The sequence below is a fragment of the Hyposmocoma kahamanoa genome, unplaced genomic scaffold, assembly GCF_003589595.1.
Source record: "Hyposmocoma kahamanoa isolate Upper Pololo Valley unplaced genomic scaffold, ASM358959v1 93, whole genome shotgun sequence".
Lineage (NCBI taxonomy): Eukaryota > Metazoa > Arthropoda > Insecta > Lepidoptera > Cosmopterigidae > Hyposmocoma > Hyposmocoma kahamanoa.
The window spans coordinates 8,863,071-8,923,494 of record NW_020654810.1 but is presented as its reverse complement, the minus strand read 5'-3'; the positions used below and the strand labels follow the sequence as shown (position 1 = coordinate 8,923,494).

The window sequence follows — 60,424 nt, the reverse complement described above, 5'->3', positions numbered from 1 at the left end:
ACCATACTCAAATTCTGACTTGAGCATTGAGTAGAGTTCTAGAATACGGCCCTCAGACTGTTGGTACTTCATAAAGCATACAATGAACTTTTCACAATCTATCCGTAGTGCCGTACTAACGCGTTTAGATTTCGCTGAGATCATGTGATAGATATTATGACGTCGTCGTCGCCAGCTACGACCAGACAAGCGTCGGAATCGTGGCTATTATATGTAGTTGATCACTTGCAATAATACAGTGTCCGTGGCTAAGCGTTTACGAAAAATAAATTTAATTTCGACTTGCGCCTCACTCGGTCGAAAAGATCGACGGCGGCGGGTGGATATTTCGGTCAATGACATCGAATCTGTAACGTTAACGTGTCGTTAATCCAAACATCCTGTTCTGTTTTAATTAAACTAGGTTTCTTTATATTTTTAAAGAATAGACGTTGAATTGAGTTTGGAACTGCATAAAAAACACATTTACAACAGTGTTCGCAAACACGCCAAATGTGGGTCACGTCCACGGCGACCTACATGTTAAGAAATCCGCCGACACAATGCTTGTAACGTCACTGTAGAAAATCGTATGCCACAATCTAATTATAGCGTATTAGCATGGAAACGTGTAGGATGATGAAAATAGCCAGCTAGATAGGTATTTACGAAAATAATAGGTGCAAAGCAATTATTGCTCCGAAATAAAAAGTTAAAAATAGTCGCTAGGTAGCGATAAAAATAATGGCGAGGTACCGCCCGTTCGGGAGTACGAGAACGCATGGGGTATCCACCGAATAAACATACGATAAGAATCGTACTATTATTGACTATTTACAGTGATGATTTCAACGCTTACTTCAGCTAATTAGAGGTTTCTTCAATAATTAGGTGTTATAAAGCTAGCATATAGTTTTGTTGACTCGCCAGAATACATAAAACGTTGGCACGTTTGTAACCTGAGTCCACGCTATTCATGTTAGGTTTAATGAAAATTTAATAGTAAAATGCTAACACCACGTAAGGTTAATTATTATATTACGATGTTATATTATACGGCACAACATTTACTGAATTTATTAGGTTTATATTTCGAAACAAAAGCCTAACTACCCTCAAAAGATTCTAAACAAAAAATCTTATAAGCATGCATATGTAATAAGCATCGATTTCCTGCTAAGAAAAAATATTATGTAATTATATATTATTATCTTTTACACTATAGGTAGAACTTAGCATACTGTCCTTTACGTTTATAATTAAAATTCAAATATATGCCACTTACGATAACAATAGTACCCACAAGGTAAAGAGCCATCATGTTGCACACATATGAATTAAATTCAGCTCTACACCGATTATGCTAAGAACAGTCCAAAGTATTAAGCTTAATGTGCTTTTGACTTATAAAAAACAATGCCGTTAAATCACCACTAACCAATCCTAACAGCAACGAACCAATTTTAAATAAAAGTCTTGTTGTCTTGCTATGGATTAAAATATTTCAAATTATACAAGTGTCACATATCAACATACTCAATAATTTTATTGATCTATAAAATCACTTCTTAAATATCAATTAAAATATTTTTTTTCTTGTCGTTGAACGGTGACTATGTAGCGTCGGAGGGTACCCGTATATTCCATTTTTGTGGGGTTGAACATTTGAATCACCACGAGTTCCTGATTATTGCCAAAAAACATTGACAGTGGGTATTTGAAATAAACCGATTATGAATTGTTATTTAGAGGATAAAATACACGTTAGGTATTATTATTAATCTCGAAGGTTGACGATGATGAAATCACGAAACAAGGAAACATCTCATATATCTGTCTTTTTCGCTCTCTCCACAGACCGACTTGACTTCACTAACTACTTGTTGAAGGCGACTTTACACGGATCCACTGTACTTGAATGTCAAAGTATATTTTGTTCTATAACTCTTTCAAGAAAAGAATTATAATATAATGTTTGATTGATTATAGTATAATTCGGTGAAATTTATTATCTACTTTTTTATTATTTCAAAATTTAACATTTCTATCATTTTTTATAATAAGAAGTAAACTTAACTAAGCTGCCGCGCTTAGATAGATCGTTGAAGTGTTGCCGTCTCGATCTTCCATAATTTCACAGTATCCAATTTTCATTACTTGTTAGAATCGTAGAATGGTTAATTAGAGATATAAATTATAAAACTATTTTGTTACATTCGTTAATCTATCAGAAAATTAAATTATTTTATTTGAATATTAAGGCTGTAGTGGCTGACTCAGTCAGTGTTACTATTTAATGACGTTTTCAAAAGTAATAAAACGCGCTCGATATCCCTGTTTATTTTATTGACCACTCGCCAGATGTTTGCGCATTGTTATACAGTGCGCAGTAGTAGTTGAAATCGGGATTCTGTTTTAGTATTATATCTTTTCTGCCATTTTGAAAATAGTGGCTTGTATGGATTAGACCGGAATTTGAATGTGAAAAATATGTCCGGGAGCAATGATAAAGTGTCGACTACGCAGCGTATGATCCAAAGTGTTGCTTTCCCACCCAGCCGCAAGCTCACAGTCTCCGAGGTATTCGATGAAAAAACTGGAAAGCCTCTGCCAGATGTACTGAAGCAACACTTTATCTTAGAGGGTAGGATCGAAGAAAATGCGGCTTTACGAATCATCCAAGATGGTGCCACCCTTTTACGGTCAGAAAAAACTATGATCGAGATTGATTCACCGGTGACCGTGTGCGGAGACGTCCATGGCCAATTCTACGATTTGATGAAGCTGTTCGAGGTGGGAGGTTCACCTTCGTGCACGAAGTACCTCTTTCTAGGCGATTATGTAGATAGAGGTTACTTCAGTATAGAATGTGTTCTCTACCTCTGGGCTCTGAAGTTGTGCTACCCGAAGACGTTATTCTTATTACGCGGCAACCACGAGTGCCGACACTTGACAGAATACTTCACCTTCAAACAGGAGTGCAAGATCAAATATTCTGAGAAAGTGTATGATGCATGTATGGATGCCTTCGACTGCTTACCTCTTGCTGCTCTTATGAACCAGCAGTTCCTATGTGTGCATGGCGGTCTGTCACCCGAAATCAACAACCTAGATGATATTCGTAAACTAGATAGATTCAAAGAACCTCCCGCATTTGGCGCTATGTGTGACCTGCTCTGGTCGGACCCTCTCGAGGACTTTGGTAATGAGAAAAACGCTGAACATTTTTCGCACAACTCTGTCAGAGGTTGTTCTTACTTCTATAGCTATGCTGCCTGTTGTGATTTCCTTCAAAGAAACAATTTATTGTCGATCATACGTGCACATGAAGCTCAAGATGCTGGATACAGAATGTATCGCAAAAGCCAAACCACAGGTTTTCCAAGTCTCATCACCATTTTTTCTGCCCCCAACTACTTGGATGTGTACAATAACAAAGCGGCTGTCCTCAAGTATGAAAACAATGTGATGAACATCAGACAGTTCAACTGCTCCCCACACCCGTATTGGCTGCCCAATTTTATGGATGTTTTCACTTGGTCTCTTCCATTTGTTGGTGAGAAGGTTACAGAGATGCTGGTTAATGTGTTAAACATTTGCTCTGATGATGAGTTAATGTCTGAAGGGGATGATGCACTGGAGGAAGCTAATCTCAGGAAAGAAGTAATTCGCAACAAGATCCGAGCTATTGGCAAAATGGCTCATGTATTCTCAGTGCTTCGTGAGGAAAGTGAATCTGTCTTGCAGCTGAAGGGGTTGACCCCGACAGGAGCACTGCCACTTGGCGCTCTCTCCGGTGGCAAAACCTCACTGAAGAATGCTCTGCAAGGATTTTCTCCCAACCATAAGATAACCTCATTTGCTGAGGCTAAAGGGCTGGATGCGATCAACGAGCGTATGCCGCCGCGGCGCGATGGGCAGCGCACGCCTGACGCCCAGGATAAGAAGCAACACGTTAACAGCAATGCACACTCGTGAAGTGTTAGCAATTGCTTCTCTTCAATCCAGGTTACTTTTTAATCCACAATTGCAGTGGTAGTGAAATATGTGTGAAGGAGACTCGGCTTTGGATTGATATTTCACATTCATAATAACTAGGTGGATTTGAAGGGAATTGTCATATAGATACAAAATATTTGAAATTTGGATTTAACTTTTTTTCCATAGTTGAAATTAAAATTTCTCTTAAGATATTACCTCTCGATATTTAAAATATGTCACATCTGCAGGCAACAAATTTATTTAGTCAATTAAATATTAAGGTATGCACATTTATTTATAATGCGCTGCACTGTTTAATTTTTGGTAATGTAATTTTAAATTTTTCATATGAAAAGACATGATATTGTAATGTAAATTTATTCAGATTGTCTACTTATACTCTACATTGTTATCTACATTAGTGAAAATTAGACATGTCTATAATTTTCAAAGCATAATTAGCTGTGATATTAAGCGATGATCAATGTATTATTTAATAGCAGTCTGCTAGTGAAGTACAGGCATGTTCATTGGCTAATCATGCATTGAAATATGTAAAGTAAGTGGAGTTGAAGAAGGTGTCAGCTTGGCGTGTCTTTATATTCTATTAAGTAATAAAATTAATTATGTACTATAGTAGTGTGCAGCACAGGTGTGTTGTTGCCGTGCGTGTGTGCTGTGTAAATATGCCTTGTGCGTACACACACGTTATTGCAGCTTTAACACTCGAGATAAATATTACTCTCTTTAATATCTTTGCTACAAGTTGTACTTAATTGTATTTTATTGTACAAAATATATTAAAATTACTATCTATGAACTATTACTTAAAAAAATTATTTATATTTGGGTGTATGCTGGCCCCATGTTGCCTGCATGCAACTGAACTTGTATGCTGGAACATCACATTAAAAGTTTCTTAGTCCTAATGTTTCGGTATATAAGGTGTAGCGGCTAGTCTAATTGCAGATTTTCTTACAGCTTCTATTCCAAGTTTCACATTATATGATAAAGTTAGGTTTAAGACCTATGCACTGTTGGAAAATCTCTTTTGGTCTGCCAAATAATCATTAATCGATGCAATAAGTTCATATTGTGAATATTAAAAGTGGCTTACATCATTTTTCAAAGTCAGTACCTACTAAGTATTTTATCTCAATTCAGTGTGTAGTCCTTCATATGTTCTGTACTTTAAATAAATTTTACCTACCTATGTAAAAACTAACATTATATTTACTTTTATTTTGTACTAATTATGGGAAGTGTTGTTTTATCTATTATATATTAAAAATTATATTACATTGCTCCTAATATTATAGTTTTAATTCTACCTACCAACCACTCATAATTACTTACACATTTCCACGATTTCAAAATCTTAATGCCTAATACACCTTGAAACTAATATAAACAATGAACATCAATTGAATACTTACACAAAATATGTTAAGTAGGAATAAATCACACTCTTTGTAAACTTGTCATCATCTCTGCAAGTGTACAGGTGTTAAGTGGTAATAAATGTGAACTATTGTACTAAACACTAGTCTATTCATGCAAGTAGAGTCAACAATCCAATTGATCAAATAGGCACAATAGATTCTAAAGAAGAGACATAGTATTTTTTGTCATCCTTCAACTAAGCAACCATAGTAAATTTCATAATTAAATTTAAAAAAAATTAAGTACATATTTATTACAATAAATAATGTATGTAAGAGACAACCTGGTAGTCGGACATACAGTAGGATGCGTTATTATTCTAAGCAGTAGGATAGGATAGGTAGGATAGGATAGGCGTGCTTTATTCGAGCGTGACCAAGATCGAGTTTTTGTTAGCCAGAAAAAAGTGGCTCTATTTACTCGGTTCTAGTTGCAAAAAAAAAAGTTTGTCGGTCCACCGTTCAAAAGATATAAGCGTGCACAATAAAACAACCATTTTACTGTCCACGCTGGAATAAGCTTATTCCAGCGGAACCATTTTGAATCTCGAGAACCACAGCTCCTAGCTTAGGTCTGATTGTACCCAGATTATAGAATATTAATATTACTACTAAATAAATCGACTCATCCGAAGAACAGAGTCCGATGTGAATATATAGCGAAACGATAATAACTTCCTTACTCAAACTATGTCCTACGTAAAGGTGTTTTGAGAATTTATATATCTTATTTGATTTCGGAAATATGAAATCAAACAACGGTCGATCTGACATCCACAGCGAAGAAGAACGAACGAAATGTACTATGTCGTGAGAACAACTCTTGCACATAGATCTTTGTTCTGCGGATGAGAATTTTCACCATCATAATTTTCACCTCTATTATTATAGTAAAAAAATTACCAAATATTTTCATTTCAGAAAAACATAACCACTATCTCAAATAAAAGTTATTTATTATAGGGACGAACAAATCATGTGTCTGATTATAAGCTACACGCCTATCCAAAACAGTTGCAGTGCAACTCAGAGCTTCAAATCGCATAGATCTGAGGGGACTGCTACTGCCATGTGCCTGTAATTTTACCAAGGGTAAGGGTCCCTTTAAAATTGGAACGCAGTAATGCTCACATTACCGCTTGGCGGCAAAAAAAGGTAAGGTGGCAGTCCTTCCCAGGACGAACTAGGCATTTACTTATCATCATCACTTCAGCCGGAAGTCCACTGCAGGACATAGGCCTCCCCCAAAGAGCTAATTAATCAGTATCTGTAGGTATATTTATATATTTGGGGCGCTGGTTTCAGATCTGACGTCAGATTTTTGTATCATCTTTAGTTTTTCATATACCTACTCATATACAGAAACCAAGATTCTCAAGAAAAAAATATTTTATTAAAAGAAAACAGTAAACTAAGTACTCATCAAAAACTTGACTCAAAGATTTGGTTCTGAAGGGCTATTTTTAATGCTCCAACATTAGTCGGCCATCACGTGGGCATCCTAGCGACTCTGGTACTAATATCTTGAGATGGGAAAAACTGCCTATTTTTTTAAACGTTTAAACGTAATGCTTTTTTTAAAAAACGTGCTTTTTTAAACGCTTTTTCACTTAAACGCTTTTTAATTTAGAGCTAACAAAACCGTTTAGAAAACGTTTAAGCGCATAGACTTTTATGTTAAAAAAAGCTTGCAACGTTGTGTTGATAGCGAAACGCAAGTAAAGGTTTTAAGATAAGTTTTTTTGTGAAAAACGAGTTATATTTTTATTTATGATATAACATTATTATATCAACATTTTGTTCATTAGCGTTTAAAAACATAAGTTGTTTCACTTTTGTAGTTGTTAACCGTTGAAATGGAAAACACTGCTTATTTTTTTAACGTTATAATGTACGTTTGAAAAGCGTGCTTGTAAAAGCGCTTTTCACTTAGGATCATATTGCAGAACTCTACTCAAGTACTCTACTCAAGTCAGGATTTGAGTATGATTTCAAGCACTGGAAATACGACCCTAATGGCAAGGACTTCAGTACGATTTTCAGTGCTCACTGCAATGCTTGTGTAAGAAGTCATACAAATACGATTCCAATAGCTAAGGAGGGCAGTACCACTCTACTACTCAAACTAGTCAGATGTAAACCAAACAAAAGTATCATTAACCCATTTATACGTCGCATTGCTGGGCACCGGTCTCCTCACAGGCGAGGGCTTTAGGTCTTAGTCCGCCACGCTGGCCATATGCGGGTTGGGAACTTTACGTTTTCCGGGTTGTGACCCTTCTTCGACGTGCTGGTTTCATCACGATGTTTTCCTTCGCCAAAAACCTCATAGTAAATTTCGCACATAAATACCGAGAAATTCAGAGGCGCGAGCCCGGATACGAAACCACGTGAGAGGCGGTAGGTCAAATCATCAGATTATCACGGCTTTCTCACGGCACACGTATATTCTACTTTCATTTGAGAACCGAGTCCGGATTCTGTGTCATAGTAATTCGGAGTGCCATTACGTGTACTTTATTATATTTTCGTCAATACACGACGGTGCCAAAATTAAATTACGACGTTTTTGTGGAGAAAAAATCACAAACAGTCACAATTATTTATTTCAAACTTAGGAGTATAAAGTTTACAGTCAATAGTATACATATACGCATACTATTAGGTCGGGCGTCATTTACATATTAAAACGGCACTTGTAATGTAAATAGTAAATTCCAGAATGATGTAAAACAGTAATTACTTTAGTAAATTGGTACACACTACATAGTAAATAAGTTTACAAGGATGCTGGTATGACAATACTTGGAATGTAACAGCAATAGAAAATTGCATTGCAAACAAAAGTTACCTAGTAGGAAAGTGTTATGTACACTGAACTAAACAAACTACACAACTCTTTACATGTAGACTTAATTCTTTTTTTACTTGTACAAAGTTGTCATATAGTGCTACAAATATATCTTGTTTTACTTATTCCTATTCAAATACAGTTTCTTACATACGAAGCGAATATTCAAATCGTGCAGTGGAGGCACTGTATTTTCATTCAAATCCTGCGGAGTAGCAGAATAATTATGTTTCATACAACTGTGTTCATTTGTGCATATACACATGTCAGGTATCTTATAAGGGTTCTCATTTGAGATCACTGAATAATTTGAAATAGGATCACTCATTGTATTGATATGATCGATGTGTGTCATTAACATTAAATTCATACTAGGGTATATGAGGAATGCAAACAATGTAAGTGCAACAAGACACTGTATTGGCACAGCTGTAGCCCAGTACTTTTGTGGGTAGTAATAAATGTTGAAATAATGTAAATACTTATCTGGTATAAATGCCCAGGCGCAGTATAAGCCTAACATGGTCTTACTAAAGAGGTACATGAAAAATCCGTACAAAGACCGTGATGGTGTAGGTGCTGGAGTGTGTTCAGGCATTATTGTAAGTTACTTTCAAACTGATTTATAGTCTTAACAATTAACAAAATATTCTTGAGCATTGAGTTAACAGATACTCTTAATTTCTTCAGCTCAGTCCCAGACAAATTTCTGAAAAAAGATGGTAATTAAATTTAACTTTATAATGTGAAATAAAATCTAATTATGGTAGTAATTTTAATACAAATATTTTGCTTCATCATGCAATTTTTATTTTATTTTTATGCTTCAGTGTTCTTAATTCAGCAAAATGTGATTTTGTTTTATCAATTTACAATTATCCTACGAAACAAACTATGAAGGATTTTTTTAATATATTATGCACGTACATCTCAGATAAGGTTTCTTGGAGTGATTGAACTGGGACGGGTCCGACCCATAGAAGAATTTACTCTAAATTGAGAGGGTCACACATAGTCGGAGCATGAGTGAATCCAACAACGACAACATCTAAAGATGTTCCTTAAACAATTATTGCAGTTATGCTATTGCAGGGATAAATGAAAACAATAGGTGCCAGTTAGAGAGACTGATCTCTCATGTTATTATTATTAACTCATTCGTCTTCTCCTCTAGCGCCACGAGTCTTCAATTTGCTTCTTAAGAAAAACTTTAGTTTATCTTTGAAAATACTAACATTAGTAGGTTAGAACCTTCAGAAGTGATCTCTCTTCGAACACCGCTTCCTTTCAGCTCTTTGTCCACGGACAGAACCTCACATGCCAAGCTAGCCGACTCTTGGGACAAGAATGGAATTGTCAAATATCTGAAACAACATGAAAAAATCTAAAATATTTTTAAGGTTGGGTGTGAACTTACCTCCTGTTAAACGTTATAGTCATGCAAAGCTTACACTTTCTTTTCAGACGCATCGGCCATATTAATAACTAAAATATTGTATCGTCAATTTCAGTATTATCACAAGACTTTTGAAAATTAAAGTTTACTATTTTTTCCATTCCTATATTTTGCAATTGTAGTTTTATTTTGTTCAGTTTCAGCCTGTTGTCATGAGAGAATGAGGTGTCATGAGAAAAAGAGATGTAATAAGTAACCACGAACCAATAGTGTTCGAAGGCAACATGTGATACCAGATTTGATTGGTTAAAAATTAAAGACAGTCATTATAAACCAATAACAAAATATCAGTTCTACCAACGCAAAAAAACACCGTTTTTACCATCAGAACAATTCTACAGAAGGATTCGCTCTGGACCTTTTGGAGGGAAAAGTTTCGTTTTTATTTTGACTTTCAATTATTTTGTGAAATCTAGTTTAAAGTGGAATAGGATAGTGCTATTGTGCCTTAATCGCAGATTAAAACGCGAAATTATACGAATCTCGAACTAGAATACCCGTAGCGGCCCGTTTTAAGGAATCCCGAGTCAATCCAAGCACGCCGCCTCAACTTGCCTATCCTGTTTGTGGCGGCCATATTTACAGAAACATAAACTTCATGTTTAGGCCGATGGTTTTGCCAAAGCCTTAATAAATTAAAAAAAAAAAAAATCTACAGAATTGACACAACTGATTTTGACAGGTGTTTTTTTTATTTGGTTTGGGATACACATAATGTTTAGCCATACAATGGGCAGAGAGAAAACAGAGATTTGTAGTCTCCTTACCTAATGCTGCCCACTGATGGGCATGAAGTTACATACTGGAAAGGCACAGGCACCTGAGGACATAAAAACTGTCGGAGCCAGGAAAATCCTTCAGTTCTTTAATACTGTTGACCTTGTCTACCGTAACTGTGATTAGTGGAGATCACAATTGATTAGTTAGTGGTCGCTGTGATAAGTCTGAATAAAGCCTAATAATGTCAATAATAATAATTGGATTTCTATGGCATGTCGCTTCCACCTCAAATGCAAAAATCTGTTCTGTGCTCTATAAGGCACGTATTGTTCGCCGGTTCTTGAACCTGAACCCCTGACTCCGGCCGACTGTACCACTGCTGGGAATTACCGTCTCTCTCATTTAAAAAGTCAAATTTAATATCTTAGGCCATGGGAGAACAGTCGAGAGTTATATAGACGATATATTTAAAACAATTTATTTTATTAAACTGCCTCCGTGGCCGAACGGTTACCATGCCGGACTACCACGCAGAGGTCCCAGGTTCGATTCCCGGGCCGGGAGAAATGTTTGTATGGCTTACATTTATTTCTCTCGTGAGTTTGGGTGTAATTTGTGGTTGTCTATGTGTGTGTCCATGGCACCCGCGACACAGGGTTTCCCTAGTGCGGGGCTATGTCGAATGTGTGCGTTATTATTATTAAATTATAATAATAATTATTTGGAATAATTTACTTGTTATCGTATCGATGGAATGGTATGTGGTGCATATCTCCTTTCGTGCACCCCCTCTAATCACTAGACAAGTGCAATTTTCACTAGCCAATAACATGTTGCACTGATCTATACAAACGAAAACTTATTTTTGTAATAAGATTATAAGCTGTTCAAGCCTTAAAATTACAACTCCCGTGCTTCGTAAAAATATAAGACTTTATTCTATTTATATTGCAAAACTAACTGCCTCCGTAGCCGAACGGTTAACATGCCACGCAGCGGTCCTATGTTCGATTCCCGGGCCGGGAGAAATATTTGTATGGCCTACATTTATTTCTCTCGTTAATTTGGGTGTAATTTGTGGTTGTCTATGTGTGTGTCAATGGCACTCGCGACACAGGGTTTCTGTCGAGTACGTGCGTTATTATTATTATAAAAAAAGCCAAAGCTTGTTTCAAGATAAAAAATATTATTGAATTAACAATTAGACCATGTTCACAAAAAAGAAATACATACAAAAATAGTTCTTCAAGTCTCATCAACCATATGAAACATTCTACTATTGCTTGAATTGCAGTAGGTAATGCATCACCATCGATTTAGATGTATTATAGTCGGCGTACATACAACTTGTTGGCCGTATTTAAACAACATCATATATTTATGGGAGACGATGGCGAACGGACAGGATGTAGATTTATTTATTTACCCACGATTACGATACAATTACACAATACGAAGTTACAATATAGGTCAAGCCACAGGTGGTACGCATGGCCACAATGTACGTCGGATACATTTCCTGTATAAACTGACTCACAGAGTCAAATGTTTACCTACTCTAAAAGTGCACGTAACTAAAAATCTAAGGTACCGTTATTCATTCACTGGAATTATGATAAAAGTGCATTTAATTTTCTCCTGTAATAAATAATGGTGTAATGTAAAAAATAAAAAAAGTACTGGCCAAATGCTAGCTGCATAAACCTTAATTTATAAAAAAAAATGCAATTTTAGGGTCGAGCAAGAAGCTTGAATAGCTTCTTGGGGTCGAGAATCGACAAAGGCTTTTATTAATGAAATTATCGCGTGATTAAACAAATTAAACTTTTTCATGACCTTACCATAAATGAGAAAGAACCCACCTTGGACCACTTCATTAGCTCCTAATCCAAACACCTACACGTATAATTTGTACACATTTTGGATTTACCTCATTTCGCATATTGCAAAAGTGCAGAACAACCTGCCAAAACTAGTTGCGGTTTACTTAACTGATGACGAATCGATGGAAGAGCTTAAAAGGATGTTATTACGAAACTATATTATCTTCTTGTGTAACGGAAAGACGAATAATAAATTTCGTAATACTTACTATTGGGTAATCTACTTAAACATTTTAAAAAGGAGGACATGGGGAAATAAAGGAAACCACTAAAACACCTATTTATACGTCCTATTGCAAAAATCGGTAATTTGTAATTAAATTAAGTACGATTACAATCGAGAGATGATATATCTACATAATAGGTGTCGTTTAGTAGGCTGCAAACTACTTTATTTGGTATTACAATTAGAATATACAGGGTAACACACAAAATGAGCTATTGACTGGTTGAGTTGTATGGGTAAGTAAAAGTTTTAAGCATTTGAACTTCTTAGCCGGTTTCAAAAAAAGGAGGAGGTTCTCAATTCGACTGCATATGTGTCTTTTTTTTTGTATACAATATGTTACGTGATAACGGCATTTGTGAACCGATTTTGATGATTCTTTTTTGTAGGAAAGAGGGTACCTCAGTAATGGTTCCATTTAAATTTGAAGAAGTAGTAGCTGTAGAGCTCCTTGTGAAAGAGTTCGTCCAGTGAAGTCCTGGCACCTTACCTATTTCTGCTGTCAAGCAGTAATGTCAGAATTACTGATTTTCGGTTTTAAATGGTAAGGGTGCTGGTGAAATTACAGGCACATGGGACTTGTCAACTTATGTCTCAGGGTGACGGGCGCAGTGGCAGTGCCCCTCAGATCTTTGCAATTTAAATCTCTGAGTGGCACTGCAACTGTTGCGGACAGACGTGTAGCTTACTACCAGGCGCATGACATGTTCGACCCAAAAAAAAAGTAGGGAGATGAATGACTTTTGATATCGATTTTTTACTACTCTATACTGAGATTGTTTTCTATTCAATTCGATACCCAACAACCAATGGAGTGGTTAACGATTCATAACCTAACATTCTGTTTTACGCGCAGATAAAGTTTCGGCAACACGTATTTTTCATAAATGACATTCTTAGTAGTAACAACAATGCGGCAAGTAATTTGTAATTTGCATAACTCTGACTTTCGACTCGAATTTTAATACTTCAATGGAGTATACAACAGGCATGTCAAACACAGGTCACTTTTTGTTCATTCCTCTGATAGTAGTTAGCGAATTATTCACATATCCTTCAATAAACACTCTTGGTATAATTAGGTATACGCTGACGAAATATCCCTTATAAATAAGGAAATGAACAAATTATCATAATTGTGAAGGCAGGTAACATTCCGTAAAAGTAAAATACTGATGTTTACTGTTCAGAATATCATCGACCACGTTAAGTACATACGGTTGTATATACCTAATTAGGCTTATAAAACGTTATACTACGGAAATATGTACGTCATGCTGCGTAATGCTACGATGTTTACAACTAGTAGTAGTAATAGTAATCACGTAATGTTACCGAGTAAATAATATATTGCTATATAAAACTCGGTTACGTGACGAAATAATTTTTTGAGATATCATAAAAAAACCATAACAAATAGAAATAGATTTAATAATAGTATAAAGAATAAAATAAATAGAGTATTGAAATTGTTTAATGATATTTCAGCTATGCGTCGTCAAGTTCCGATAAGTCTTTTTCAGTTCCGTTAACTAATTTTAACTGTTTTTATAAGATAATTTTGTGCTCGTGACTTTTGCTATTTAAAACGAATATTTGACCATTTGCCCTTAGCCGCGTTTTAGTTAGTGGACGGCAGAATACTTCGTATAATATTTGGTGATATATATCCTGTATTATTTGTAAACATATTTATTTAATTACTACTAGAGCAACTTTTGATATTTATTATAGGGACCTTTGTGCTACAGCCATACTCCTAATTAATCCGATTGACTCTCAACTTAAGTAACTACATATATTATATAATCATTAAAGATTATCACTAGTGGTATAACTTAGGCATGTCAGTCCGTGACCATGGAGAGTGTAACCATTTCGGTTTTATCACGTTCAGCATCATTATCTGGCCAGTATTTTCGAGGAGTTTTTACAAAATAGAGCATGAAACCAAGAATCTATCGATATCAATAACATTCGAATAACCAAGTATCCGTGTAAGTAGTAGAAGAACTCCTTGTGAAAGAGTTTGTCTGGGGAAGTACTGCCTTACCTATTTCCAGTTTCGAAAGGTAAAGGTGCTGGTGATATTACAGGTTACAGCTAGGCACATGAGACTTGTCAACTTATGTCTCAGGGTGACAAGCGCAGTGGCAGGGCCCTTCAGGTCTTTATTAAGGTCTTTTTTATTCAAAAATGCTTTTATCATATGAACTTTATAAAAATAATATGAACTACATGAAACAACATAGGAAATGAAACTATTTTTCCGGATTTAAATCGCGTATATTTGTTTTTTCAAACAAACAACAAACACAAACAAAGTCACTGTTATTGAGAAGAGTAACACGATTTTGTAACAAAAGAACTTATAAGAAGAGTTATAAATACGAGCTTATCCCATAAAGGGATTTCTTCCGGCTAATCTTTGAACAACTGAGAAGATAGTTGGTTCCTGGGTTGGCAGACATGTGAAAGTATTCAATAATAACGACTCAATCAAACTAATATACTATATATTAATTAGATTAAGGTATGAGTTTCCTGCTTAGATCACGTCCTTTCCTGTATCCTTCTAAATATAATATTTCAGACACGGAACAATATTAATTATGAATAGATATATTTACAAACACCCTCGCTCGCTCGATCGCTGTGGATCTATAATATACACTAGAAGTGCACGTAACTAAAAGTTTACTGTAGTGAAACATAATATACATTTGAAATCTAGTTTGTCAGTTTTTGCGGTTGCTACGCATTGAAAGGGAACTTGTTTCTGTATTTAATTTGCGTATAATATTCATTTTTTCAAACAGACTAACGATTTATGTAGTCACCACACTTATCGACACGGCATCGCATTAAGTCGATCAGAAAAAGCTTTTATATCTATGTAATAAGGGCGGAAAAGACGTGCCTTTCGCATTGGCAATCCGAACGGAAGTCAAACGCGAAACGTCTTTTTCGCTCTTAATACATGGACGTAAAGCTTTCTTTGACTGGCTTAATGTGATTCCGTGTCGATAAATATGGTGGCTCCCTTATTAATGGGTCAGCCGTGACCATGGCACCTGTAAAGGGTCTGAAACGTTGCTTTATTGAAAAAATATACGCGACTTACGTTTAGATCCGGAAAAAAATAGTTTCATTTCCAATATGTATTAATTTTTTTGCTGCTGATTTGCTGGTGAAATTACTGGCACATGGGACTTCTCAACCTATGTTTCAGGGTGACGGGCGCAGTGGCAGTGCCCCTCAGATGTTTGCACTTTAAATCTCTGAATGGCATTGCAACCGTATGGACAGGCGTGTAGCTTACCATTAGGCGCACGACTTGTTCGTCCTGTCACTGGATATTCCCTTCATCCCTTCGTCACTTCATTATATAAAAAAAAATCTATAATAATCCGTTTCCACTATTTATTTGAAAAAATAAATAAATCGCCATTCCTTACATGCCACCTGCAAAGAACCTAAATTATAAAAAAGAAGATGACACGAAACTTTCAAAAACAATGGCGAGTTTTTGGATAATAAACTAAACATTAATTCTTTTACTTTCACATGTACTTTATGTTTGAGTTTCGGCAACGTCTTTTAATCAAAGTAATTAGCATAAATAAACAAGTTTTTTTAAACTGATTTATTATAAAGCTACGCAAAACCTTATAACTAATTATAATCTAGCTTTTTTACAAGACTACTCATTGACTTACAAAGACTACTGGCAATTTTAATTTAACATAATTTCCTAAAATAAAAGTGCCGAAATTGTCCATTGACAAAATATCTTTTAATGTTAGTAGACACTTTGTTTGTGTTCATAGTCTGATTAATACTGGCACTAATATTTATTTTATTCACTATAACTTAACTACACTAAAAAGGTTTAGGTAGTTTTTGTAGTCCACACACTATATTTGTATTGTAAATTGTTTAATAGTTTTATAGCCTCTATATTCACGTGATGAAGCCTATGTTCGTGAGCTTCGGCGTACTTTTCTATCACTTTATCTACGGGTTCTATGTCCAAATCGCGTTGCAGATTCTCATTTCGTATATACCAAGGAGCACCCACAATAGCCCTCTGTATTTTATTTTGGAAGTGTTGCATTGTCTGTATGTTGCTTTTAACGACACAACCCCAGAGCTGTTTAACGTCTACTGTGGACTTATGGTGTCCACCACCATAAGTCCACAGTAGACGTTAAACAAGTAGTGTATAAATGATTTGTAGATTCAGACGTTAATTTGCGAAAACCCATAATTATATTAATAAAAATGGAATGAAGGTTACGGGGCGTTTTGGGGGCTCCACCTACATCTTGGAGCCCAAGCTAACCTCGCCTGCAAGTGGTGCGCCTGCTGATAGACGGACGAGGCTCTAGTTTTCCCTTTCGGGGGTTGGGAGGTCAGACGCCAGTCGCTCCCGTAAAAACCAACACCGCCACATCAACTTATGGAAGTCGTCAACAGAAGGATATGGCAAAGGGATAGGGCGTCGCCGCCAAACGGCGCGCAGGAGCCTCGCCCGACTTCTGTGGCAAGTGGACTAGGGTTACCGTGTCAAGAGTGGGCACGGTCAAAGAGGCGAGCCCCTACCCATCATAGGAAGCTCCGCTTTGCCACGTGGAACATTGGCACGCTGACTGGACGCGCGAGGGAGCTAGCAGACGTGCTTTCCAGGCGGAGGGTCGCCGTGGCGTTCCTGCAGGAGACTCGGTGGAAAGGCAGCAGATCCCGGCTCATTGGGAATGGCTACAAGCTGAGCTACGCCGGTGCTCCTGGGGGCGAGAACGGGGTGGCCGTGGTGCTCTCCGAGGAGTTTCACGATCACGTCCTGGAAGTGAAACGCTTTAGCGACCGGCTTATGGTAGTGAGGGTGCTTATCGAAGGGGTTGTGACCCACTTGATAAGCGCCTACGCACCTCAAGCCGGTTGCAGCGACACAGACAGGGCGAGGTTCTGGGATCAACTCGGGGAAGTGCTGAGTGCCATTCCTTTGTCGCAGGCAGTCGTCTTGTCGTCGAAGGGTTCGAGCGGGTTCACGGTGGCTACGGGTACGGCAGTTGCAACGCGGAGGGAGGAGACATCCTCACAACGTGTGCGGCGGCCGACCTCGCCATCGTGAACACGTTCTTTAAAAAGAACCCCAAGCATTCAATCACCTACAGGAGCGGCGGACACGCCACCCAAATCGATTTCCTACTCACCAGGAGACACCATATCAGCAAAGTGGCCAACTGCAAGGTCATACCAGGTGAGAGTCTCACAGCGCAACACCGTTTTCTTGTCATAGATCTCTGTGTAAAGCCGGCCGACAAGCCCGCTAAGCGCTGCCGACGCCAAATCAGATGGTGGCGGCTTGATAGTACCACGTCTCAGGAGTTCATCTCAGCGATCGGCGATAAATGCGCCGACACTGAAGGTGATCTAGTCCAGAACCACTGGGACAACATTCAGGCTGCCATATCTGAGGCGGCGAAAGCGGTGCTGGGCTTGTCCAAGGGTGGTCGCAAATGTGACAAAGAAACTTGGTGGTGGAACGACACAGTCCAGAGAGAGGTGAGGGTGAAGAAAGCCCTCTTCAAAACGTGACAAGCGTCCGGATCTTCTTAAGACCGCGACGCATGTAGGGATGCCAAACGTGCCGCTAAGAAAGCTGTAGCCAGGACAAGACGGGACCAATTGCAGCCGTTGTACGACAAGTTGGAATCGTCTGAGGGGCAAAAGCTTATCTTTAAGCTGGCACGTTCGAGGGTCTTAGCGGCACAAGATATTTCCAAGTGTCGCTGCATTAAAGACCCTCATGGCAACCTTATATGCGAGGTCGACGCGGTGAAGGAGAGATGGCGCTCATATTTCCACGAGCTGCTGAATCAGCAGCACAGAGAGGTGCAGCCACCGGTCCTCCCTCCGAATCAGGGACTAGTGCGACCTGTAACGCCTGAGGAAGTTCACTTAGCTCTTCGTCGCATGAAGAATCGAAAAGCTGTCGGAGCCGATGGGGTTCTCATCGAGGCCTGGAAGGCAATGGGTCCCCGTGGTGTGGGCATCCTTACCGGCCTCTTTAATCGCGTGCTCCTCACCGGTAAAATCCCTAACCAATGGAGACAGAGTATTATCACTCCAGTCTTCAAAGGGAAGGGATCGGTGCAGGAGTGTGGCGATTATCGGGGCATTAAGGTCATGTCCCACACCATGAAGCTCTTCGAGCGTGTAATAGACTCTCGGATCCGACAGGAGAGTGCTGTCTCGGAGGGTCAATATGGTTTTCGGCCTGGTCTTGGGACCATGGATCCTGTTTTTGCCCTAAGGGTCATCATGGAGAAATACAGATGGAAGAATACGCCTCTGCATTTCATGTTTCTTGACATGCAGAAGGCCTTCGACTGTATCCCCCGTGTAATGATCTGGTGGGCACTGAGATCCAAAGGGGTACTAGAAACTTTTTATTTTTTTTTATTTTATTTATTTATTTGGAAAACCAACAACTTACACATAAATACATTCAAAATTTAAAAATAACAATTATGTAAGGTACAGTTCTTATGTGCAAGCCAATTAGAGGTGTTCACAACTTATATTGACATCATCCGAGACATGTACCGCGATTCCGATTCCAAGGTCTCTGTCACAGTCGGAGTTCACCAGGGCTCAGTTCTCAGTCCCTATCTGTTCAGCGTGATATTAAACGAGGTCTCAAGCTCCATCCGAGACACGCATGAGCAACCCCCGTGGATGCTTATGTACGCTGACGATATCGCGCTGGCGGATGCCGATAGAGGGAGACTGGTACGACAAGTGAATGTGTGGAAGGAGTCGTTTGAGAATGGCGGTCTGAGACTAAATGTGGCGAAGACTGAGTACATGGTCTGCAACGCTACAGATCCCCTACCCGTACGCATAGGCGAAGACGCGGTCGAGCCTACGGGCCAGTTTAAATACTTGGGATCTGTACTTAGCGCGTCCGGAGACATCGACTGTGACGTCAGAGCCCGAATCGCAGCCGCTTGGGCAAAGTGGCGTGAGGTGACTGGTGTCATTTGTGACCCCAAGATTAAGCTGAAAGGACAGGTCTATAAATCCATCATTAGGCCTTCTCCTTTTATATGGCAGTAAAACGTGGCCCGTACTTGAGCGTCATCGGCAGGAGCTGCGTGTCACGGAAATGAAGATGCTGCGCTGGATTTGTGGAGTTTCACGGAAAGACCGTGTCAGAAACTCCTGCATCCGCGGCAGCCTTCACGTCCGTGACATTGCAGATAAACTGCAAGAAAGCCGCCTACGTTGGTACGGCCACATCTTATGGAAACCGGCATGCTACGTGGGAAACAAATGTCTTGCTATGCCACCTCCACCGGGCCCCGGTAGAAGGGGCAGACCCAAGAAGTGCTGGCTTGACGTCGCCAAGGGTGATATGCGTGCCAATGGTCTCACCACTGAGGATGCCGTAGACCGTGCAAAGTGGAGGAGAAAAAGTAGGAAAGCGGACCCCGGGCTCCGCAGCAACACTGCTGAGGACGCAACCGGGACAACGCTCAGACGAGAGAGAGAGAGGAATGAAGGTTTTAATTCTCACAAAATGGCTGCCCTGGTTCTTATTTTTTTAAATTTAATAAAAATAGCTGCATGTGAAAATTTACTTCCATTACTATGATACCTGCAGTCATTGCATAATGTATTTTTTTTACCCTAATTAAAAAGAGATGTCTCTGCCCTTTTAACAAAGATATTATGCTATACTCTTATAGGCCGGTCATTGACCAAGGACTTTACATTCGTTTGTATCGCGTGGGGGCTTCGAATAGTGGTAACATTGTTACCTTAATATGCATTCAGATAAAATTCAGACCTCAACGCGTTAAGTTCGTTTTTTAAATTATATAGAGGTAACAATGGAGTTAAAGTACATTATTTCAATCCAATTAATTCTGGTACGTCGATTTAGGCAAATGCGTGCGTCTAAAAAGTTATTAATATTTGCGTTTTTAATGAGTTTGAATTTTTAAGGTGTTTATTTTTGCTGGACCGTTATATGCAGTGACAGTAAATCCGGCTTTGTGTCCTACTAATAAGATCGCTCCGCATAGGAGGATAGCGAGTTGGGGTGACAAATCTCAGCCACGAACTTTTGGAGCGTACTATAACTTGCTGGTGCCTGGTGGACTAAGTCAGCCTAATGTGCCGTTGAATAGCCTCCAGGAAGAACCGCAAAAAGATGACCCGGACGACTGCGGAGATATAGCTGATTATGACGAAAACGATCTTAGCTCTCGTAAGTAAATCATTCAACATACGTATACTTCTATGAGTATATTTTGTGATATTTTTATATAAATAGTTTAGCCAAAAAAACAGTTTTTGCCACTAGCTAATTTTAAATGAAAATGGTTTTCGTAAATGTTATTATTTAACTATGGTCATTTAGAAATAGTATTCTAGCTTGTATTTTAAGAAGAGGCGGGAAAGTTTTTTAATTCTAATATTTATATAATTAAATTTAAATTTTATAATTCATGAAAAACGGCCAGAACTGGTGAATCGTACCTAAAGGTTTTTCATCGTGATAATGCCATACCACACTATATTTACGGCTTTACAAAGCTGTCAAAAAGTATTGCAGATAGGTTGGGACGTGATGAGGTTGATTTTCAGGTTAGTTTGTCCACCTAATTTTGGTGACAATTTTTATTATTTAAATATTTCAGAATACTATAATACTTCAGATATTATATAAGATTTCAGAATACTACATTCGAATATTAAATAATACATCATGATAATATTCTAGAATATTTAAATACTAAAAATTGCCACCGAAACTAGGAAGAGAAAAATAACCTGAAAGTTACCCTGTTACCTCATCACCCTTATGCGTCGATATAGCCCTTTTTCACATGTTTCGGTCTTTACAAAATTGTTTGAATGGATACGTACACAACTAAAATTATTTTTTAAAACGAACTTTGATTTCGACTAAATAAAAATGGTGAGCTAAGTTTATCGAATTTACAAAACAAACTTTGCCTAAATTTATGTAAGAAATCAAATTGAACTTTGAGTTTACTTCGTAGTTTCTTGCTTTATGATTCGTCATATAAATCTGTAAATAAAGACAGGAATGTTTACGTAAAAGGAATTCTAAAATGACCCGAAAAATGTCAAAAAGTCAACAATACTTATAACTTATAATAGTTAGGTAATTAAAGTTTGATCTTAGACTATGGAATTTTTTTCCATCCTCTAAGAGTTTGATATTTACTTTTTTAAATTTATATTTTGATACAGAGCACACTTTTTGGTCAATCCAATAATAATTTCAAGTAAGACTTTTGAACAGATTTCACCTACGTGACACAACATTGAAAAAAAATGATAGGTTCTTAGAGGTTCGGATGGAGTAAGTTATTTATTCCATTTTACGAATGCATTTTTATATTTATTTGTAAGTCAATGTTATACATGTAGTTTTTTTTTAACTTATTAATATTCACGTTTGATGTTGACTGTTAACACGTTTAGACCCTTTGAGTCTTAACGAATTTCCTGAGACAGTACGAAACACGTAGGTAAGCAACACTTTTTGTCTTATCTAATAACGTAGGTACTGTACAAGATTAAGCTACACGCCTGTCCATAACAGTTGCAATGCCACTCAGAGCTTAAAATCGCAAAGATCTGAGGGGAAGTTCCACTGCGCCCGTCACCCTGAGATATAAGTTGACAAGTCCCATGTGCCTGTATTTCACTAGCACCCTTGCCCTTCAAAACTGGAACACAGTAATGCTGACATTACTGCTTGGCGGCACAAATGGGTAAGGTGGCAGTACTTCCCTGGACGAATTCTTTCACAAGGAGCTCTACTGCTACTAAAAAATAACCTAACCTCACTAGCTCGGATAGGCTTTTTTTCTCATTAGAAATCTGCGCGTAAAAGCATTTTTTCCACGTCAGGGTGGAAATGGTATTTGAAATTCGAACTTGACGATGGACTGTGACTGTGGCACCTAACTTTTTGTTTCGATGAAAAAAAATATATAATGACACGTTCAACTACGCGATCTGTCGTACATTATTTTTTGTTTGTTAAAACTGATTTGTTATAGTTCAACTGTTTTTCTTTCATCTACCATTTTCCTCGCTATAGTGAGGTGAAAATTTGTGTATTTCGTTCGGCAGCAAAGTTGTTTTGCGTCTCTTGGCTTGAAACCCACGCTTCGCTCAGGATTCTATTTTTTAATCTTAGAAGCCTTTGCTTCCTCAGATTTCAATACAAGCACTTGCGTCAAACAACAACTTTGCACCTTGCATAACAAATAACTATTGTACTAACGCAATATTAATAATTTATTATCAATAAATCGGCGTAAGTGGGTCAATCAACTTTTTAACGACCTCATCTTTAAATTATAAAATTTTAAATTTGGTAACTTTTTATTCCTGGTTAATGAAAAAAAGTTTATTATGCATGAAAGAGCTAATAAGAATAAAAAAATCATCAAAACGTTGTTTATCTTATGATAAAGTCGTTTTAAAAGTAGGTACCTACACATGTGACGGCAGAGAATAGTTTGAATTTTTTAACCGACTTCAAAAAATAGGAGGAGGTTCTCAATTCGATTGTCTTTTTTGTATGTATGTTACGCGATAATTCCGGTATTTGGGATCCGATTTTGATGATTATTTTTTTGTTGGAAAGAGGGTACCTCCATAGTGTGTTCCATTCCATTTTGAAGGAAATCATCCACCTCTAAGGGTGGCTGTTCACGCACGAAGATTCATTTTTATAAATAGCGCCTAAATATATTATAAGGAGCAATTATTTTAATGGTTGATTTTGCTATTCTCCGATTCAAGGCGTTTTTCTTTTTCAGTACACTTTGGAGTAGAGAGAACCAATTTTTATTATCTCCTGTGTCAAGTTCCGATAGTGGCGAACTAGGGCATAAATGCGGGTTTTAGGCACTTTCCGGTAACAGATTTCAATAAAACTTGGCAAATAGATGTAATACCACGTACTTTTGAGGTCGGTTTTTTTAGTACTCTGTACTGAGATTATCTAAAACACTTTCAAATATAATTCGTAAACGTCCTGCAGATCTTAAGATATAAAACTAAGGCATGAACACTCAATCTTAATATCAATTCAGATTAACATTCAGATAATACATTCACTGAACTTTTGTAAGTTAATTGCACCAGATACCTACATATGGTTGCTATTAATGTATTGTTGATGGACATAGTTAATGTTAAGTACTGTCACTATATAGGTATTAATTTTGTCTGTTTCGGCAAACCTGTGAGTTATTCTAATTTTACGGATGTTAATGGTATTGTACGTAATGAATTAACTATAATGTCCAATAATTTATTTATTTATTCGTGGAAAACCAACAGCTTAACAACAAATTAAAAACATCAACAATACATTACAGCCAATTGAAGGTTTTCGGTTATAATAACATAATGAGTAAACATTGAGCACGTAGAAAGTGGTCACAGCAAATAAAATTATTACGTAACAAATACACTTGAATGATATATACATATACAATGAATGTATATGTATATATACATTCATGTATATGTACATATGCATGAATGTACGCAATGTAAATCACATATATCCCAATACCTGCGCCACGAAATGATCGCCCATTAAACAAACGCGTTCACAAGTTTACGCTTTAATGAGTTCGAATTAGAATTGAATATGTCAATATTAAGTTCACTCCTGCTCAACACATCGTTCAAACTCTTGCAAGCCCTACAAAGAAAACCGTTTTGTAATACATATAATAATAAATACATTACCTACTTCGTTACCTTCTGTGGAACTCGATCAGCTCCAATATTTAGACTATATTGTATGTTGTGAGACATATGCGGAAGCCCATGGACTCAGGTATAATACGAAAAAGACCGAGCTCCTAGTTTCTAAGCCGAAGGCAGATACTGTTGGAACTGTGCCGGCGGTGTTTCTCTATGGTAGTGAGATAAATCGTGTCTGTCAATTTAAGTACCTGGGTCACTGGGTAACCGATAACTTGCACGATAGTGCCGACAGTGGAGAGGGAGAGAAGGGCCCTGTCTGTTAAATGCAATATGCTCGCCCGCGGGTTTGCTCGTTGCACCAAAGATGTAAAGATCTCATTATTTGAAGCATATTGCCAAAACTTTTACACAAGCAGCCTGTGGCTGAAGTATACGCAGAGAACACTGAATACATTAAGGGTGCAATATAACAACGCTTTTAGAATGCTAATGGGGCTGCCGCGACACTGTAGTGCATCCGGTATGTTCACGGAGGCGCACACATATGGCTTTCATGCCATTATGCGCAAGAAGGCTGCCTCACACACGATGCGTGTGCGCGGCAGCGCTAATGGCATCCTAGCCATTATTGCCAACAGGCTGGACTGCCCCTACCAACAACACTGGGTGCAACTACACGTGCGTAGCGTAGTGGTCTAGACGTGGCATTTCACTAGAAGGTCCTAGTAGCTTACCTGGTGGGAAATAAAGACCAGGGACCCTGTCTACGGCATGCGGTGCAAATATTTCAGGCTGGTTGGCCATTAAACCTTCTTTATGAGTAGCACAATAAAACCGTGGCTTTTAGTCCCCGCCAGCCCCGCAATTATGTTACGTCTCCAGGCGGAGTGGAGAGTGCGAAAAATCTACGGTAGAGATTCGGTTGCCACAGCACCATGAATATTGGTGCAATAAAGAAGAGGCCTATACTCAGCAGTGGATTGATGTGGGTTGAATATGATGATGAGGTAGGAACAATTCATCTAGATTAGTTTTTTGTTCGCAGTAACTACACAATCCCAAAGAAGGTATGGATATGGAAACAGTAGATTGTTCTTCGGCTTTTTCAATAGCGGAGGTCAGGGGTACCCAGATCGTCCTACGACCAATCGGCCTGTGCGTCCACAAAGGCCTGGCTACCCAATACCACCGACCAAGCCCCCATATTGGTCCGGCGGGTTTTTTGGAAATAATGCTTATCGACCGCCTGTACATCAATATCCTTCAGGTAATTTTATACGCCAATTGGCTGTATCGACCATAGATTTTATAATAATAATAATGCTGAAAATGGAATGTTTGTTTGATTGTCAATTTCTTTTAAATTTCAAATTGGCCACTGTAAAAACTTAATTATTTATCACGAAAAAAGTTAGAAAATTGAATTACTAAATAAGGCTCAGATATCTTAGCCTGTCCCGAAGGACGAAAAAATGTATATTCTCTCCTTATATCAAATGTAATCGACATTTTTAGCGAAATTGAGTTATATGTACCATAGATCTACAACCCCTTGAAAGCGGTTTATTTTTTACATCTAGTTTCAATTTTATTGCTAGGCAAAATAAGGGCAAAATCGGCGTAAATGACATTTTTGCCATGTGCCATTAGCTCGAAAGTTACTAAAATGAAAATGCATTAGTTATGACAAGTATTGTTTATAAATAGTTATTGCCTACATATACAGAGTTCTTCTTGCAAATTATAATCTTTTTACTCGAACGTAACACAAAGAAATATATGCAAAAAAAATATTTGGTAAGTTCTAATTGTATAGAATTAAACTCCTTAAATGCCTGGATCAACACCGGTGTTGTACAAATTAGTTCATCGCTTACCAAATATGGATATGAGGTGGGATAAAACACAAACAGATAACCACTGAGAACCCATTAGCGTAATTTGCTTGTTAAATGCTAACAAGCAAAGCACTTATATTATATGAAATTGGTTTACAGGCAAAGCGCCTACAGTTTCCTTTTTAAAATTTTAATTTTTCTGTGTAACTATATATTTAATAAGTATGTTGATGCTAACAAGCGAAGTACATAATATACATATATTATGTACTTCGTGTGTACAATGTGCGTGTGCAAGGTGACATTTCAATGTGAGGAGTTTTAGATACAACTACTGTAAGAAAAAGAAAAGTGCGCTGACCTATATCCATAAAAGTAAACAAATTAAGTTCGTTTATTTATTAATACAAAGGACAGGACTCGATCCTGTGTCTCCCAGGGCGACGCGATGCTGAGCTACAGATCGAGTCTACAGATCTTAGAGTGATGCCACACGATGCGTTGCATCGGCGTTGCGACGCGACGCCGCCAGAGCGATGACGCTGCGTTGTAATATTCTGAACGACAAGGAGACGCATCGGACAAGGATAGAGTGACGAAGCGGGGAGGGGTGTTGCGGTGTGAAAGGAAGCGGGTTACGGTGCGGTACCGCAGCGCTCGCGAGGCACTCGATGTGTTGAAATCATAGCGTTGCGACGACGTAACGCCGACGCAACGCCCGTGTAATATTGGTCTTACGAATTTTTCTACATGTTTGTTACAGATATTTGTTTTGGGTTTTAACGGATTTTTGCCGTAGCGCTATCAAAGTTTTTCTTCATTCAACCTTTACAGCTACTAGAAATGACAAAAGATAGCGCTTTATATTTTGTAATATTGATTGTAATTAATATTACGATGTTTTAATACAACGATATTCGTTTTCTTTCGTGAAATTCTACTATTTATTTTAATTATTAATAGAAGATCGAACACACAAAAAAATACCTTCAATTTAATTGTAGGTCAGTTGGTAGAGCGTGGTACAGGCGCAGGTTCGAGTCTTGTCAAATCGAAGGAATTCTTCTTTGCGTTCGTTCTTTGTATTAATAATTATAATTATGTAGAGTAATATCACAAAAAGTAAATTAACATCATGGTTGTAAAACATCATAATATTCATTACTATATTATATTAAGTTCGTTTTTGTTGTACTGTAGTCATTGCTCTACTTATTACAATCATCCAGAGCTAGATTTTTATTAATAAAGGTAACATTTATTTTCAGATAACATCAAGCCAGTTTACGAAGGCGCGCAAGAGCAACAAACCACCTATCGTCCTAATGTAGTAGGAGGTCCATTAGGTCACGTAGTTGGTGTCAGTCCAGTGATACCTCAAAGACGTCCAGTGACGGAACCTGGTCATCAAATATTTTCTAATGACCACGTAAGTGGAATCAAACCAGGAAGACCTCCAAGACCACCTGTGAGAGAATCTACTCAAAGAATACCAAATCGTGTCCAGTTTTCCAATAGACCCACTGAAGCGCCTGCAGCATACCCAACTAGAAGACCCAGACCTAGAAAACTGAACGATAACAATGTCTTCGGTTCTTTCTTTGACTTGTTGTTTAAATAAATTGAACGAATAATTTAATTTTAATGTTTAATTTTCTGATTCATTTTCAATTTGTGTTTGGTTAAGGCATTGTGATGGGAACAGTAACCATCAAGACACTGCGTTACTTACTACCGTGGCAAGCTGTTACCGGTGTGCGTCAGGAGATTATTACAATGCACCCCTACACGAATTCAACGTGCTCAAACATCTGCACGCGGGAAGATCTCTACGCTGTTACAGATAGTGCAATTAAGATGGTAACAACAACTACTCAAAGTCGATACAGTTTTAGGCCCAGCGCCTATTGGCGGGACGGCATGGCACGTCATACATAGGGTGCACGAAGCCTTCCCGCAATGACGTACGACTTGTTTTCCTTGTAAGTCTGGCGCGCCCTAGTACCGAGTAACTTACGCCGATTGGCAAATCCTTTCACCACAATAGCAAACTTATCCCATGCACAGTTCATCATGGTGGCTACTTGTGGCGTGATCAGCACGGTTAAGTTCTAGGCCGCGATAATGTTGTGTATGCCATCGATACGATAAGAAGATGGCACATTTAAGCAACGGTATCCTTAAGGTGCCTACAGATTTGCACGATTTTTTAACAATCGAAACCTGCGATCAAACAAAACGAGCAAAATTTGTGGTAGCAACTGACGATTGACATCGTATGTTTGTCGATCGACACTTGCGATCAAACAAATCGAGCAAATGTGGTAGTAACAGAAGTTTGACATTGTCGATCGAGACGTGCGATCAACACAAGGCTCTTACAGGTTTACTCGACTTCAGTCGATCGATATGATGTGATTTGACGATGATTGCTTACAGATTTTCACCTTGTAATGTAAAGAAAAATTTTGGTTGTTGACCGTTACAGCAAAAGCTCAAAAGAGCATGTTTGAGATTTTGATGCATCGATATGGCAAACCTTAGAGCTTACGATTTATAGGTCTAATGGACAATCGAGTAAACTTTTTGGAGTGATTAATGTTAGGTCAAACGGCATTCGATCTGAAGTGGGGAACCCCATGGAAGTAGTTTAGGTACTTTATGTAAATGTCGGTAGATATCAATTAATTCCTCTTTATTATAAAATATAAAATTCAAAATTGTTTATTAAAGACTACATGGGTCCATGGTGTTAGTACATTACAAGAAAACCCTACAACTATGTTGGTAATAATTTTACATATGTAATAATAATAAAATTATACAAACAATCAAAAATCAAAATTAATTACTAAAATATATATGTTTTGGATTTATAACAGCTGACATCCAATGCCTCTTTAAGGCACTGTCCGTTTTATCGGATAATATCCTAAGTATGCTGTTGGGGCGCTCCAGCATTCTGCGTCTCACTGAAATTATTTATTTGCGTATTATTGCATAAAAACAGTCGGTGCGAACATCCACAAACATACCAGATGCACTGCAGTACCTGGGCAACCCCAACAGCATCCTAAACATGTCGTTATAAAGGACGCGTAGCTCGCTGAACGTCTTTTGGGTATACCTAGCCTATAGGCCGCTACAGTAAAATGATTGACAGTATGATTTAAACAAGGTAACTTACTTCATCTGTACAATGTGCAAACCTGCGAGCCAGCATATTCCCTCGGACCGCCAACGCCCTACGATATCTTTGCATGTCACGATCACGTTTTAGCTCCGAATTTACTATGTGACCCAGGTACCTGAACTGTGTCAACCTAGAAAAAAATGGCTTCTTATATCAAACTGTATGATTGTTATTTGTTATTATTCAAATATTGATGAACTAAAATATTTTTTAGAACTTCGACAAATATGCGCGTCTATAGAATTAGATGACATTGTGTGTTACAAACAAATTTATAAATTAACGCTCCCTAATATAGGTAGATGGCGTTAATCCTAAACAAAATAAAAGACTAGTCGGCACCACAGACTACGGTCGGCACTATCCACTTGAGTTATTGATTCATTATGTGGTGGTGGTGGTGGGCGCCGAACTTAAAAAAAAAAATGATAAGAACTTGTAAGTTTCAAATTCTTACGATAGAAAAAACAGATTGGACCTAATATGGTTTGCACCACGTTTTGTGTTAACCTAGAAACAGTAATTCCGTATCAAATTACTATGAGGTAGTCAGTGAATATTACTCAGGTAGATTTTTTTAACGCACACACTCATCGCTAGCCAAGCCTTGACTCACGAGCTCGCGGGTGCCACATATAGAACACTACAAATTACCTACACCCAAACTCACAAGATCAGCATGGTAACCGTTTCGCCACGCAGGCAGTTAACACATACAGACGTTTTGCAGGTTTGAACGACCATCCTATAACGTAAATATTAACTCATACGATTTAAAAAAAAACGAAAGTGAACATAGTAAAGTTTTATTGTTGCACATAGGACTAAGACTTGTCCGAATCTGCAAACATAGGAATAAGTAAGCACGTACGTTAATAAATTCTTCCTTGTTGAAGCAAGGAAAAAGAAGGAAGAAAAAGCGGAAATAATCTATTAGACAAATTATTATTAATCTCAATTAACGTAGATGCTAAGGAATAAAATCTGTAAAATATGTATCTGTATTTTGACCAATTTATCTATTTTCTCCCTTTACTTAGGGAGAAATATTAAAAATCTTCCAAAAGGTGCACCTACTCGTACATACTTAAGCAAATTAGTATTTAAATGTATAGATTCCTCTCTAGTTTATGAGTTGTTATATTAAAAGGTCGATAATAATTTTAATTGTTATTTCCAGAAAACCCATATCAGAATATTTTAAGAGTGATCAATTCGAAAATTATTCAAAACTACGACGAAATACGTAATAGGACGTTTCTATGTCTTTTTTTCATTTTCTGGATGGTATACCGCTCGTAGCTGATTACCTAGGACCTACACAAACAACAACCTAGGACACAGAGAAATCCAGATCAGGAATTAGCATCATCATCATCATCAGCCTATCGCGGTCCACTGCTGGACATAGGCCTTCCCCAATGTGCGCCATTTCGCACGGTCCTTAGCTCGGCTAGCATCTCCGGCTTCGACGTTATGGTTCGACCATCGTGTGTTGCTCAATGAGGCGTGTACTGCGGCTCCGAAGGTCGCGCCGTATCATCTTCGCAATCTTCTTGTCGTGAGGTCTGACCGCTCTGACGAAGTGGCCCGAGTGTCTTCTCGTCGTTTAGTCATTAGCCGAAGAGTCTCAACCGAGAGTTTGGACTTCGTACCTGTACGCTGCAATCGGCAAAATTTGATGCCCTCTATCCTCAACGTTTCAACCACGTTTTGCAGGGCCTCGTCGACGTCATAAGTGGGTTCCAATTCAACGAATCTTTGCTCGAGAAGTTTCTGAAACTTAACGGCGCCCGCCATGATCTGGAGAGGATTAGGCCGGAGCGTGGATTCGTCAAGCGACGTCTTTCCAGTTTGAGATCGATATTCAGAGAGCCTCGTACAAGTCGGAGATCAGATCCGGTATTAAACCTGCTGACCACGTCTCTGAATATGTGCCGTTTATCCGCCACGATGAAGTCAATCTCATTTTTGGTCACAGCGTCGGGGCTTTGCCATGTCCACTTCCTTTGAGGCTGCTTCTTAAAGAACGAGTTCATCAAGAAGAGATATTCGAGATTCGTTGAGACTCTGGAGTCCCACTTTAGCGTTAAAGTCCCCCATCACAACGTTGAAATGGGCCTTAGTGGTGTTGTGTAAGGCTCTTGATATGTCCTCGTACATACCTTCCACTTCGTCATCTAAATGTGTCGAGGTCGGCGCGTAGACCTGTACAATCTTTAAACTATACCTTTTTGACAGCCGAAGTATAAGGTACGCTACCCTGGTCGACACACTAGAGATTTCCTCAATGTTACTAGAGAGGGCCCTGTTGACGAGGAATCCTACGCCTCCCTGGGATAGTTGATCACCTTCGCGGAAGTACAGGAGACGGCCCGAGTCCAGGGTTATGGTATCCTCTCCCTCTCTTCGGACTTCGCACAGCCCCAGAATAAGCCACCTTATGTTCTCTAGCTCCGCTATCAACTGTGCTAGGTGCTCATCAAATCTCAGAGTTCGTCCATTAAACGATGCCAGGGTCAGTTGTTTTAGGTAGCCTGAGGTAGTCTGGTGATCCTTAGCACCCCCTGCCCCGCCATTACCATGACCGCTACCGTGACCAGGAATAGCGAGGCGGCCCGAAACTTGGGGCCTTTCCTGTGTTGTGCCGTTCATTTGTGGGGTTTATGCCTATAATTTCCACACTGCGCATGCGGGTATGCGGGTTGGCGATCGCAGGAAATAGCACTTTTGAACAAATAGGACTGATTTATATTAATTTTGAATGTGGAAACCATACTTGGGTAAATGACATAATATGTATTATATTTTATGATCAAATTTCAGAAAAGTGCAAAATTTATCAGAAATAAATTCAAGTCTCGTATCATAAATGTGCTATTAAGAAAAACTTATAACATCAATGATTGTAGATGATATACGAACGCATGGTGTACTTTCAGGTATGAAATGTTTGTGAAAATATGAAATAAAATTTAAAAAAAAAACAAAAATAAATCATTCTTCTCAGGAGAATATGATCTACAAATAAGTTTCAATCGATGTGTCGATTTCAAGCGTAATTCGCTTACCTGCGACATAAAGTTATTTGATTTGAATGAACCAAAAACTTGTGTTAAAAAAATGTTTTAGTATGTTCAGATACCAGAAGCACATGTTATCCTACAGCGATAAGAACTTTGGATTCTATACCTAAAAACAATGATACTCTATAGCATACCCTGCTTGTTAGCTTTAGTAATAAGGAAAACATCCTAAAGAGCTCTAAAAGTAGAGTAAACCACTTCAAAGATAATATAGAGTCTAATGTAATGTAGAGTCTTCGATCTTCGATTCTAGTCTCTATCCGTGTCGGGGTTAGTGTGGTAGACTACGATCTGATCTTATTTTTATAAGTGAACAAATGCGCCGTCCATCTCACGTGATGGAAAGCGACGACGAGGCCGACGATGTACACACTTGACGACGTACAGCATGCACACTTAAATAATGTCTGTTCACTTTCTCCATGAAAAGGCCCAAGTTATAGCGTTCGGGGAACAAGTCTGCAGGTTTCAAATTCCACTCCTTTGCCGTTCGCCATAGAAATGTATATGGCGAACGGCAAAGGAGTGGAAGCGAAACGCTTCATGTGATCTTTGGAATGTCCACAACATTGGCGTGGAACCCCAATATTACTTATACTTCTAGTCTCACGAAGATGAAATGGTGCAGGCGGAATCAAATCATGCAATTCCATTGTACACTCTCCGTGACATATCCTAGAATACTGATAAGTAGGCGACTTTATGGTGGTGTCCAAGGCTCTGCATTTACCTTTACTAAATCCGGTCACCTATAAGCCTTTTGCCACGCTTAACGAATCCAGTGTGGCCAGTTGATATTTAGCAGACAGAATCATCCCATAGGTGGCAGCAATACCTACTCCATACATGACCGCGGACTTGTGCTTGGTATCTTTTGAAGGTCCTGTATTAAGTACTGTAACATATCCTATGGCTTGACACCGTTACGGTCCCCCGCTAATTAATTGGAAAACCCTTTCCTTATTTCGTACAATACCAGGTCGTAAATATTTTATAGCGTTCGGGAATTTCCAATACCCATAATTAATTAATTCAGAATCCATAACTAAATTAATTTACTGTGTGTACTATAGCAGTAGGTACTTGTAAAATGACGTCACTCGTTTTGAAAATGTGTAATGCACAATTGTTGAGTTGAGATTGACTTTACGATAGTTTAAAACGGAAAGAAAGTGGGCCATTTTTCGTGATTTCAAGTTTTGTCATTTTTGACTGCGAGAGAGATCATTATATCGTGGTCCTGCTGATTACGTGACTGTTATCTTGCATATCAAAAAGTAGGTGAGTAGATGAACTTGTTAAAATAAAATAAAACTAAAAACTAAGACTAGACAGTAGGTATTTATTATTAGCGTGGGAAGTAGATGCATGTGCGTGTGTGTGTTGTGGGTGTAGTGTTTGAATATGCGCCTATATAATGTGTAGGGGAAAGGTGTACGAGATGATCCTTGGAGGTCAGATGATCCTTTTCAATTGTAGCGAAACTAGTAACATCATCTAGATATTTTCACAATGTGCCCTCTCATCAGTCAATTCGTAATAGCGATGTGAGTGACGAGTTCATTTTTGTGGAAAAAAAAACAAAAATTAAGTGAGTTTGATCTAAGATAAAGTTGATTAAAATCTTAGGCAACTTCCATTCTAAGCAATCAATTTTAAGATTTTTGAGTTGGTAGCTTTGTATAAGTGGTAAGTTTGACAGCATACACGTTATTTTGCCGAACAAAAAATAAAAATAAGTAAATTGGGGCAAGATGATTATGGTTTTGGTGTACGAGATGTCCCGTGGGGATCATCTTGTACTGTATGTTATACTGTATATTGTATGTATGTATATATACTGTATATTGTTAACGGACTATATTTTGATTTGTATGTTTTTCTGAGTACTGAAACCTCTCAATTAAATAGCTTGCAACACGAATAAAATAGTAGAAGACTGGATTTCGTTTACATGATCGATCTCGATTAATAACAAATATAAATGTTTTTTCTTGTTTTAGAACAGGCCGCGTAATTGTAAAAGAAAAACCATTCGTGGTAGGTGGTCGGAAGACTATGATCTAAAGAACTAGAGGCGTAAAAAGTAAGACGCCACATAGATCGGCAAGTAAATAATTAGCAATAGGTACGCGTTATGTCATTAAAAAGACGGGCTAAAGGTGAAAATAAAGGGTCTGTCAGTTCAATGAAATATTTAGGTGAAATAAAAAACTGTTTTCATCGGGACAGGAAATTGAGCTCGTAAAGTACATTGTACAAGTACAAGAAATGGAGACGAGGATGGATATCAACTTGCCATAAAAAACAATATCGCCTACCTTTAGGTATCTGTAAGATATAAATTAATTAGGATTATTTGTTCTCGAAGTTCCGTAACTATTGTTTCATGTACCTAGATTACATAAGTGAGGACTTTGTTAAGTCTAAAAAGTTGTTTTTTTCATTTATTTCTACCAAAACCTAGAAATTTTCCTAAATAGACGCAAGGTGATCCCCTGGATCATCTTGCCCACACCCTCCCTTAGGATCATCTTGGACACCCCGATGTCCAAGATAATCTTTTAGTAGGGTTTTAAAAATATTAAAATATAATAATAAAAGAAAAAAAAATAAAACGTTTTTAGTAAGACAACATGTAAATAGATAAATTTTCTATCATTCAACGCTTTTACATCTGCTTTAAGCTGAATATCTTTTAAACTACCACCATTCTCCCTGAAGGGGATCATCTGGTACACCTTTCCCCTATGTATATATTTAAAGAAAAATAACAATAATGTGAACCAAATGGCACAATTTAATTTACAATTAAAATTAAGTCCTCACAGCAAAGATTAAGTAACCAGCTTAAAAGTATCTTCCGGCAATCAAATTTATTCAGTTCATAGATTTTGAGCCTATGTAGGAGCTTATTATAAAGATAGTGTCCAAGGCAACACAAGAACCTATGACTAAAAGCAGAATTAGGCACTATCTTTTATCGCTACGTGCGCGTCGCGACGTCAATGACGTCAGTCTCTTGATAAGGATTGCTAACTGTAACATTGATTGTCCAGAATTATTACCAAACCACACATTGACCTGTTGCAATAAATACGGCGACCATATTGCAAGTACCATTTGCGTACACTACACGTACCTGGTGCGCGCAATGAAACTCTTTAGGAATACATTATCAGATTATTTTGGTACATTTGTTAAGCACTTTATGTCAATTTCTAAATGTGGAAATCCATGGCATTTGAATACTATAATTAGGTATGTTAACAATAAATAATATAATATCCCATTTACATCTCATTGCTGGGCATTGAGTCTCTTCGAAGGAAATAGTTTATGATTCCAAAAGTGGTTTATATCGAATACCCTCTGGTTATGGACCCTGTCCATTCCAACCAAAAAGGGGTCAAAGTCATCGAAAAGAAATGGGGGGGGGGGGGTTGTGCGCATGAGACGTTATGTACAAGAGAGTGGAACCCACTGAGGCGGGTCGTGATGTACATTTTGTCTTTCCATAAATGGAATAATCCACATTACACAGACAGCACCTGTACTTACATAATACTTTCCTATTATGGATACTTAAATTACCTATGAAGTAAACATTTCACAACAAACAAGATATTTAGATAAATGTATAAAACTTACTATATGTTCGTAGGAAATGAAACATTTTTTTTTTTAAACTAAATCACGTATATTAGTTTTTTCATACAAACCAACGTTTCGACTCTTTACAGGTGCCATGGTCACGGCTTACTAAGATGGAAAAGTCGTCCAAAAAAAAAATAGTTTCACTTCCTATTTGTAACAATCACGAAAATCTAAGAACTCCTAATTAATATGTGTTTATGTAAAGTTTCTCACTATACAGTCATACTTACCAAACCGAGAAGCACTGTGTCTACTGTCAAAAACACGTTTGAAGTTGATCAATTAAAAAAATATCGATATTAGGAAGGTAGGGGGACACAAAACAGAAAAAATAGCACGTTGTTTGTAAGCCAAAAAATTTTGGGAACTTCTGGTTCAGACCATGGTGTACCTATGTTACTCTAATGCGAGGTCTTTTACACATCTTTAAAAAGTTCTTTTGCTAACCAAAAATCGTGCAATATATTCACATAAACATACTAAAGAAATAGCCTCCTTAAAAAAAAAAATTACAGGTAAAAAGGTCGACATGTCCTTTTTATAGATCACTCCATCATCACTGCGAGCACTGGGTACAGGTCGCTCATTCTACGCCAAACCGGACGTTTTTCGGCAAAAAATTATTGTTGATAATTCCGATTTTTTTTTTCATTTTGCAGGCGCATTCTATGCATGAATATCGGATGCGATATTTCGCAGTTTGTTTTAAAAGATATTGTTGTACGACTTGTTCAAACTTCTGTATCGTCGAAGCCATAGCTGTGAAAAGAAGTGTAATAATAGGTCAATTTTGAAGATCTTGAGCAATTCCATTTTGTGGTGTATTTAAAATTTGGGATTGATTTATTTTTCATTTTATTATAAGTTATTTAGTATAAACAAGTTATTAAAACAATAATTTACAATAAAATTCGTTTTTTCCCTCATCAAGTCATTAACTTTAAATTTTTGAAAATATACCGAACTGTTCTAAAAAAAAAATAATTGAAAATTGAAAGTGGAGCACAAAATAATAAAAGTATTTTTTTCACAAAATATCCAATGTACACTTTGTATACCTAAGGGACAAGGACCGTCTTGTCCTACAGGACTTTCCTTCAAAACCGTAACGCAATAATGCTCACATCACTTCTTGACGGTAGAAATAGGTAAGGTGGCAGTACTTCCCTGGACGAACTCTTTCACAAGGAGTACTACAGCTACTAAAAACATTTATTTATGGGAAGACGAAACTTTTTTCTGCAAAGTTTACAGAGTCGTAGCACTAAAGTTGTTTATTTTCGAGTTCATTAAAAATAATGATTGATTTCAAAAAGTGTTAAAAGGATTTTCGTTTAATTAAAATAACCCTTCGCAGCAATGATATTATACTCTGCTTCGCAGAGTGTCACGTGGAGCAGTGCAAAAACAACTACTTTCCTTATTAACGTTCTTGGAGTTCTCAAAAATCAGTTACATAAATGTTTATATGTCAAGTTGAATTTCTTTCTTGAATGAATTTGAATCTGTTTAAACAACTGGAATAAAAATGTGAATGATCAGTAAAGTATTTATAATTTTTCATTCCATTTTCTTGTCGTATTCTTTGGTACATGTATGCAGATGTGACATTACGCATGATATTACCATCTCTTAAAACCGTCGTGGACAACATTCGGTAAGTATTCCGCAAGACAGGACTATGAGTCAGAATTGAGATTTCTACATCGGTAATTATCTCACCGTATGTACCGAACACATACGTATGTTTACGGCAACATGATCTACTTACGCTCTCTTTAATCTTTGTACGTAAAAATGTCACACGGGAAAGATAATTAAAATAGGGCACGTATTGTTCGCCGCTTTTTGAATCTGAGTCTCTGACCCCGAACGACTGTGCCATTGGCGGGGAGTACCGCCTGTCCCATTTAAAAATTTAAAAGTAATCTTTAACATCTTGCAGGTTGTATAGATCGATATTAGAAATAAATATTGTGAATGATAAATGTGTGCAAATGTTTATTTATTATAGTGGTTACACGATGACTTTTAGCAGCGATGCAAACACGCGATTACATCGCTACACTTGCGATTTATAAGCGTTTACATCGACGTAAACGCGCGACTGCATCGATACAAACACGCTTGTATGGATTTGATTTTTTTTAAACGTTTGTATCGATGCAGTCGCGGGTTTGCATCGCTGCTTAAAGTCGCGCGTGTGTGTAAAGGTAGACGATCAGCTACTGCACCGCGTTTGCATCGCTAAGTCGCCGTGTGTAACGCTCTTAGGGTCGTATTCCAGAACTGTACTCAATGCTCAAGTCAGGATTTGAGCAGACTTGAGTATGATTTCTAGTGCTTTGAATCATACTCAAGTCCTGACTTGAGCAGACTTGAGTATGCTTTCAAGCACTGGAAATACGATCCTAACGGCAAGGACTTGAGTATGATTTTCAGTGCTCACTGCAATACGCAAGTCCTAACTTGAGTATTGAGTAGAGTTCTGGAATACGACTTTTAGAGTTTCTGCTCATGCTGCTCAGGGCAATTTGCCTTACGAATGAGTAGCAGATTTTAATCAATAACGATCTCATGTGTACTTTGGTTACCTGTGAAATAAAGATACATTTAACTTTGAGTTGTGTTGGGCTCACGTGCGAACGAAGACTGCAGAGATGGAAAAACAATTCTCTTGATTTTTCATAAAAATAATTCGTAATCAACGTTTGCCGGCACAATAAACAATATTTTTTGTACGGTAATGATAAGAAAGCAATTTGTGAATTTCAATCAACTGTATTTATAAACAAAATTGATATCATGATGTAACGAGTGCCGCTAATTTATTATTCACGTACGTTTTCACGCATCACAAAGTGGGTTCATAAATTGAAGTGGCACGGGGCGGACGTGTTTAAAAATGCACACAGATCCATTGATCTTCTTTCCCTGTATAATGGATATGGAGTGAAATAAACGGATACTACAAGGAGGAAAAACAATTGACCTTCAGGAGTAGACTCCGGGTATTTATTTTAAATGTTATTATAACACAAGTGAACTATAAATTTAGCAATTTCCACACACATATACAGTTTTTTTTAAATGAGTCAGTAATAGGGAAATCGAAATCCGAAACCATAGAAGATACAAGGAAACTGTCTTAGGAACCATATAGACTTTTTTTGTAAAAACAATTTTGACACAGTTAATTTTTTGGCCAAGTGTGAGTTGTTCATAAAAATGAATAAAATTGATCAAATTTTTTAGTACCGATCGTCCCAGTTTGGAAAAAATATTGGGACAGCAGAAGTAGCGTCAAATAAAAAAAACATATAAAACATACAATTAATAACATTTTATTAAATTATTAATACAAAGATCGGACACTCAGAAAAATTCTTTCGATCTGGCCGGATTCGAACAGACGTCTTCTAGCTTACCGTGCCAGACGCTATACCAACTAAGCCACGGAACGTACCAGCGGACCTCACGAATTTTTCTATGTGTTTGCGTCGTGTCTTTGTATTACCTATGTATACCTCAGTATTAGAAACATAAATTAATTATTAATTCTACCTTGAATATAATTTCATTCTAAATTAATTCGTTCGTTAATATTGTTTTGTTATATTAACGTAATATTTTTTTTACGATACTAAGTGACTTTTTACTATAACACTGGTATAGGGTCAAGAGTACGTCAAGCTTGATACTTAAGGTTTAAATCAAACTCTGTCACTTACGATAAGATCGGTCCAAAGTGTCAAGCTTGACATGCTCTTGACTGTACGTAGCTGAAATTCTCTAATTAGAAACCGAAACTTATGTTGTCTGTGCAATAAAAAGGGTAAAGGATATTTATGTTTTTTAGGTTCCCGAAGATAACAGAGGTAATGGAATAAATATGACACATGACGACGGCACACATTTGACATATTTAAGCATTGGGAGTTTTTATGCTGGTTGATGTGATAGCCAAATAAAAGGACCCTTATATATTATTCATGTAAAAGATTTTATTAATATTTCAAACACAATTTACTATGTACATTACATTGTAAAAATATTCATTCTTGTCTTATTATTTACTGATTCATTTATTGTTATAGGCAACACTTATAAAACACAGTATAGTAAAAATCATACCATAACGATGATACCATATTGATGATAGAAAATTATTATGAAAAAATAGACAAATCCATTATAATTTAAAACAATAAGTACATTGTAATTATGCACTCAATAATGCACGATAAACATATTCCTGCTATAAATATCGAAGTAATTAACAACTTAGTCAAATGGCATTCTTCATAGAATTTTATTATTATTAAAATTCATTAAAATAACGATGTGGCGTTAATTAATTATTAAACCATCGATCAGCCTAATTTCATTGCAGTATTAAAATTAGTACAACGGAAATGCAGCTTTTTCACTGGACACATAAACCTATCTAAATTACTAACACCTTTAACAGATCCACTAAATCAGAAAACTAATGTCACAATCATTGTTTTCGTTCACGTTATTTTAGGTACATTGTGCTTCGAAATAAATAAAGTATGTACCTGTTGCAGGTGGATACACCGTAGCTGCGCAGTAAAAATAGGCCGAACGATCCCCTCGCACAGTAAGACGTGCGGATCAAGAAAACATAATTATTTTATTACAGCGTACCCCGTTCTATACTACGAACAGACTTAAAAATATGTATATGTATGTATGCATATAATCACACGCCCTCGGCACGTATATCATAGATGCTAAGAGGCACGAGAGGGCGTCTATAGGGAAGACTGGAGCACTAGACTAAATAATACTTACGCAGACAAAGTATCGACAATTCCGAGATGAAAAAATAATAACGCTCGGGGAGATCTGCCAACTACATGTGATTGCGATAGTGTCGCCATCTATGAAGCCTATTTCCGAACTTGTATGTTACAATTTCATATAAAGTATTGGATTTGTCGGTAATAAACATGCAATGTTTTTACAAAATCGTTTAAAAAATCAATTAAACCTGCACTTTTCTTAGGTAATAAATATACGAATTTAAAGATTAGTTAGGCGATAGTTTTCAAAAGGAAGCGAATAGTACAGAAGCAACGTGACGTTACGGACATGGCGGGACACGTTTCTTCTATATGTTGAATACTCTCGCAGTAAATTACAATTCATAGCTGTCATATGGCTAATATTCTAAGTAATTTGAGTAAAAAAAAATAAAACGTAGAATACGTCACACGACAGATGTGTTACAGCGAGAGTACCGATAGTATAGGAAAGGGAAAGTGTAGATCTACGTAGATATTATTCGGTCTCACGTGCGTGGGGGTTTAGCGGCGAGGGCCCCAAACAGAAGGGGCGGACGCAGCGGGGGCAGGGGCGCGGTTTGCTCCCGGCATTGTGGGGAATTCGTGTGTCGAGGCCGTGTCTGGGGCGCGTTGTTCCCACGGCCCGCCCTTTACCACGAAACCAGCAGCGGGCGCGCCCGTCGCGTTGGCGTTGGACGAGTCCCCTCCACTTAACTCGCCGAAATCGCCAAGAGATGGCGCCGCTGGCCTTTGGTAGCGGTCTACTACATCTTGTAACTGTTGGCAACATTAGAATAAACATGACTATGTTATTTTTTAAATATATCTCTATATCACGCCCACTAAAATAATAATCTAAAAGTATTTAGTTCTTCAATCGGCAAGAGCAATTTTACGTACAATATATTAATTAGGTTACTCACATACAAATCGTAAATGACAAAATTATTTTTGAAGACAAGGATGTCGTGTATTCGAACCGCAGGCTTCTTTGTGTTACCTGGTAGTGAATTTTCAGAAATCTAAAAAAAAATCAGATTGTGCTAGGGAAAAAAAGATAGCAGATAACTTACATATTCCTCAGCTAAATTGAGGAGATGATCCTTAGCGTCTAGTACATTATCTTCATCCCCAGTGATGACCACGAGGCTGTCATCCTGGTTCTTGGGGAAGCGGATGTCGACCTTGAAATCGTCCATGATTTTGCGAATATTCTTGCCGCGCAGTCCGATCAGCCGCCTATGCACGCGAGAATCGATGTCTACTTCTTCGCGGCATTGACTGTTCTGTGTTTACAAATAGGTATTTTTTGGGTTATAATTGATATAAACAACAGTATCAATGTACTTATTTACTAAGTGTGACATGACAACATTTGCACAACGTTTTCATAAGTATATTCTATATTTGTTTCTTGCGTGCGTTTGTTTAATTTTTACAAAGTAATGAACTTATATCATTTTGAGTTAATATCGCCATCCAGTTCGGTAAAAGCTGAGCGTCTTTTGCATAGAACAGTAAAAGACTAATAAGGCTTGGCGTCGTGAAAAATTAGCTTTCACTTTTAGTCATAAACATGCTTGTGACTAAATAATAGAAAAGTTAAATGATTTTTAAACGTTTTTTTAGTAAAAATAGATAGCGGTACATACATTTATGTCAGCACTGACTTTATTTCAGGTAGTATTAAAATTTGTGCGTGTATTTTTTACCAACATTTAAAAATTCTCCAAATTCGAAAATCGCCTCCAGTGCAACAGAACAAGATACGTCAATGTGTAGCTTGATGTGCTAGCGTGTGCACTAAAATTCTCCAATTTGATCATTCTTTCTCTGGACTCTTCATATGACAAGGTATACTCATAGACATATTTAAAGGAGCGCAAAAAAGATTGAATTTTGATAACAATGTTCATATGATTGTTAATTACTGGGTACATATACCAGAACGCTTAATCGAAATCAAAACACGATTGAAGTCATTGTTTTTTCAATTTAAACATTCTGGTATGTGTGGCCAATAGTGAATGTGAATAGTGTTATCTTAATTCACCTATAAATAGGTGCATGAGTGTATTATAAATTATCTACTACAAAATCTTCGCGGCACTACTTGTTAACTCCTACAAAACGGATTATGAAATCTAAATTTATTATTATTGTTATTGAATTATACTTGGATGACAAAAATCCGTGGTGTAGTGATCCATTTAGGTCTTTCAGGTATTCTCGATCTAAGATGTTTAAATTAAAATAATGTAATGATAAATGTATTCAAAGTATATTTACAAAGAGCAATCCCTAGAGTTTCTTGCTCATTTATCTTAGGGAAATTTGCCTTACGAATGAGCAGTAGAGTTTTATCATTATGAGATTTCAAGTGTAATTTGTTTACCCATGAAGCAAAGATTTACTTTACTTTGACTTTATTGTTATTCATATTTGTTCATTTCATTTGATTTTTATTGACTGCAGTATAGTTTCTTAGTCGAGTACCATTGTAAGTGTATATACATTTCTACACTATATATAAAACTACAATTTTGCTATAATATAGTTACAACTTACAAGTTGATCGACAATTGCCATAATCGCTTGCTTGGCCTGATGCGCCTTATCTTCGTAACCCTGGATGGTGATGATGTCGTCATCGGGTTCCCCGCGCTTTGGAAGGTTAATTTGAACTCCGTAGTCTGTCCGGATCTTAGTGATCACGGATCCACCTTTGCCGATCACCAATGGATGGTACTCAGGGTCTACTTTGAATTTTAGCTCAAATGACCTATTGACAAATACAAATATTTTATGTAGCTGTATATAATATGTCTTAACTACTCTAGCTTAAGAAATGAAGAATGAATTTATGATGACCTCCGTAGTTGAGTAGCTTGTATACCGGTTTTGATGGTGTCGCCATCTCCGAGGTCTCGGATTCGAAACCCGGACGGATCAATGTAGAAAAAGTTACTATATTGTTTCGGGTCTGAGTGTTTGTGGTACCGTCGTTATTTCAGATTTCCATAACAAAAGTGCTTCTTTGGAATCAGAGCAACGTATGTTGTCTAATATTTATTTATTTAGGTGAAAACCAAAGGTTAGAAAAAGGTGTTTCACATTATATAGACACATGTATAGACATAGCTACAGGGAGCAACATAGTTGCTAAAACCACCAAATAGTATTTGATTATTTTCCATTTCCAGATTTCCGGAAATGGTTTTACTGCATCGTAGGACAAACTACTGACTTAGGAAGTCGAAGTTGGATTTTAAAGTAATTGTAATGGTGCCATGTAAAAAAATGCAGTAGATAACTGACAGCCTTGTTGACGTTCAGTCAATGTGACCGTCAAATCTATTATGCGGGACGCAGTGCGGTCTCTAAAGCTAAGGAGGGGCGCAGAGTGACCATTCTCGTTACTTTTTTATTCTCTGCTTTGGTAAAAGGTCAGTTATCATTGGTGATAACTTTGCAATAAAGTGAAAGGGCTGTGCACGCGCAGATACGTAAGTTACTGGCACTATTCACAAATATTCACACAGGCACTTAAAAATTCTTAAACTAGTGACATCTCTTACCTGAGGGCTCTGTCTTCTTTCTCCTTTTCCATGTCGACGATCTTTTCGAGGAGGGCTTGTTTGGCTTTCTCGACATTGGTTGGAGTACCGGTCACCTTAAACACATATATTTACAGTTTACTATGTGTTCGAAATATAACATATACAAAACTTTCAGAGCTTCTATATGAAATTACAGACTGCTGGACCACTCTGGTATTTTCAAGGAGAGATGTTATTAATCTATGTAAAATAAAAAACAAAATGCAAAGGCTCTGGCCTTTTGAAGAAAAAAAACGGCATTATTTTGAGGAGTTCACTAGTAGTAGATTTCACTAAATGTGCCGATGTGTGTAAATGTGCCATTAACAATACTGCTCTCGGATTGAAAAACCGGCATCACTAACATTTTTTCATACATATAAACATAATGAAAAGACCATACTTTATGGCTTCAAAGGGTTTTTGTATATATTTTCCGAGATGCCAGTTTCAGATTTTGAAATTGGATGATTTAATTTCGCCTTCCCCTTTCTATCATCGGAAGACCAGACGTAAGCTGGGACAGGACTCCTTCACTCGCTCGAGGTTACGCGATAAGTGCCTACCGATGAGTGTATCGCCGACAGTGCAAGCGCTCAGACAAATCTTTTATTTACATTACAATCTTTGTACAACCACAGCATTCGGTTCCGCACGACTGCACACGGCGGGCAACGTTATTTTCACCTCTCTGAGCGCGTGCTTAGGTTCCATCCATTTCCATCAGTGAGATAGTGTGTAATAATGAGTAGAGAGTAAATGTATACTTCTTTTTTTATTAAAATTTTATCTATACGTTTTTTAGACTTATGAAGCGATTTACTAAGAGTTTTCATACCTTGACTATGTCGCTAGTGTCGTCATTAGGGGGCAGGAGTATGTGTACGTCGTAAGTCTGCATGAGCTCGCGCCTCTTCTGGCCGGCAAGTAATTTGTGCAGCTCGTTCGGCACTTCCACGTCGATCGTTATTGGCACCTATAAAAAAAATACACACTTTACCGGTCCGTCTCTGTTAATGAGCAACGTAGCTGAACACTCATGTGTCACATTTTTCAGTCATAAATGAAAGAAGAATGGTTCAAACTGTTTAATGTTTTGTATTGACCTTTCGTCGTCACTTCAGATAAACCTACAAGCTTTAGAGGCAGTCATTTTGACAATCTACCGCTATCTTGTCACAGTTCTTAAATAGAAGACCATGTGCTTTATGAAAGGATCTTTTATGCATTTGCCATGTCTTACAGAAGAAGCGAATATAACAATAAATAAACATTTCTTATTTTCATATATTTATATTTTGCAGTAGAGTTCCTTGTGAAAGAGTTCAGCCAGTGTAGTACTGCCACCTTACCTATTTCTGCCGCCAAGCAGTAATGTCAGCATTACTGTGTTCCGGTTTTGAAGGGTAAGAATGTTGGTGAAATTACAGGCACATGGGACTTGTCAACTTGTCTCAGGGTGACGGGCGCAGTGGCAGTGCCCCTCAGATCTTTGTGATTTAAAGCTCTTAATTGCCATTCAGCATTTGCCATGCAACTGTTATGGACAGGCGTGTAGCTTACCAGCAGGCGTGCGATTTGTTCATCCCGTTACTAGATATTATAAAAAATACATATTTTTCAGTTGCCAAGAGTGGTAGCCACGTTGAGGCAACAGACACTGGTTCGAGTCCAGTCGGATCGAAGGAATTTTTCTTTATGTTTATTCGCTTTTTGTATCAATGATAATAACAAACTACAGGCTTACCGCTTATCTGAGTCGCTTCCTGTGGTATGGTGGAGTGACAGTTTACGTAACAGTTACATCGCGATGCACACGGGCTAATTTCAACAAGATATTTCTGACGATATCTCAATAGCAAATTGTTGAAAAAACCTACCAAATTAATCAATTGTTGTAATGTGAAACGATAATAATAAAAAACAAATAATTGAAATTAGTAGACTAAACGTACTTTTTCAAACAACTTATAATATGATCAGAAAAATGTTATTTAAATTATTACATGTGCAGCGCGACATAACTGTTATGTAAAATCTCTCTCCTCCCGCACCGCAGAGCTACCTCAGGAACCGACTCAATTAAGCTGTAGGCCTTTAGTGGTTTATATTTATGAAGTTAATGAAAACATTATGACATTCAATAAAAATGGATATTTTACATCTTGAAAGCAAAATTGTTATTACCTGTTCAAGGAGAGCTTTCTTCGCAGCTTCACAGTTTTCTGGCCTGCCAGTGATCTTAATGATATCATTGGTACCAGGCTCAACGCTCTCCTCATTGTTCTTCACGGGGATATCAGCCGCCTCATTGGTGTCACGCTCGGGGAACTTAATCTGCACGTCGAATTCAGCCGTGATGTCCTTCACCTTGGCACCGCGCGCTCCCATCACCGTGCGGTGATGTCTTTGTGGAATCACGCATTCAATCGTCACCTGTCGATATGGTACCATCAATGGATATGTCCCACTGAACTGGGCACCGGTCTCAGAGGAGCCGGGTTATTAGGCTAATATGATTCGATCATTCGTTAACAAAATTACGTCCAAATAAAAGTAAACCCTATGGACAAATAAATGGCCTTTTCCTAATAACTAATAATGTAACTAATATGTCCTTATGCTCCTATCGTAACGTCGTATCTAATAAGTACACTGAACTAGAATAAAAAAATATGAAAATAAAAATATCTTTATTTTATAGGTAAGAATAAAATTACACTTGAAATCGTTGACCTACCAATAAATGGAGTCGGGTTCGCGCTAAAAAGTGTCCGCACCTGTAGGGCGTTAAAATCGCATACAGAGCGTCAATCGCGCAATAGTCTTCGTCTGTTCGAGTGACAGCGCGGTTGTCAATCATGCGGTACCAATATATGCAGTACAAATAATAACTTGTAAAAATTACTGCAGTAAAGTGTGAAAACAGGATTTTGTATCATATTTTCACTAACAACAACAAATATATTGTGTTAACATATGTAGTTGTCATTTAAGTGTTATTTTGTACAGTTTTATAGTATTTAATTTATATATAACTGAATCGTAAATATAAATTACAAAAGCACACGAAATTATGAAATAGTTAACCGTCCTTTTTCTACTCATTGCATGCGCAAAAGATGGAAAGAGACCCATTACGTCAGTTTCAAGAAGCTTATATAAACTTCTTGGTAATTTTCAACTGTTCGAACCACAAGCGATTGAAATATTTAGAACAAAGAAACTGTAGAGTTGCGTTGAGTTGAGTTGAATTTTCAGTCGAAGCTAAATATGGTGCATTTTGTTAAGTTTCCAGTAGAAGCTGAATATAGTGTTTTTGGGCCCTTAAATTGTTGTAAGCAAATTTAGGCAGTACTGCAATGACGTTACAATTTAAATTAAATGTTTTAGTCTTTTATATTTCGTTACCTGTCACTATGTTTGTATAGGTTAACCTCGGTCATTTTTTTCGTGGTTTTTGTATTAGACCCGATGTCCATTTGTTGGTAGGTTAATGCTTGAAATCGTCACTTTGTGCTCTTTCATAAGGCAGATTCCTCTGAGAAGAATAATCAAGAAACTCTAGGGGTTGCTCTTTAAAATTAATATAGGAATTTAAATGTACATACAGAAACAACCTGAAAGAGCTAAACGGATCACTATCATGGATTTAGAGAATCGATAACATGTATACGAGTGCTACAATATCAACTACATATAAATATAGGTGATAGTACATTGTAGGAGCATGAGGACATCTTTATCCTTTTGGTCCTACCAGGAGCATAAGGACATTTAGTCCTCGTGCTCCTACCACTAGGAGCACCCAGTAGGAGCATGAGGAAACGGCCAAATAAATGTTTTTTGTCCTTGAGGTTTAGAGCACATACTTGGTTATGAATGAAGTGGAAAAAGTATTACTGTGTCAAAGGTAACCCTCTGGTACCAAAGAAAGCCGTAAGGGGAACGCACCTTGGCCTCTAAATCCTCAATAATCTCCAGGATGCGCTGTTTAGCGGCCTCGATGCAGTCTTTCGGCCCCTTTAGGACAACGCGATCCGAGTTGACGCCCTGGCGAGGGAAGGAGATCTGCACGCCGCCGCAGTCGTCGGCTATACGGCGCAGTACTTCTCCTCTTCGTGCTACGAAGTGGCGGTGGTGGCGGGGGGGTACAGCCATGTCGCCCTCGGCCACATTGCTGATTTCGGCTACGGCCACTTCCAGTTGACGCCGCGCTGCCGCCACCTGACAGGAAGATGTTTAATTTATATCACGAAACAAAAACTATGAAGTTATATTAAATAATATGTTGAGTAGTCATTTTCCCGCAATTGTTACGCATTGGAAAAATAACTATTTATTGACTCAGAGAATCAGCTGTGCGGCCCGAAACGTTGGTTTGTTTGAAAAAACCAATATACGCGTTTTAGATCCGGAAAAATAGTTATATTTCCAATAAAATAACAATAAATTGCGTATAAAAAATGTTTCACTGTTTATACCACAACTAGTGACATTGTATGTACCTAATGTCTACCTATAGAGCAATGGGCCACAGCTGAACGTTTGGTTAGCACCAAGATTGAGGCACTGACTATACCGATTTTTCTTTTTAATTATGGGCTGACACAGAAATAATCCTTGTACCTACCTGTTCTTCGCGACCAATGATGTAGATTGCCTCCTTGTCCTCATCCTTTTCTGTTGGGAAGATGATGCGAGCGCCGGTCTGCTCGCGGATCTTCTTGATATTGGCACCGTTTTTGCCGATAAGGAACTTATGATGCTCAGACCTGGCTCGCACCTGTGCCGTGTGGGAAGTCAACTCGCGCTCATTCGCATGTGCCAATAACTGCTGCTTGGCCTTCTCAACATCTTCTATCGGCCCTTTGATCACCACCTTATCGCTGTCACTGTCAGCTGGCGGGAACTTGATCAAAACACCGCCGCACTCCTCCATTATAGAGTGGATCAGCTTACCGCCAGCGCCGATCAAAGAGTTGTAATATTTAGGTGCGATTGTTACTTCTTCAGTGACCACATTGGCTTTTTCATTATGGATCTGTTGTATCCTTCTCACGGCGTCTTCTACGTTCTCCCGCCGGCCTCTGACGGTGATGACGTCACTGTCGTCGCCCTCGGCTGGAAGATCGATCTGGGTCTGCGTCTCGTCCCGGATCTTTCTAAGGTTGGCACCGCCCTTGCCAATGATAAACTTGTGGAATTGTTTAAAGATAGGCACCTCTTGCACGTACGATGATTCAGCTATTTCTTTGAGGAGCCTTTGAAGGTATTTCTCGCATTTCTCGATATCTTCCTGAGGCCCTCTCAGTTTGATGGGGCTCCTTTTTTGTCCCTGGTCAGGCAGCGTGATGAGTACGCGATCGAATCTCTCACGAATCTCCTTAATCTTGTCCCCTCTGACCCCGATGAGGGATTTTATGTACCTGTGGTCTACGACTATCTCTTTCGTTCGCTCATTTTCTAATTTCATAACCATTTCTCTTAACTCCCTTTCGGCCTCGGCGACACCTTGATGGCTGCCTTCGATGCGAATCACATTGTTTCCTTCGTTTTCTATTATGTTAATAACTACGCCAGTCTCATCCTTCAGTCTGTTAACTGTAAACCAAAGTTGATATTTAATAGTGATATCAGTGCCATTTTCCTGATGAGTTGCCAGGGATGGATGGCCCTTATTTCGTCTCTATTTCTGGTTATATACTCGATAAAGAAATTATTCCACAAAATAATTGCAAATTAAATAGGATGGCAAATTAGGGGATGAATCCAGTTTATTGGACTTCACTCACTTTCCGTTAACCGGTTTCAGTAAAACTTGGCAAATAGACGTAACTCCAAAACAATTAAGGTCGGTTTTTTAAATGAAAAAAAAAAAAGGTTATAATTTTCTTTCGTAGTGGACTAAAGAGCTGATATGCAAATAAGACACTATCTAACTTACTGTTAGTTCCATTCTTGCCGATAATGTGCTTGAAGAACTTGGGATCAACGGACAATTCGACATAGGTGAGTGTGGCGAGGAGGTTCTTGACGAACTCGTCGAGTTCCAATTGCGCGCGTTCAACCTCCTCGGGCGGGCCATCGATCTTCACTTTGTCCTCAGAATGCGTTATATCCACGTGCACCTAAACAGACATTGTCAAAATATAACGAGCTCTTAAGTAGGAAATGAAACTATTTTTCCGGATTTAAATCGCGTATATTTGTTTTTTCAAAAAGCTGAGCTCTGAAGTTTTCGCGATTGTTACACATAAGAAATGAAACTAATTTATCGAATCTACATCGCGTATAATTGTTCTTTCAAACAAATCAACATCACGGGCCCTTTAAAAGTTACGGCTGACTGAGATGGTGTTTGAAAAAAAAAACGCTATTTAGATCCGAAAAAATAGTTTAAATGTCCTATCAAAACATACTTTTACAACATTGGTTAGGTTCGTTATTAATATTCCATAAAGCGTGAAACACACTGAGAACGTGTGCGGGTCGGGCGCGTGTCGGTTCGGGAGCATGGCGGGTGTAATTCCATGTATTTATATGGACAACACGACACGTGCGGGTGCGGAACGGGCGCAGGTCGGGTCGGAATTACGCCCGCTGTACTCCCGACCCGACATGCGTCCGATACGTACCCGTTCGATGTGTGTTTCACGCATAAGAAGGATAATTTTACGCGTATTAAAAAAAATGCTTCTGAGTTAGGTTAACAAGCATACAAGGCATGGTCAGCATTAAAATGGTTTGAGCGTTTAAACAAACTACTAATACCCGAGTATTTGGTAAAAATCAATGACAACCAAAAAACTTTAAAATAAATTAAAGGTGCTCTTTCAATTGCAACTAGAATTCATATAATATACACATACAATTCACGTCTTTTCCCCGATGTGGTGTAATACCAATGGATTATTTGAAATAAATGTTTCGGAATTATGCTTACTTTTGAGAAGTCCTGGGTTATTTTCTTGATATTAGAGCCGTTCTTTCCGATGATGTACTTGTGTATCCACGTGGGCGCGTCTACGGTCGCAGTCTTCACCGAGTTCGCCTTTTCACATACCTTCGACAGAGCTGCGGTGAAAAAAAAATTATAATATTATATTAATATACTTGTTAAATCAATTCTGGTAAAGGGCATCAACAAAAAGTTTCACGCAAACTTTCAATTTACGACAGTGAGGGATAGTGTGCAGTCACTAACCCTTAATCAAATAAAAATAAATTATTTGCCACGGCTATTTTTAAGTAACCAATTAACTATGATGCTACATTCTCAAGTTCTAAAGGTATAATGTAAAATATGTACTAGAAAAAGAAAACATGATGTTCCCGTTTCTTTAAAACACAAAATTAGCAATGGACTTCCATCTACGACCCTTAATTACCAGGGATCCACTACTGTAGATTATTATTATAGTTATTGATCATTATACAGCATTTATATCAAAATATCGACCAAACAAAACTGTTATAAGACCTCAGTTTTTTATACATACCCAAACCAATCTTGTTATGGGGACCATGCAGCGTAATGGTGCCAGTAGGAGAATCCGGAGGCGGCATCTCAACAGATACACCAGTTTCCTTCAAGATCTCCTGGATGGTAGTACCACGAGCACCAATCACGTACTTGTGTTGCGACTTGGGCACTTCTACTCGCACGGTTGAGCATTTCTTCTGCTGTTTGCGAAAGATAATTTTTTTTTAACCTTTTTGCTCTGCAGTAACTTTTGCTTTCAGTAGCAGTAGTATCTTTTTTATGAACAAAGATAAGTCCGACTTAAGCATAAAAAAAAGTTTTAAGTGCGATTCAAGTCATTAATTGGTATTTATGAACGATTTTTATATCGCAGCTCACTCTTAACTCGGTAACTCGGTCTCAGGATCGAGTTAATTGGCACTTGTATAAAACCAGTCTTTAGCTGTCTAAGTCGGACTTGGAAACATTTTTATCACTGTGTTATTTGCGTTTTCTTTTGAGTTTACCGACTCTTTTTTGTACCTTTATATTTTTGAGGGTTTATAAATTTGATTTAAAAATTTAATTAAAAAAATTAGGTACCTTTTTTTTTGTTTACAGATTTGTATTGAATTATTTTTTTTTATAAAATGGACGACTTTGAGGCCTTCATGACTAATTATTTGGAGAACGAAGACGATTACCGTGTTATAAGAGCACCTAAAAAATATCCAAGGGACCCTGGCAATATCTTGGAAGTACTGGATGACGAACAGTTTTTCAGCCGATACAGGTATGAAAATTTGACGTGTATAGTAAGTAAGTAGGTAAATATTATGAAGTACAAATTATTTCATATTTATGAAGTACCATTGTGGGATAAACTGCACCACGAAGCCAATCCTTTTGATAGTTCACAATGTCAAAATACTTCTATAAATCTTTGTACCAGTAATGAAAAAAAACCCACAAGTTGTAGGTTTTTATCCAATTATATACCTAACTATAAAGGAACTTCACCAGGCAGAAAAACACCAGTTTTGTTTACTGCTATCTTCTTGTTTTGGTTTGTCATTTCACATAGGTTTAGAAAAGTGCAATGGAATCTATCTTGTCTGTTCCTGAACCTCGTGAAAACCCAAGAAATTTCATACTTCATTTATTTCAACATACAGTTCAACACACTCTTAAGATATAGAAATAAGTTGTATCCCTACAGCCCTACAAAAAAATTATCAGTAAAACAGTGAGAGATAACTCATATCTTCATCGATTTTCATTTAATGTTCCAGATTTTCCAAGAAAACAGTTGTAAACACCATTTTCCCACTAGTGTAAAACGTTTGCGTTGGTCAGTCAAAAAGAGGAGTGGTGTTCCTATCAGTTTTAAAATTATATGCTACAGGAAATTTTCAGGTTTGTATTTATACATACATCTTCTTTCCAATTTTATGAGTGAAAAATATTTATATTGTACTGATTTCTTTCATTAACTCTTTTAAAATAGGGAATATTAAGGACTCTCATGCTAATGATACTTAATCACTTTCATTGTTGCAGACAAGTACTGGAGATGTACATGAGATGTCCCAGCCAACAATGTGCCACTGGATTAGAAAAATTAGCACATATTTGGCATTGTGCCATAACAAACGGATTCAATTTCCACAAGACCTAAGAAATACCAAAGCAGCATTCCACCAGATTGCAGGTTTTCCCAACGTTGTGAGGTATATACATTGCACCCACATTCCTATTCTGTTGCCTTCTGTTGAGAGAGGTGAAGATTTAAAAAAAAAAAAAATATTTTTATTCATTAAATGTCCAAGTAGTGGTGCTAACATATTACATAAACAAAAGTGCCGCACGACTGGATCGTGACAATAACAACATCTACGATAACCTTTGATGCGATCTATACGCATGCGAAGCCAATTTCGCTTAACACCAAGGGGCTTCTTACACAAATACACTGTATAAGAAGTACTGTAAAGTGTCATATGTTATAAGGTCGTCATTTACTAGCAAAACATTTTCTTAAGGGTTTGTTGAGCATATGAAACCAAACAAGTTGTGTAGGTACATGAAACCTTATAATAGAAGATCACCGATCACATCGCACATAATAATTATAAAATGTTTGATCAAATTTATGTTTTGAAGACATATTTGTTTGATTCTAGTTTTATCTATTTTGTAGTTTTACTACATTGCAACAAAATAGATAAAACTAGAATCAAAGAAATATGTCTTCAAAACATAAATTTGACATCCGCGCGAAACAATTACTGCCAAATAAACACTACTTGACCAAATCAAAAGACGCGTGATGCGATTGAAGCTTCATTCTTGATACTTGTCTTTTAATTTTGTCGAATATTACTTATTAGACAGTAATTGTTTCGGACGGATGTCGGATGGACATCGAGAGTAGACCCCCTTTTCTTTTTAACTTTTATATAGTTACGTAAGGGTAACCTGATGTAGCCCATACAATTGAACCGTAAAGGTGTTTGTCAAACTTGACAAACTATCGTTATTATGAAGCGCAAGCGCAAGCCTGAAGAATAGCGCTAAATGGAAATGGCAACACTATTCATACAGTACTATTTAGTCATAAATATAAGACCAAAGAGAAGTACCTTGACGTTTTGGAATCACATTATAACTCGTACATAAAATTCAAAGTAATACTATAAATGCGAAAGTATTTAACTTTGTTACGTTTTCACACATAAATTGCTGAACCAGGCTCTGTACTCGTACTTGATTTGGCCGAGTATTACTTATTTGGTAGTAATTTTTTCGGGTCGCGGGTGCCATGAACACAAACAAACACAACCATGAATTATACCCAAATTCACGAGAGAAAGAAATGTAGGTAATACAAATATTTGTTGTTGTGTGTATTTGTATGCACAGTGAAATTATATTCTTCCTATGCAAATTAACGAATGTAAAATTATCCGTACCTAATTTGATAGCACGTTATATAGATTTGACAGCAAGTCTGATATGAATGTTCCATCTCAGTCTTATACACACCATTTCCTCGTAGATTGCTTCAATTTGTGCTTTAGCAGCCAGCACGCCGTTCTTCTCCCCAGCGATGACGATGACGTCACTCTGAGTGGATGCAGGAGGGATGTGGATGCGCGCGCCGGTCTCCGCGCTGAGAGCAGCCGCGCGCTCACCGTACGGCCCTTGGATGAACGGGTGGTAGATCTTCGGAACCGAAATACGCTCGAGTGCCTTACGCGACTGTTGACAGAAGCAATTTATTTATAAGCACATCTACAATGTACAGGTTTATTTGTAAAATAGTAACAACCCCGCGGGACTATATTACCGACATCATAAACAACGACGGAAGTCGTTCCATGACTTTTAAAAAAATACAATATAGTTACAAAAAATAAAACTTTTAAGTTTCGGTTGTACTATCTGACACTTTTTAGTTCTACATTTTAAGCAACGCCTTCAGTGTGCTTGTCATTCGTAAAAATAATTATTGTGGTGGGTATTTTCTTTTGCTAGTTACTTAATTATTTTTGTTTCTGTAAAACATAATGCATTATTAAAAGCCATGGAACGAAAGTTGTAGTTTATGATGTTAGTAATTATAGTCCTGCGAAGCTCTAAGTATTTAACAAATAACCCTGTAAATAAAACTTATATTATACAGGGTGACAGGTTGAACGAAATAATATTTAAAGAGGCAAACGAGTAGCTGATATCTAATCCGAATATGTTAAAAGAATCGCCCCTAAACAAAAGAAAAAAAAATTGTGCCATTTTACTAATCTAACTAACACTCTTTATTTAAGCTACTCTATGAAACAGAACAACTGAGCGATAGGAAATTGAACTCTCGCGTTGACACGCGTCTTCCGTCCTATTAAAAATAATTCAATTTTCCCTTCATTCAAAGCGTGCGCAGAGGCCTGTAAGGGTAGCGGGCACTCGCTGCATGTTCGATCTTGCACAGAGTACTACAAAATTTTAGGTAATTTCCCTTATAGAAAAATATTTAAAAATGAGGTAGTGTTTTTTTACATATTCGGTATAGGTATCATCAGCTACGCTACATTCGCCTCTTTAAATATTTATCTCGTTCAATCTGTCACCCTGTATATTAAATTGTGTAAAGAAAAGTCCACGCTACGAATCTTCTCAGAGAAGTAAGGCTAATATTATTTGAATAGAGACAACTCTTAAGTATATTTTATACTTCAAGTTATTATGATAATTCACCAATTAAGTCCTTTATTATTTTTGATGTAAAGATCGCGCAACACAAGAAAAATTCCTACAATCTGACTCGAACCAGTGCCTGTTGCAATGTCGCGGCCACCACTCATAGCCAATTTTCTTTTGTGTCAATAATAATGACAAAAATGAAATGAAAAAAAAATACGAATATCATGGTAGTCAAACATCATTGTTTTTTATTTTTTGTAATAATATGTACGTGTCACGTGACGAGACGAACAAGGGCTATCATGATATGCAATAAATAAATATTACAAGCATGTGCTTGTCGTTAAAAGAAATTCAATAACACGCCATTTAGTAACTATAACATAACCAAGGGGTGTGAATTCATACAAATTAAATTTAGTACATATTTAAAACGGTAGATGGCGCACTTGGGTAAATAAAAAATAACAAGTATTTAATCTCTATTCCAGATGTCATAGTGGATAAGAAGCATTGACCTACGAATAAATAGGTCAATAAGAAGTATAAAATATAAAAAAGAAATGTGAAGCTATACAGGTGATTTTTTTGTCATCGTCCAAATTTTTTCCAGCCGCTAGGTATCATACAAAGACTCCATTTCCGAAAAATAATTGATAGGTAGGATGAATGCCATACGCTAACCGCGCGGATTCTCCAATCATACGTCAATCAAAGCAAAATGCCGCCACTGCCGCCGCCCGCGCCGAACGCTATTGGCGGCTGTCACTTCAGTCGTCCCCATGTCGTCCCACGCCCGTGTAGCGCTTCGTACGTGTGTGCAACGCTATCTCGCTATTGAAAACGCATTCACGTGTCACTATGTATACAAACCGCGAGTACTTTGAAATGGTCAAGTGCTATTTTATAAGTGATGAAAGCCTAAACGGAGCCCAGAGACTATACGAGTCAGAGAGCATTCCTCGCCTTCGCAATTATGGAATAGCAAGTCCTACAGTCCCTAACCGCCAAACGTTTCTGCATGTCATACAGAGGCTTTTAGACCATGGCCAGTTTACGACGCCTTCACACGCCCAAGGACGTGGTAGGCCGCGACTGTCCGTGAAAATCGAAGACGAAATCTTCGATTTTTTCGAGAGAGATCCAAGATGAAGTACACGTGATGCAGCTCGACGGTTCAACGTTAGCCAATACGCTGTGTGGAAGCTGTTCAACACCTCTGGATTGCACCCTTATCACTTTCAAAAAGTGCAAACGCTAAATGAAGCAGACGCGCTGCCTCGTCGAGTTTTTTGCGAGTGGCTGATCGCACACCCCGATGCGGTCATTTTATGGACTGATGAAGCCCTAATCACACGTGTGGGGCTGTACAACCAACATAATGAACATTGGTGGTCGTTACGCAACCCGCACATGATAAAAGACAATTATCACCAAGTGCGTTTTAGTGCAAATGTGTGGGCCGGGATTGTCGGTGATAAAATTCTAGGGCCGTATTTTATTGAGGGGCGGCTGCCGGAGGCACCTATCTCAATATGCTACAAAGCATAGTCTCTGATTTGATGGACGATGTACCGCTAGCCCTCATTAACCATCCTGCTTTTTATTATTAGCATGACGGTGCACCGACGTGAGGAATTATTTAAATATGGAATACGGGAATCGCTGGATCGGCCGCGGGGGTCTCGTTCCATGGCCACCCAGGTCACCAGGCCTCACCCTGTGACTTTTTTTTGTGGGGCGAAATTAAACGCCGCGTGTATGTGGAGGAGGCCCAAAGCCTCAACGAATTGAAACTAAAAATTGAAAATGCATTTGCACAAGTGAAAAGTGACACTACAATGCCGAACAAAATACAAGACAATATTCAAAAACGTGCAAGAATCTGCTTGGAGAGGAATGGTTTACATTTTGAGCAATTATTAAAATACTGTTAAAGTTGTTACGCTAAGGTAATTTTTATTTGATTTTAATTAAATGTACATAAGTTGATTCAAATTTTTTAAATACGCCTTATTGCAAAAGGCATGGCCTGCTTTTATTTTTATACTTCTGTGTACGATACGAGTGTGGACTACATTTGTCGTAAATCGATGTTTTGTTTAAATTTATTGATATTATTCATTGACTTACAAATAAATGGACGACGGGTCTAATACAAAAACCACGAAAAAAATGTCCCAAGTCAACCTATTCGAAATTTAAATCGTAATGTCATCGCAGTATCGCGCTGTCAGTAGAACAAATGAAGACTAAAGCGGAGTGTCGCGCTCTGTATACGATTTTAGCGCCTTACAAGTGCGGACACTTTTTAGCGCGGACCCGACGTCCATATAATTGTAAGTCAATGATATTATTATAAAATGTTTCTAGTTCACTAATAAAAAACACCACGTGCGTAGATAACAAAAGGGCTTAATTACTTGCTAAATACTAATTCGTTACAATTCATCGTAGGAAGCGAACCTTTTATTTGTTTGTCTCACAAACAAAAGTAAAGATTAATTTCTTTTGTTCTCTACACATGGTAAAATTTTTAGTGACTTTGAAATTCAATAAGTAAATTCTTCGATGGCCTTCGGTAACACAACGCTTTAAATGCGTAGAGGTTAAGTTCGGGAAACGAACTTTCCTAATTAGGTGTGTTTATCAGGTGCATTATTTTGTAATAATATCATTAAATTTTGTCAAACCTCTAAAACAATTTACTTATAAATAACTTCCGCTCTCGTTTTCGTGCGTTAATGTAACAAAATCTTGACTTGAATTCGAATTCATTGTCTACATTCTAAAATAACATCACAAAAGCCTTTTGTAACTTGACGGTCCTAAGCCCGTGAAAGTATGAAGGGAAAATTTGCAACTTATGTATTTTATCAATGACGCGGGGGGTGGCCTAGCGCGCATATCGAGTAGGCTGTCCACACGCGCGCAATTTTTTAAAACAATTTTGCGATGGCATATCTTAATTTTAGTATTGATTTACACTAAAAGGAAAATTTGCGCATGTTATATTTTCACTAAAGATCATAATATGAAAGTATGGACGATGACTAAAAATTCACCTGTATAAACAACATTTTTAACAATTCACTCATTAAAATTGGTGTAAATGTTCGTTTTTTAATAATAATAAAAAACACTTTAGTTAATCATTTTATGTTCCAATAGTTTCACTGGCAGATTTGACGGTTTCATTTCCGACATTTGAAAAACAAAGACATTTAGAAAATCATTCATTTTGGGAAAATGGATTTTTGAGGTTTGAACAATATGTTGAATAGTACATAACGACATTCTGACCAAATCAAACAGAAGGAAAACATGTAACAATCGTCGAAAAAATAACAAATCGAAGATTTCGCAATGGTACTTTTCTTAATTTGTTAGTTTGCTATCAATTGTATAGATGGCACTTTCTTGAATTTATTCTCGAAACTAAGTATAGTATATTATAATCACCACCAGAATAAGAGCAATAAATAACCTTGACAATAATGTAATATCCGCCATCTGTTGGCCTTTTCGAATACTATTACAATCGCGTACAATATTTACTTACTTGATACCATCTATTAATTACCGTTAAGAGCTCTCATGCCAAAAAAGTTTTGACGTTGGCTCCGCCCAAATTTGTGAAACAAATATATGCCTGAAGTTCGCGTGACATGCGACAGATGTTGAATTTTGCGCATTAAAAGTACCAAATTCGTTTTAGCAGAATACTCTAAAATTAAAGGGAATAAAAAAAAATCCGTAGTGACAGTTGTCGATCATGCATAAATATAATTAATTATCTAATTTTTGTCCTAATAACCTGTAGCATTTCGAGGATAAATCGAAAAAATGTGAAAATTAGAGGTCATTTCGTGATTTTTATCTATCGAGGAAACTTTATTGTTTCATATTGCTGATTAATGTTTATGCTTGAATATATCGTGTAGTTACTTATACAATATTTTATTTTTAACTTTAAACTGGATATATCCCTCTAAAATCAAATCGAAGATTAGGAATTTTTCCTCTGCTCCCTCTTAAGAATCAAAACAAGTGTCCGAATAAGCGGAGTTACGAGTGCGACATTTCTTTGTATGAGATTGGGTATCTGTACTAGTATAGCACATAGTATAGTATTTGTGCTATAACTGTATTCGCAAGTTTATGACCAAGGCGTAGCTATATGTCACAAACATGCCGCAAAAAACATTAATCTTTGTTATAGCTTCGCTATAATCGGGTGGAAATATTGTTAC

General features: G+C 37.6%; 4 protein-coding genes across 5 annotated transcripts in view; 2 read left to right on the top strand and 2 right to left on the bottom strand.

Annotated features, from left to right (window-relative positions):
* Nucleotides 1–2,294: 2,294 nt before the first annotated feature.
* On the top strand, nt 2,295–5,234 carry LOC113237152 (serine/threonine-protein phosphatase 2B catalytic subunit 3-like). Its single transcript, XM_026473462.1, has one exon. The coding sequence runs from the start codon at nt 2,470–2,472 to the stop codon at nt 3,955–3,957; it is 1,488 nt and encodes a 495-aa protein (XP_026329247.1). The 5' UTR covers nt 2,295–2,469; the 3' UTR covers nt 3,958–5,234.
* Nucleotides 5,235–7,424: 2,190 nt separating this feature from the next.
* On the bottom strand, nt 7,425–9,831 carry LOC113237444 (phosphatidylinositol N-acetylglucosaminyltransferase subunit P). The gene is made up of 3 exons (XM_026473923.1): nt 9,705–9,831; nt 9,489–9,617; nt 7,425–8,962 (listed from the first exon to the last, which is right to left on the bottom strand). Exon 3 carries the CDS (start codon nt 8,849–8,851, stop codon nt 8,372–8,374), a length of 480 nt encoding a protein of 159 aa, XP_026329708.1. The 5' UTR covers nt 8,852–8,962; nt 9,489–9,617; nt 9,705–9,831; the 3' UTR covers nt 7,425–8,371.
* A 10,544-nt stretch (nt 9,832–20,375) lies between these two features.
* LOC113237546 lies at nt 20,376–27,796 on the top strand. Its single transcript, XM_026474090.1, has 4 exons — nt 20,376–20,478; nt 20,555–20,819; nt 25,368–25,589; nt 27,429–27,796. The coding sequence occupies exons 1-4, from the start codon at nt 20,440–20,442 to the stop codon at nt 27,779–27,781; spliced, it is 879 nt and encodes a 292-aa protein (XP_026329875.1). The 5' UTR covers nt 20,376–20,439; the 3' UTR covers nt 27,782–27,796.
* Nucleotides 27,797–40,708: 12,912 nt separating this feature from the next.
* LOC113237061 (vigilin) overlaps nt 40,709–60,424 on the bottom strand; it is a 29,044-nt gene continuing 9,328 nt past the window's right edge. Inside the window, exons 6-17 of one of the 2 annotated variants that reach the window (XM_026473316.1) lie at nt 55,017–55,232; nt 52,009–52,192; nt 51,453–51,583; nt 50,454–50,637; nt 49,140–50,110; nt 48,461–48,733; nt 46,694–46,942; nt 45,345–45,482; nt 44,486–44,580; nt 43,476–43,689; nt 41,981–42,193; nt 40,709–41,684 (exon numbers count right to left, since the gene is read on the bottom strand). In XM_026473316.1, coding sequence (XP_026329101.1) covers nt 41,430–41,684; nt 41,981–42,193; nt 43,476–43,689; nt 44,486–44,580; nt 45,345–45,482; nt 46,694–46,942; nt 48,461–48,733; nt 49,140–50,110; nt 50,454–50,637; nt 51,453–51,583; nt 52,009–52,192; nt 55,017–55,232 — 3,123 coding nt within the window. In that variant the 3' untranslated portion in view covers nt 40,709–41,429. The remainder of the gene's footprint in view (nt 41,685–41,980; nt 42,194–43,475; nt 43,690–44,485; nt 44,581–45,344; nt 45,483–46,693; nt 46,943–48,460; nt 48,734–49,139; nt 50,111–50,453; nt 50,638–51,452; nt 51,584–52,008; nt 52,193–55,016; nt 55,233–60,424) is intronic. The other variant, XM_026473317.1, reaches the window with a different exon arrangement.

Bases quoted from the DNA above. Each gene is read 5' to 3' on its own strand.
- LOC113237444 (XM_026473923.1), bottom strand. From the start codon at position 8,851: ATGCCTGAACACACTCCAGCACCTACACCATCACGGTCTTTGTACGGA.
- LOC113237546 (XM_026474090.1), top strand. From the start codon at position 20,440: ATGGAGTTAAAGTACATTATTTCAATCCAATTAATTCTG. The intron at 20,479-20,554 runs GTACGTCGATTT...TGAATTTTTAAG, and splicing joins TTTCAATCCAATTAATTCTG to GTGTTTATTTTTGCTGGACC. The intron at 25,590-27,428 runs GTAATTTTATAC...ATTTATTTTCAG, and splicing joins TGTACATCAATATCCTTCAG to ATAACATCAAGCCAGTTTAC.
- LOC113237152 (XM_026473462.1), top strand. From the start codon at position 2,470: ATGTCCGGGAGCAATGATAAAGTGTCGACTACGCAGCGTATGATCCAA.